Source organism: Mytilus trossulus, chromosome 4, assembly GCF_036588685.1.
Source record: "Mytilus trossulus isolate FHL-02 chromosome 4, PNRI_Mtr1.1.1.hap1, whole genome shotgun sequence".
NCBI lineage: Eukaryota > Metazoa > Mollusca > Bivalvia > Mytilida > Mytilidae > Mytilus > Mytilus trossulus.
This window is the reverse complement of record NC_086376.1, coordinates 92,177,530-92,249,618: the sequence shown is the minus strand read 5'-3', so window position 1 is coordinate 92,249,618 and position 72,089 is coordinate 92,177,530. Positions and strand designations below refer to the sequence as shown.

Genomic DNA, 72,089 nt, shown 5'->3' with positions numbered 1-72,089 from the left:
GGCATTCAAAATAAAAATAAAACAACCGTCAGTAAAAACACCATGTCATCAATATACAAATAAAAACCGGAGAAATTATAATAAAAAATAACACACCAAACAAACAACATACTAAAACAAAAAACCAGTTACAATCGGAATAAAAAAGGCGAGTTTCTACATTATACATCATTTGTATTTCTTTATATAAAGTGGGAGCAGTATGGAAATCAGTATGATATTTTTGTAGTCCGAGTTTGTTTTAGGCTGAGTTGTCTATCAGCGATAGTATCATTGGTATCGTTCCCCTGTACTTATAGTTCCCTGATTTTGAGAAAGTTGTGCGGATTTACTAATCGATGTTCTTTATAAATAACAGAAGTGCCACAATGACATTTAATATCATTCGAACTTTTAGACGCCCTTTACATCATTCCTCTGCAGACGTTCTTCTACCTGCCCAGAAAGAGTTATTTAAAGACAGAATTCATCATTATATTACATCACAATGATTATAAAGACAGATCACCTGGAGCAGTTTCAAATTTAATAAAATCATTGGAATGGGAAAATTTAGAATTAAGAAGGAAAAAGGCTAAATTAACTATGCTGTATAAAATAAATTGGGGGTTAGTTGAAGTTCCTAAGGACAACTTAACAATTTCTGATAGACGCACTAGGGGGAAACATAAATTTAGGCAAATATCCACAAATAAAGATTTCTATAAATTTTCATTTTATCCTTGCACTATTTCGGACTGGAACTCACTACCTGAAGCAATAGGTATGTCTGACACCCTGGAATCCTTCAAAAGTGGCATATCCACTCTAAGTTTAACACTTGAAGGATCCACAGCAACTTATTAAACTTTAAAGCCACTGTACATAATGTATATATGTTATTGATAACGATTTTTCTTTGTCATATTATTTTTAAATTAAGTCCATATGTACATATTCTACGGAAGCCGATAAGGGCCATTCAAAAAAAAATAATTATGTCGTAATTACGACATAGCATGTCGTTATTTCGACATAACATGTCGTTATTACGACATCGTTATGTCGTAATTTCGACATAACATGTCGTTATAACGACATCGCTATGTCGTAATTTCGACATATCATGTCGTAATAACGACATCACTATGTCGTTATAACGACATCGCTATGTCGTAATAACGACATTGCTATATATAAAAGAATATGCATTATGATTGCCAAGAGACTAAATGACACAGATATTAACAACTATACGTCATCATAATGCCCCCAATAATTAGAAAAAAACCGCATGGTCAGCTATAAAAGAGGGAGGAAAGATACCAGAGGGAGAGTCCCCGAAATGCTGTGTTGCAGACAGTGTTATTATTCAATTATTAGCTCCCTTGGTAAAACTCCAAATTTCATATTTAATGCAATTTATTGTTAAATAATTTACATGAAGCTTAATAAGTATATATTTGTTAATTGCATAAGCTTTTGCTATTTGAATTCGTTGGTTAAAGATATTTATTTATATTGTAAAGTTTAATATTTGCATCGTCGCAAAATCTTTGGATACCTTCTTTGAATACCTTCAGTGAGAAACTTATATATTTTATGAAAAACACAATTGAGGTTAATAATATAACAATTTTCAAATGGCTATAGAGACAGATTTGGTAGAAAATACTATGTTAATATGCGAGACTAACTTGCCAGCTAGTCATCCCATCTCCCTCAAAATAAGCGCATTCAACATGGCTTCTTCTATAAAGGGTCAATTAAAGTATCAACTGCTCTTATGCTTTAGATTCTGTTTTAAATCCTAGGGGTTGTAGGAACATCGCGCGTGCCCAACGTTTGAAAGTAGAAATAGAGCTATCAATACTTCAATACACCCTTATACCAAGAAGCCATGCAGTTTGCGCTTATTTTAAGGGAGATGGAAAGTTTGACTTGACTTGGTTGTACAATTTCAGTCCTCTAATAATTCCACATTTCATTCTTCCAATATGTGTGCCTGCACAGCTATTTTACGACCAGTAACTTGTTAATCTAAACGGCTTTGTGTGACTGCATAGCCCTAGCACTATAGGCCATACCAATCTAAGTTGGTATCTATAACATAGATAAGTTTCTCACTGAAGGTATCCAAAGAAGGTAACCAAGATTTTGCGACGATGCAAATATTAAACTTTTACAATATAAATAAATATCTTTAACCAATGAATTCAAATAGCAAAAGCTATGCAATTAACAAATATATACTTATTAAGCTTCATGTAAATTATTTAACAATAGAATACATTAAATATGAAATTTTGAGTTTTACCAAGGGAGCTAATAATTGAATAATAACACTGTCTGCCACACAGCATTTCGAGGACTCTCCCTCTGGTAGCTTTCCTCCCTCTTTTATAGCTGACCATGCGGGGGCTTTTATAATTATCGGGGACATTATGATGACATATAATTGTTAATTTCTTTGTCATTTAGTCTCTTGCCCATCATAATACATATTCTTTTAAATATAGCGATGTCGTTATTACGACATAGCTTTGTCGTTAAAACGACATAGTGATGTCGTTATTACGACATGATATGTCGAAATTACGACATAGCGATGTCGTTATAACGACATGTTATGTTGAAATTACGACATAGCGATGTCGTTATAACGACATGTTATGTCGAAATTACGACATAGCGATGTCGTAATAACGACATGTTATGTCGAAATTACGACACGCTAAGTCGTAATAACGACATAAAATATTTTTTTTGAATGGCCCTTATCGGCTTCCGTAATATTCCGATTCGAAACATGAACATGAACGAGACTTGATGGTTTATCACAGCACAAGTTTTATCCATTTTAATGCGTTATAGTTGACTTTTACCTGTCATAGGGTGAAACATTGCAATATTTATTCTTATCTCAGATCTTTATTTAATTGCCTACATTAATTGACTATGGTCAAGTGTATTAAGTATTTGTAGATTTATTGTTTTTATGAACTTTAGCAGACTGTCTGATTGAACGTTAAATTTAATGTATGATGCAGCTGTGTTTTAACTGTAATCATTTCTAATTAGAAGCGTATAATTTATGTCTCTGTTTGTTTATATTCTGTCCCTATAGTTGTGTGGTCTGGGAATGAATGACGACTGTATGTGTGAGAAAGTGATGAAGGCCTTCACGTGAAAAAAAACTTGGTGAATGTTGAGATGCGGGAGAATTGGAGAGAGTTAGTGAAAGAGAATGGACGTGTCTCTTCTGTAAATTAATTGAACTGTATATTTTGAACTGTTGATAATAAATTTGTATATATCTGAACAGCTCCGTGACATACCAACACCAGTGTAATATAGTGTACAGATATGCACCCGTTGTCCATTTAATCCTTTAATTCAGAACTTTTTTTAGACGTTTTAAGTTATAATTGACACTTTTATCACAATTTTTACACCGGCTTGCCGGCGCCATCTTTGAAATTTTTTACATAGTGTATATAGAACTTTTACCCGGTGATCTTTTTTTTTTTATAAAGAACTTTTACCGGTACATGTATATTTTTAATAACGTTTTAGTGGTTTTGTTTCTGCTTGGTTTCATATCACTCAATCATCATCATTATGTCATTAACTAGACGTAGTCACAGAACTAGAAATGCGCCGATTACCTATACCCCTACAAGACCGGGGACCGAAGTAGCCACTTTAAATACTAGGCGTAGATCTCAAGAGCAAAGAAACTCAAATATAGACAATAGTTATAATGATACAAATGCTCAAAATGAAACACCTGTTCCATACACACTAAACATTGATAAAGCAATGTCAGGCAAAATAGAGGCAGCAAATAGGGAAAGTCAAATCCGAGTTGAAATGAAACATGACAATTTAGTGCTTGAATTAACAGCAGCGTGCTATGAAGAATGTAAATCTGTTGTTAAAGGATGCATTGTCTCCAAACATATTAAATATGACATTACTAATAAAACTGATAAAAACAATCTTCTAGTTGAGGAACAAATATCAGTAAAGAATAGTCACAAAAAACAGCAATATAGAATAAACTGTTACAACACAAGTAGTAGAGTACTTATAAATGGCAACGCTTTTGAACTATTCTTGCGTAACATCTTACCAGAGGTAGTTATCTTACTTAGTCAAAATAAAAGCTTTGATAAACTGAACTCATTAATAAGGCAAACCTGCAGTAAATATCTACAACAATCAAACTCTAATTATGGTACGCCAACTGCGCCAATAAAGCACACAAAATCCAATCAGGAGGGTAACAAGGATGCAAATCCGGCAAAAGTCAAAACAACCATAGCTATTACTACTCCATACCCTGTCCTGGGACATTGTTCTACTACAGGTCAACAGACAAGTGTTAACAATATTACTACCGTAAATAAGGTTCAAAGTGAGAGTACTCATAACAACAATACTACCGTTAATATGGTTCAAAGTGAGAGTGTTCGTACCAAACATAAGCCAACAAATGAATCAACTATTAACAGTCCTTCTATATTAAGTGATGTAACAACAGATCCTGAACTAATACAGGATACAGACTCTTATGCAATATGCCCCATATGTAAGGTATTCTGCAAGGCCAACTCAGTTGAATGTAGTATTTGTACCTACTGGTTCCACTATGTATGCCTGAACATTCAACCTAAAGAATCAAGAGCGCTTGAGACCTCAACTAGTCCATATACCCGTCGTGGTTGTGAACACATGCAAGACTTTCTCGATTGTGAGCAAGCCGTCAACAGATCGTCTATCATCATTTCAACATCAGATGACACCAGCATGTCAACTCCAGATGCAATCAGTAATGCACCAATAACGACTGATAAAACCATTATCAATACCCAAGATGTAACACCCAACTCCACTCAACTGAAACGTGGAAGACCAAAGAAAGCCACTTCTAGTAAAACAGAAGAAGCCAATGACAGCTTATCTGTACAACAAACTCCAACCTCTTGTGCAGATCTAGTGACAAAAAACAGCATGTCTCAACAAAATATTGAAGTTGTTCCTCGTTCCGAACTACAAAATAAGGAAAAGCAACTCCGTGCTATTGAGAATAAATTAAGCAAAACTGAACTTGATCTTAATCAAACAAAGAAACAACTTGTTACGGCAAAAGCATTCATAGCTAAGCTTGAAGACAAATGCAAAGATATGGAAGAGTCGAATCGCATCCAAAAAACAAAAATACTTTTACTAGAGGGTATACACAACAATGATGAAAACCAGCCTAGAAACAACCAATCTTTACAACGTCAATGCAGCTGTACTGTAAGTGAAAATAACCCAATGATGCAGATATATGAACAGCGAATTCGTCAACTTGAACTTGAGAATGTCCGTAATGCCTGTCGGATGGACAGCATTGAAAACTTAGTAAAAATTGAAAACTTAACAACACAATTGAACATCAGTAAAAATAATGCTCAAACCCAGTCTTAATAGTGCAACTCTACCTACATTCCAGACACGGAATAACGGGATCCCGATTGTTGTAAACCATCCAAATGTTCGAAACGTAGGAAGTGATAACTCTCCTCAGAACTTTAATCAAGCATCGACAAATAGTGGCCATCCGTCTAACATCATAAACGAAAATGTACAACCAGCCAAACTAAATACTACGCATGCTACTAGTAATGACTCCTTACCCACAGACAACTCCAAGCAGCCTCTAACTGGGAATTCGGATAGTATGCAAAGCGAGCAACAGGCAACATTTTGCCCAACAAATCAGTCTTTTTTAGTGAATGCACCGACTCTAACCAAACCACCGTTGATGAATTACAGCCATTGTCAGATAAAACCCATGCAAACTCAACAACAAGATGTTGCACCAGTCATATATCGACATCCGCAAACTGCCCCTCAAAATCAGATGATGGTAGCAAACCCACACTTTCCTCAGAAAATCATGAGACAAATTCCAACAAACTTCGGAAACTTAAGCTGGTATCCTACAACGTCGAGGGTTTCCGCTCCAGTAAACCGTATCTAGCACTACTGGAAAAATGTCAGACATTCTCATTCTACAGGAAAACTGGCTTTACAACTTTGAAAAGGACGAAATGGAACATTTTTTGAATAAATACAAATGTCACGTTAGGTAGCACTCCACAGTTAGGTGTGTAGTTTTGCATTTTGGCCCCTGTGGATTTTTTAAATATGAGAGCTAGTGTGCAATAAAATTCATTTTTGGATAGCTGAGTATTAAAATAGCCTTTGTATTGGGTTTATATGAACATCAAGGTTATGTAATGTATGTAATATAGGCTGTTTTCTGTATGACAGTCCGTATTTGCATGTCCATACCATACATTGGTCCGGCAATTATTGTAATGTTTTTTTTCCAACTTTTTATCGCACGAACTTTGTGATTGGATTTTACGAAAAAATGAGGCGAAAGACACCCATTTTTTATTTGATCATTAGGAAGATTTAAGGAAACAGTTTCTAAAAAGGTATCACTCAAAGGCATTGAAATTCTAGTTTGATCCAAATTTTGGGGGGGATATATGACATGTTCACCCCCCTTTTTGCAATATTTTATGGTAAATAAATGCTGAATGTTGCCATGGATACACATAAAAGGAATTAATTTTTACCCTTTTAACTTTGGAAAATTGAATCTATGGAAGATACTGATTACATACATATGTACATGTACACCACAAACAGTTAGGTTAATGTATTAGAAATCCAGGAATAGGAGATGATAAAACATTTTGGGGCTCATTTTTAATTTTATTTTCTAACTGTGGAGTGCTACCTTATGGCACATCAGAAAGCACAGAAATGCACTTTTAAAGTTAAAATTGACCATGCAATTTATGTTAATTTTATTGTTTACTGTCCTTAGCAACCAAATATACAAATTTTGACACTTAAACATTTTTGCTGTCTTACATTTGTACCCCGTTAGCTTTGCCCTTGTAACCAAATATTGCGCTTTATATGATAATCTCAGAATGTATCGCTTTATATTTTTGAATGTGAATAAGTCAAATAAACATTTTTAGCAGGATTTTATATCATAATTTGGCATTAAATAAATTTAATGATGCCAGTACTGTAAGAAATTTATACCCTGCTTGAGAGCTTCTAAACCAAGGTTAGGTATGCTATTTACAGCAAAAATTACTTATAAGTACTTTCAAACACCTAAAACTTGTATAATTTGTCCTCTTTTAAGGTAATTTTATAATTTCAAATAAAAAAAAGGGAAACGTTTTAGAAATTTACCCCAAAAATGAGACAGCCTTGAAGTTTTTCACTATGATCCAGCATTTATTTTAAAATCACTTTTTGTCGCGTTTCAACACCAACTGCTAACCTTCATAAAATCTTTATTACTGAACCAATTTTAAAAACTAAGGTACCATTTTCATCGTAACAACTAGTAGAACACAGAAAACATAAAAAAAAGTTGAGACAGGAGGGAAAAAATTTCACCTTAAGGTAGCACTCCACAGTTAGGTGTGTAGTTTCGCATTCTGGCCCCTGTGGATTTTTTAAATATGAGAGCTAGTGTGCAATAAAATTCATTTTTGGATAGCTGAATATTAAAATAGCCTTTGTATTGGGTTTATATGAACATCAAGGTTATGTAATGTATGTAATATAGGCTGTTTTCTGTATGACAGTCTGTATTTGCATGTCCATACCATACATTCGTCCGGCAATTTTTGTAATGTTTTTTTCCAACTTTTTTATCGCACGAACTTTGTGATTGGATTTTACGAAAAAATGAGGCGAAAGACACCCATTTTTTATTTGATCATTAGGAAGATTTAAGGAAACAGTTTCTAAAAAGGTATCACTCAAAGGCATTGAAATTCTAGTTTGATCCAAATTTTGGGGGGATATATGACATGTTCACCCCCCTTTTTGCAATATTTTATGGTAAATAAATGCTGAATGTTGCCATGGATACACATAAAAGGAATTAATTTTCACCCTTTTAACTTTGGAAAATTGAATCTATGGAAGATACTGATTACATACATATGCACATGTACAACACAAACAGTTAGGTTAATGTATTAGAAATCCAGGAATAGGAGATGATAAAACATTTTGGGGCTCATTTTTAATTTTATTTTCTAACTGTGGAGTGCTACCTTAAATGTGTAGATGATACAAATTCCATATCACCACTCCAGAGACCTAGAGGGATGAGTGGGAATGCAATATGGTATAAAAGGGAAATTTCAAGCTCTGTCACTGAAAAATCTGATGGATCAATGCGCATAAATGTCATTTAGGTGGATGTAAAACCTAAACCACTATTAATAATAGGTGTATACATGCCGTGTAGAGGAGGGATCGACGCTGATAGAGACTACCGCGAAATAACTGATGAACTCTCAGAAATTATTTTGAAATATAAATCGTCATGTGACATAGTTATTGCTGGTGATACGAATGCTAGTACTGCAAGAGATAAACCAAACAGTAGAGACAAATTATTTTTAGATTTTATCAAAGAACATAATTTTTATACCCCTAATGGATTAGGACAGGAAAACACTTACTTTCACCCTAGTGGTATGAGCTCAACACAGATTGATTACATCCTGGAAAGTACACCAGGACTAGTTACCAACTTTAAAGTCCTACAACGTCACCCACTTAACACGTCTCAACACGACCCAGTTGCTGGCTGCATCAATGTTGACCTGGATACTTATAATTCAGAACCTATTATCTCAAACTTACCGCCAAGAGTAAAATGGGAAAAGATAAACAAGGAAAAGTACCAAAATATGGTCTCAAATAAACTTTTAGAAATAAATTTAGAACCGGAAAAGTCTACCTATAGTGAACTCTCAAATGTAACAAGCGAATTATGTGCCATACTTGACACTGCAGCAAGAGCATGTGCTCCGACTCAAAAAAGTAAGAGCAAACCAAAATCATCCCGTTCGTGGTCACCAGCTATAAACAAAGCTTGCAAAGTTAGTAAACAAAATTCTGGGAGTGGAAATGTGACGAGTGTCCATTAAATTTAAACTGTATGTCACTTATTAACATGAAGGAGGCAAAAAAGAGACTTCGCTCTACCCAAAGACAGCATGAGGCAATGTTACGCAAGTCAAAATATGAAAAAATCATGAAAGCCCATGAGGGTGATTAGAAAACCTTTTATCGTCTTATTGCCAATCAAAGAAAAGATGGATCTGTACAAACTACATGCCTGAAGGTAGAAGAGAACCTTCTAACAACGCCCAATGATATTCGGAATGGCTGGGCTGACTATTTTGAAGAACTCGCAACTCCACATTACAACAAGAACAGCTATCAAAACCAAATTGAACTTGATTGTTTATTTTTGGAAGACATCTTTAGATCTGAACAAAAATCACAAATCATTGTAAGTAAAGAATTAGTCAGTGAAGTAATATGTCAACTGAAAAATGGAAAAGTTGCTGACAGCGCTGGCATCTGTAGCGAACATCTTAAATATGGTGGAAAAACTCTGGTCATCATGTTAACTAAACTCATAAACTTGATATTTCAATCTTGTACTCTACCGGAACTCTTCGAAATGGGCTTAGTTAGTCCCGTGTTCAAAAACAAAGGTAAACCAGCCACTGATCCAAACTCCTATAGGAAAATCACCGTCACAAGTGTTATCAACAAGGTCATGGAAAAACTCCACCTGAATGACAATAGTACCATCATTAACAAAATACAAAACTATCTGCAACGTGGATTTACAGCAGGAATCTCACCAATATTTGCTGCCATCATAATAACCGAACTTTTTGCGGAGGCAAAAGACAATAAACTTTTGCTTATCCTTGCATTATTAGATGCTCAGTGAGCGTTCGACAAGTTATGGCACAGCTCACTTCTTAGAAAATCATATCAGATTGGAATTGAGGGAGATAAGTGGCTTATGCTTAAAGCCTGGTACAACGAACTAGTTTCCCAAGTCAAGTGGAGTGGTGGTCTCTCTCGTCCATTTCCAGAGAAGCAGGGTGTTAGACAGGGCGGTGTGTGGTCACCCACAGCCTACAAAATCTTCATTAACCCCCTCTTGGACCTTTTACAAAAAAATGGACTAGGATGTTACATTGGGTCAATTTACTGTGGGACTCCTACTGTCGCAGATGACATATGCCTAGCATCAAACTGCCCATATGAGCTACAAGCCATGTTAGACCTCCAGGAAAACTATGCACTGCAAGAAAACTACACTCTAAGTGAAACAAAATCTACAGTATTAGTAACTGGAAATCAGGACACGCATGAATTCTTACTCAACGGCTCACTGATTCAGCAGTCTGAAACTGCCACACATCTTGGAATAACCAGAGATAGCAAATCACGATTTGACTCAAGTACAGTGGTCCAGGAACGTATAAGCACTGCTCGTAGAGCAACCTATGCAATGATGGGAGCAGGATTGCACGGTATTAATGGTCTAAACCCATGTGTCTCACTTTACTTAATTCGTATTTACATAATACCACGTTTGACATATGGACTGGAAGCCATACGACTAGCAGCAAAGGATCTTACTAACATCAATCAATATTATAAGCGGCTACTTAAACAGATACAGCACTTACCAGACAAGGCTGCTGATTCCGCTTGCTATTTGCTACTAGGTGAACCACCAATTAAAGCAGAGATACATAGGAGGATATTAACATCTTTTGGCAACATCATAAGAAATTTTGACTCTATAGAACATCAATTAGCATGGCGTCAACTAGCAACAAAATCAAAATCGTCAAATAGTTGGTTTATCATGGTGAAATCCATACTGGAACAATATGATCTACCCTCATGCTACGACCTTCTTCAAAACCCACCAGGAAAATTAACCTGGAAAGAACTTGTAAAACGAACAGTAAATAGTTATTTGGATAACAAACTGAAGTTAGAAGCTGCATCTAAATCCTCTCTGAAATATGTAGATATTGACCGTCTTTCAATTGGTAAGACACACCTGATATGGAGTAGTGCTGGACAAAACACTCATGCTATAACAAAAGCCTCTATAAAATGTAGGATGCTACTTGGAGTGTATACTTTACAAGCAAATAGACATAAGTTCAACCAATATGAAGTAGAACCGACATGTCCGCTCTGTAAGCAAGGTCCTGAAGACAGAACTCACTTTTTAGTTCAATGCCAGCATCTTACTTCGATTAGAAGCTATCGAGGAAATGTCACCGGGATTATACCAACAAATAACATCAGAACCAACTCAGCTTACACAGATCATACTGAATTGTTCGTCTAGTCACCTAGTGCTACCTCAATTTTACAATAGACTGGAGTGTATTAGTAGAGGATTATGTTATGCACTCCATATTGCACGTAGTACCGCTCTGGACATTCACTACAAGTAATGTGCTTGAATAACTTACCTGCATATCATTGACATTTATCATAACTTTAAAATTATTGAGTGATTGAAACACATTAGAAACCATTCCGCTCTTAGTGTATATAGACTTCTTTTTAGTTTTGTAGGAATTGTGGGACAGTGCATATATATATGTAGTGCTGAGTATTCAACACTACAGTTCTCCAAACAGTGGAGGGAAGATACACAACAACAACAACAACAACAACAACAACAACAACAACAACAACAACAACAACATAGCACACAAGTTCCGGGAAGTTTTACACTCCTACATAGGAGTCTACTCCCGTATTCGGAAGAAGAAGAAGGATATTTATGCAAACAAAGGTTACGAGCTGCAAGCAGTCAATGCTGGAGTGCCATGCCCCTCACAAATGACGAATCCTATGTTGCCTGGCCAGTCATTTAGTGATCAATGTAAAGTATGTTTTGGATGGAGGAGTCCTCAGCTTTCTTTTTTCTCCTCATCAGTATTTTTGAAAGGTTACATGGCTCTCAAGTTATATCTTCATGACATGGTACGTCCAAATCATATGCCAGCTTTTAGAGCACTTGAGAGATTCTTCAGTGAAAAAGGTAAATTTGTAATCTTGGTTTTGTTATTGTCCTCCAACAAATAGCACAATAATCATGAGCACTGCAAATAGCTGTAATGTGCTGAAAGGGGCATTACACACACCAATCGTAATGAATCAGATTTCACCAGACTTTAATTTTTTTCATTTTACACCACCTGAGGCAAGCTGGAAAGAAAATAATTAGCGAAATCCACAAAAGTTCTTCTTGTTTTTTGAGTACACAAAAGGCAACGAAAGAATTAAAACAGATATAATGTAAAGTTGAGAATGGGAATGGGGAATGTGTCAAAGAGACAACAACCCGACCATAGAGTAGACAACAGCCAAAGGCCACCATTGTGTACTCAATGCAGCAAGAAACTCCAGCCTCTGGAGTCGTCCTTCAGCTGGCCATTTAGCAAATATGTATACTAGTTCAGTGATAACATGGATAATGGACATCATACTACATGAACTAAACTCACAATTATACACTGAAATTAAAAATCATACTAGACTAACAAATGCCAGACACTCCTGACTTGGGACAGGTGCAGAAATGTGACTGTTGAGAGTGGAGAAATATTGTGAGTTATACTAAGTGAAGGCAATTGTTTCTCTAATGATTTTTATCCTTCCTTTTTTTTTTCTTTCAGCAAGACATGAGGATTGTTTATCTAATTATTTACAAAAGGAGAGATCAATTACTGATCCAAAAGTTCTTCTTCTTCTTCTTCTTCCCGTTACGAGTCGATCTCTGTAGTAAAGTGTAATTGACTCGGGCGCATCTCAAACATACAGGAGGCCACACAAGTTGCATGTGTTTTGACTCAGCATTTGTTATCACAGTTGCTACCACACCCAACAAATTTTATTTTGGATACACATGCAAAAGGAAAAAGTGCAGAGTGTCCTTGTGGATGTGGAGCATTCATGTTGTATGGTACAACTTTAGTTGGTAAGAGTAAATACATTTCAACACTGATATCTGCTCTTATGAAAATATATTTCCATGTTGAAGGCCTCGTTGAGAATTTTATTATCAGAATAGCAACATAAGCACTGTTATTCTGTTTTGGTCTATGTTCCTCTGATATTTTAATAGGACAAACAAAATAGTGCAGTAAAGTGAACATTCTTTAGATCCTATCTAGACAATGTCCTACAATTTATTGTTAATACATGTACATAGCTAAAGGGATAAATGGTATAAAGGGCAATGAGACAACTCTCCATCAAGGTCACAATGTATAAAAGTAAACCATAATAGGTCAAGGTACAGCCTTCAACATGGAGCCTTGGCTCACACCAAACGGCAAGCTATTAAGAGCCTAAAACATTTCTAGTGTAAACTATTCAAGCAGGAAAATAAACGGTCTAATTTATATTAAAACGAGAAATGAGAAACACTTATGAACCACATAAACAGACGACAACTACTGAACATGTATGTTAAATACTAGTATACAGTAAAATCAGAAATTATTGCTTGCATTAATTATTGAGATTTTGTCATTTTAGATTGAAATGCGATTTTAATTTTTACGATTTTGACAAAAATCCTGTTGGATTTATATAAAATAATTGAAAATAAGAGTTTAAATTATTGTGTTTACAACTCTTTTGCAATACATTTGTAATAATAATTAAACCTCGCAATAATTTATGAATTTACAGCACTGTACACTACTTTTGCAAATATACACATGATATGAATATAACATGGATATGAATTGGTGTTGATAAGTAAAACTTGTTTTTTAGAATTGCAAAATTATATACCATGTAGCTGTGAAATGGGTTGGTGTGCAGTAATTATACATATAATATTCAAGTAACAATATGATGTGTATTTGAATTAATTTACTTGTCAAGAAAACTTTTTTTATCAAAAAATTCATCAGTACACTTCAGTAATGCATGATATATGAATCTGATATAAAAATGATCAGAAATAGGTTCAACTACAAATGTACAATCAGGAACTAAGAGAGACAACTCAAATTAAAATGTATAATTTGTCTAGCAAAATACAATTCAATATTTCATTTTAAATTTGCAAAATAAAAGCAATCTTGACCATTCAGTGCTAACAACCACTTTATTTTTTTTGTAATGTACTACTATCATGACTAATAAGGTTTTGAATCCAACAGTTCTTTAAATTTGGATCATTGTAGGAATTAAGCCATAATCTATTTTACGGGAATGCTGATATAATTCTTTTTCCATCTGACAAAAGTTTATCCCAAGATGTCATGAATGTGATGGAAACTTCTTCAATTATAACAACACCTAAATATTCCTTTGAGAAAGAGTTTGAAGAAGATGATATTGATGGAGATGAGTTTGCTGAAAAAGACCTTTCAGATGTTACGTTAGATGAAGCCACAAAGTATGATCAGGTCTTAATGCAGGCTATTTCAGTCTCGCTCTGTAAACACAAACAACTAAAAAACAAAAAACTTATCAAAAACAACATTTCTGCAGTTCCAACTTGCCAAATTACTAAAGACACTTACTGTGTGGCATTGTATGATGCTCAATATGACTATTTGATGAGAACAAATAAACCTTTAAATCTTTTTGATGGAAATTCTCTTCAATTTGATGCAGTGTTAGATTTGTGGCTTTTGATTCACCATAACTTATTTTGTTCAACACCCCACCAGAAAGTTTTGAGGGAACTTAAAGGGACATGTGATCTTATTTAAAAAATAGTTCAAAATTCAAGATTTCTATATATGCTAGAGAATGTGCATCCAGACAACACTAATGATGTTTCAGTCCCTACAGCTAAAGATGTGTAAGTATTTCATTACGTTAAAGTAAGTAATTATATACTTGCAAGAGTAAAATAAATATATATAGAGCAAGATCATAAGGACAGCAAAAATTTCATCAAGTAACAAACAAATTTAACATGTTTAACATCCAAATGCCAAGAAGTAGCATAACAGTGCTGAAAGTGGCATTAAACACTGATCCATTAATTAAAAAAGGTAGGCATACAAGTTTTGAACAGTGTTTCTTCCTATCTATACATTTATTCTGAGTGACTGTCAGACATCCCCTTACCCAATTACTACTGTTGAAAAGACAGATCACAGACTAATGCATAGTCTTTGAATGAATAGAATACAAAACTATTGCCCCCTTTAGCTTTGTAGAATCAAGTGTGCACCATGTGCACTCAAAGGTTTTTCTTTATGCTAAAAAAAAGTACAGTAAAAGTGGCATATAATTGAATATCTCCTGAGTTATATTGAAAGTTTTCTATTACATTGTTTCTGAATAATTTTTTCATCTACAAACACTATATATACATGTATACTAGTATAGGTTATATATTTCATGTTAAAAGTTAAGTTATTCTGATAATTTAGTTGCCTCTACATGCTCAGTCTTTTATTTTGGTCAGTGGAGAGTTGAACTGGTTAGACATATTAACAAACAACATTGATCCAATGGAACCATCAATTGAAAACTATGACTCCTGGTTTGATAATTGGAATGAGGAAGCTGTGGGAAACTCAGAGGAAAGCTCAACTGTTCAGAAGACAGAGTCATGTGACAGGTATGGGTAGTATACTTTAACCTATAATTGTTAACCTTGTTATACATTGTGACTTGGATGGTAGGTTTTCTCATTGGCACATATCTACCAATTGTCACTATGTGAGAGAATGGATTGCTCTCAAATGGAAATTTTGTTCACAGTTTAACCACAGGAATAGTATTCTAAAAGATTTAACAAGCAAATATACACCTTTAAACAAAATTTGAAGGCCCCTTTAAATATTTTGTAGGACAATGAGAGCCATCTTGCACATAAAAACCCCTATAAGCATTTTGGAATGTTGGCAAGTATTACTCATACAACATCTTCTTATAATTTATAAGTAATGATACAGATATGCCATATACATGTAAATATTTAAAAACTTTTATACAAATGTTTGTTAATTCGCCAGATACTTATGTTAGTCATGGGCAAGTTGACCTTCCTAAATGTAAGATTTAAAATAAAAGTTTAATATTTGAATTATCTCCCCTTCATCTTCTCCAAAAATAAAATTACACAAGTAAATTTTTACAATTGGCCGTTTCAGAATCTAAAGCATCATGGGTATTTATTGTTCGTACCCCAAAGTGAAAATAACGTTACGTCATTGGTTGAATTTCCATTGTTTATAACGTTTTAAACCAATCAAAACGCTTTGGTGTACGCTTTTGAAAATATTACCCAGAATGCATTAGATTCTGAAACGGCGAATTGTTACAGTACCCTTGTGAGGTCAAAACATGCCTAGAAAAGTTGTCTGTTGTTAATATTTTTGAAAAGAGCATTCAATCTTTTATCCCAAGAACTTAAGAAAGAAATATACTTTCCAAAGATGTTAAATCACTACAAATGCCTTTTATATATTGCTCCCGTGGGGCTTGTTATTGAGGTTTGACAAATTACAATTTCCATTGTCTGTGATATTTTACTTTACTGAGTGAATAAGACAGCTATAAAGAATAGACAATTATATTCTTGGTAAGTGCAATAAAGTCAAGGAAATTTCCCCAAAAGATGAAATTTGACTGTTATACTAAAACAATCTCGGGATGGCCAGTAGGGTGTTGTCCAATTTGGAAATGAACTGACATTTTATGATATACTTTCATCATTTCTACAATATTACCACTAGAAACCTCTATGAGAACAACTACACAGATGTGTAAGAATAGCTGCTAACCACATCGTTAATAACTTTATTGACTAACTTTCACTTTTAACTATACTATATTTTTATTTTACTTCACTTTCTATTTATATCTATAATGTCGTCATAACAACCTCTATTGTTCGGCGAACCACACAACCGCAAAATTTGTACTTTACTGTTTGATTTCATGTTTAATATTATCCTGAAGACGCCACCCTTGTTGGCAAACATGTCGACCATAATAAACTCTAACCATGCGGTAATTGATGGGTGTTGTTGTCTTTATTGTCTTATTATAAAACAATCTCATTTAAAACCATCAATTTCTACAGGATATAACTCTGCATCCAAAATATTTACCTGCACCATTATATAAATAAAAACCCACTTATATACAGTTTTACTCCTGATTGTTTATAAAGCAATAATTCGTATATGATTTGCATATTAGGGAATACTTGTTGTTATTGGTCAAGAGGACTTCCTGTACATGCTGCTGTTGATCTTGACTTCGGTTATTTTTCTATAAACGACGTTGACCAAACTTTTTTTCGTAACCAATGTAAACAAAATGGCGTCGATAAAAGCACCAACATCAACAAAATTTAATTTTACTGCACTTTAATCGTTTAATAAAATAATACACACAAATATTCAATGATAACAAGAGTTTTTGCAGTTAAATTTTTATCAGATAGCAAATTTCACTGAATACATATTTTTGCGCTTACCAACAAATATATTCATGCACCAGGGGTTGAAGTCATAAAACTTTGCTCAGTGCTCGGACAACAAAAATCATGCTCCAAACATGAAATCCAGTATTTTAATTGGTTGAATCTCAAGTCTAAGTACAAAAATTGTGCTCGAAAGTTTTATGACCGCAAGGCCTGGCCTATTCGATAACATAAATACACAATTTAGGTGTGATAGAGGTAATGATTTTGAAAAACATATTCTCTATCTTCCATTTTAAAGAATTATAAGGATAAAACGCCTTTTTAAAGAAATTTATTGGTGTATAAACTGTACCAAGACACTAACTTACATATCAACTATGTTGTTTGTGAGTGAATTTATACACCAATAAATTCCTTTAAAAAGGTGTTTAATCCTATAATGAGGATCTTTTTGACAATGAAGAAAAATATACCTATACCAGTGCAGAGACTTTTCTTCTTTTATAGACAGACAAAGAGTGAAGAAAATGGGCCAGGTTGCTGAGAGGTCAATATCTAGGACAGTTGCAATTATTTGTAGCATGTGAGTATTTTTTAGATATGATGGATACTTATTTAATCATAAAATAAAATTTTCATCACATCTTTTGAATAAACTTACTTCATATATTATGTCAGAAGCATTTTAGTGATGAATTTTAATAATCCTATTTTGTTTTTAAATTTTTATTTTGTGGTTATAGTCTATTATGGTTATCTACCTTTTTCCAAGCATAAGTTTATAAGGTGTATTGTGTAGTAGGTTTTATGTTTGATTCTCTGCAAGACAACTGCCATTGAAGATTAAGATCATAGATAGGTCTGTTGGAAATAATGTGATTTAGTCTTCGTGAAATATCTTGATATCTTGATAATCATGATAATGTTACCTTGAATGTAAAAAAAACAGCATCAAAAATACAATTACTGGTAATACAGGTAAGGGCCACTGTCATATTACAGGGCCTTGTGTACCCGATGTTACATTTATATTTTAATGTGGGCTTGTGATTTCTAACTGAGTTTTTGTCAAATAACCGTTACAGTCTTTTCTAAAGCTAAATGTAAGCATTGTGAGAATCACTAATAAAGATATGTTTGCTGATGTTTTTTTATGACTTATACCCATATATTCAAAGGACTATCACAATACAGATATGTTTGCTGATGTTTTTTATGACTTATACCAATATATTCAAAGGACTATCACAGATGAACATGCTTGTCATACAAACTATAAAAAAGAAGATGTGGTATGATTGCCAATGAGACAACTATCCACAAAAAGACCAAAATGACACAAACATTAACAATTATAGGTCACCGTACGGCCTTCAACAATGAGCAAAGCCCATACCGCATATAGTCAGCTATAAAAGGTGTAACACCACTAATTCGGCCCCGGCCAGAAAGCACATACCAGAAAGTAGTACATATTTAACACAAAATAGTTCCTACGCATGGACATAACTTTCAAAATATTTAGAATATTTTATTAATTTTGGTATCAAATGAAAGCTGCATGACTGGTGATCATTGTAGAACAATTTTTGACTGATAAATTTGAATAATAAAAAAATGGCATGAAATTTAAAAAGGAGGGTACATTTTGCCTTTTTGTCAGATCGGAAGTACCTGTTTTGGTACATCCGAAGTTCTGGGAACCAGCACTTTCTTATATGCAATGTAAGCTATGTTGATTTTTTCAGTACAGGACACCAGAAGGTGTTGCTTTGACATGCAATGATTGCCACTTTATTTGAACTTAAAATAAAAGAGGTGTGCCTGCTTGAAACGGAGGAATTTAACATAGAAAGCAATGGGACCATGAATTAGTGGTGTACTTCCAAAAGGCCCCAATAAGACAATGTAAAACAATTCAAGCGAGAAAACTAACGGCCTTATTTATGTAAAAAAAAAAACAAACGAAAAACAAATATGTAACACATAAACAAACGACAACCACTGAATTGCAGGCTCCTGACTTGGGACAGACACATACATAAAATAATGTGGCGGGGTAAAACATGTTAGCGGGATCAAACTGGTTCAAATTGAATGAAAACTATGTGATTGTTTTTTGTTGTTGTTTAAATACACTACATAACACAGTTCTTTCAATTGCAACCAGTACCTTATGAAGTGATGATTGCTATATCAAGTTTGATTATGTTTGAACATTGACATTTTTGTTACTAATGTCTAATTCTTGCTAGTACTCCAGTTTTATTTCTTTTGAGTCTGATTGTTGCATTATTCCATGTTTTATTATATATTCCAGATCTGATAGCACAGTGAAATTAGAAGTCAGAGATGGACATAATTCTTACAACAATGCTTCTTGGAGAGATTGACTTCACAAACAATCAATACTCGCATCAAAGACCAACATGCAAAACCTGTAAGGAAGGTGGATGTCAGGCATTGTCAACAGTTAACTCTTGATACATTGTAATTTAAAACAATACCTGTATGAAATGTTTACATTGTCATTAGGAAAATGAAACTAAGTCATCATTCTTCTAGGGGTCATTAAATAGCATAATCTGAGTCTGAAGCAAACCATTTATGTCATTACAAAATTTTGAAAATAGAAACAAAAGCAAAATAATGATGGAAAATGGACAGCAGGCTTATTATAAAATTGAAATAAAGAAATATTAGAAGAAAATAAATCTATATTATAGGAGTCAGTATTGCAACAATTTTTTCACAATTTTAGGGAAATTAACAAGCTGGTGGAAGCTATACATTGTACAACATATGATAATTATGATTTAAGATTATAAGATCCTAAAACTATAATGAACTCTTGATTAAAACTAAAGTATTATAAGAGAAGGGATTACTTTTGGAGAAAGATGTACATGTATATTGCACTTATGTAATCTCGTCTTAAAGAATATGTTGTAATGTTAGGAGATTTCTTAGCAGTTTAGAAATAAAGATTATTGATGTATGAAGGTGTTGCAATCCCTTAGACTGCCAGCTACATGTTAAAACCCACCTTGATGTGCAGTATAAGAGCAACTTTTAATATTGAAACTTAGAAACTTTGACGTTTGTTGAAGAAATCTTCAAAAGAGAAAAGTTTAGTGTATTTTTAAATAAACACACAAAAGCCAAAATATTAAGTTGTTATTCCAATAAAAGTGATATTACTTCTATCACCATACAATAAATGTTTTTTTAAATCTTTGGCAAAATGTTTGTAATACATTCAATTTGAAAAAATAAAAAAAAACATTTTGAGCATCCCCACTATATTGGCCTATTTTCAGATTGGAGCTAATATGATAAGAGACCTCCTTTGTTACTAACAAAGGAGGTCTCTAATCATATAAGACTACACCATGCCCATCATACAACCAAGGACTTGTATAGTAAGAGTGTAAAGTAATGGTAGAGTAATGGTATATATGTCTGAGACATATATGATATCCCTGGCATAGTGTGCAATCAAATAATAAAGCAAACATTTGTGTGAGATTTCCTATAAAAAATATGTCAGTTTTGACATTACTTAGTCATATAATTCACATTTTACTTTCCAAAACCTCTTGTGCAAGATATAAGTTGATGAAACAACTTGCAAACCTGATTATATACATATCAAATAAAAATTGTAATCATCAAAATTAGTTTTTGTCTGGTCAGACAGGTAAATATACATGTATGCTGTTGCCGGCAGCGGCGTTATAAGATATAGGAAGATGTGGTGTGAGTGGCAATGAGACAACTCTCCATCAAAATAAAATTTTTAAAAAGTAAACCATTATAGGTCAATGCAGGCCCTTCAACACAGAGCCTTGGCTCACACCGAACAATAAGCTATAAAGGGCCCCAAAATTACTAGTGTTAAACCATTCAAATGGGAAAACCAACGGTCTAATATAAATTAAAAAGAAGAGAAACAAGAAACAGGTATAAATTACATGAACAAACGACAACTACTGTACATCAGATTCCTGACTTAGGACAGGTGCAAACATTTGCAGAGGGATTTAACATTTTAATGGTACCAAACCTTCTCCCTTTTTCTGAAACAATAGCATTACATCACAACATTGAAAAACACACGATAAAATATCAATTGGCAGGCTAAATTTTAATGTCTGTGTCATTTTAGTCTTTTGTGGATAGTGTCTCATTGGCAATCATTCCACATCTTTTTCCGACGTAGTCGGTATAGTTTCGGTTTGTGCACTTTGAACTTAAGGACGCTTCACTATGGCAACAGACTACGCATGATCGAAAATCCTTTCTGTGATTGGACAAAATGCTGTACTGGTGGGTGATTTGGTTGTGTTTGAAGAAACGTCTCGAAAATTATATCGTGATTGAAAGCAAATGAAAAACTATAGATATTTGAACTAGATCTTACAAAGATTTATATTTTTATAAAAATAATTGTTTCTCCCATAGCTCTTTGCATCCATGACAGCTGTTTATTCGGGACAATTATATAATTTTTAATGTAAACTTTGTTGTACGAACGTACATGACTTTTAGAACGCACCTACGCATGTGAGATTTCCGAGGGGTTTTGGTGAATGTAAACATAAAGAAACTACTTATACTACCAATAGTTTCTAGCTTTGTTAACCATGAATTAAGTTTAATGTAAACAGTAGTAAATGTATATTTGTTTCTTTTTATTTGCACTAGATTTTTTTAAAACTTAGGTGTCATCACAATATTCTTATATATCATTGCCTTAATATTTATAACTAGACTAGGTAAAGAATGTCTTGTAGTTACATTCAGATGGAGATTTTAAAGAGGTCCTGCATCATTAAGTCATTGTGCTTCTGAAGGTTATCGAAATGATAGTTTTAAAATAAACTCAAATTTAAATACGTCGGATATCTTTTTTAAAGATAGTTCTTGTTTATATTAACTCAACCAAATAACGTACATTAATACACTATGAACTAATAAATTTGATCTGCGATATCTGAATGCAAATGCACAGTTAATAAAATATTAAAAATGTATAAGTATGTGATTAGGTCTAGTTTATGGTGAACCACAAGTGGCAGATCAATCATATTTGGTAATCAGTGGTATATAAAGCATTGGCACATCTCATTTCCATGGAGATTATTTGGCCCTGCCTTCTCGGTCATTGTCTATTCACTTTGAAACTTTTGCTTATTTAACTGTGACCTCGTCCTGGATTAGCTTGTGATTTGGTCAGTTTAATTATGATATTTGGTATGCAGTTGCATAAGTATTGGCACATCGCATTTCCATGGGGAATGTTTGGCTCCGCCGGCCCATTCGTCGTTGTCTATTTTGCTTAGTTTACTAGTTTTTGATTATATCAGTTTTAGATGAACTACTAATGTTAAGTCAATGATATTAAGTATGTAAATGAAACCGGCTTTTCATGGTTCATTGGCTTTGCAACCTTAATTTACATAGTTCACAAGATAATGTTTGTGTTTAGGTTAGTTTAAAGGGAACGACTTGTAATAGGTCACGGTCTTTGGTATGCAGTTGAATTATCATTGACGCATCTCATTACGAAACGCGCGTCTGGCGTATTAAATTATAATCCTGGTACCTTTGATAACTATTTACACCACTAGGTCGAGTGCCACTGCTGGTAGACGTTTCGTCACCGAGGGTATCACAGTCCAGTAGTCAGCACCTCGGTGTTGACATGAATGTCAATTATTTGGTTATTTTTGTAAATTTTCTGTGACAAAAGTTTGAATTTTTCGAAAAACTAAGCCGATTTTCCTACTCCAGGAATATATTTGCTTAGCAGTATTTTGCACTACTTTTTGGAATTTCGGGTCTACAATGCTCTTCAACTTTGTGCTTGTTTGGCTTTATAAATATTTTGATCTGAGCGTCACTGATGAGTCGTATATATGTAGACGAAACGCGCGTCAGCCGTATTAAATTATAATCCTGGTACCTTTGATAACTATTAATACATGGAGATTTGTTAGGTATGTACCCCAGTGAAGGTTCATATTGTCATAACTTAAGTTAGAAGTTAAAACTTCGACATTAAAACATAATCAAAATTACAAAAAGGCGAGACACATCTCTGCGATAACATTTTTTTATTGCATGAGACAAATTATCCAAAGTTATTAAATATTGGAACGAAGTTACCCAGCAATTTTGGACGAAATGGTAGGTACGAATATGAGTTAATAATCCAGATACCAATTAAATTTATACAGAATAATAAATTAGGACAAGAAAATGTTCGGATTACGTAAAAAATGAGACTACTATGAGTTGTGCATAAGAAGGCTCCGGCCAAAAGAAAAACAACACAACGATGCAAAATATCAAAGGCAATCAAATGGGAAACTTCTGATAGTAATTAAAACCTTAAAATTCTGGTGCCGACGTATATTGTTTTAAATACAATAGACAAGAAATAGAATTTTTGTTTACAATTCTTTTCGGGGCCTTTTAAAGTTGACTATGCGGTGCAGGTTTTACTCATTGTTGCAGGCCGTACATGTACCTAAAGGTTAAGAATTAGTTTCTGTTTCATTTGGTATCTTCTTATATTATAAATTAAGAAACTAGATGAATTTTGATATGTTTTATAAAACGATTTTTTTTAATTTAAAATTGATCTATTGATATGTATCTTTATTTTATAGATTATTTGATATGAAATAACTGGTATAGAAAAAAGGAAACCGAAAGTCAATTTATATTTATTTTAGTATTATGAAATAAGGAAGAAAAAAAATAAGTTACATGTAATAAGAATACAACCTTCCTTATACAATTATTTCCGCATTGTGTGTAAATACAAAATATGATTCACTCATTTGTGTGATTAAAGTCCATATGTACATTGGTATGAATTATAAATATTCGCTTGAATATATATTCACATGAAAAAAGGAAACTTAAACTTGTATCTCGTATTTAAAGAAAAATTGGATATTTTGACCTTGAACCACAAATTCGCATGAAAATAGGAGATTTTTAACTAGTATCACATATATTCTCATGAAAATAGGAAAACCTAAGCTTGTACCACTTATGAAATAATCTCGTTTACGAATCTTGTCAAGCCATAGATAAAGATGAACCGGATAAATTGTATCAGAATTGGAGGTACACCCACAAGAGATTTATTCTCAGATATGCACGGACGTCGATCAGTTTTCAATAATGGTATATTAGGACAAAACATGGATCCCATGGATATTCGAATAGCAAGATTACTGGCGCAGCAGAATTCTCCGATGGGGTTTGAAGATGACTCTAGCGATTCTGACGACTCGGAAGGTAAACTTCTTCATAATTGTACATATTTATAACTCGGCTTTTATTTATACATAGTTTGATTTGGGTTAAAATGAAGAGGGTTAACACGGGAACATAAAAAGTTTGTTCCTGGACTGCATCTAAAAAAAGGTTTGTATTGTCCTATTGTTAGTAAGAATCTTTGCCAGTGGTTGTCTCTTGTCATATAGTTTTTATTTGTTATTTTGAGAATTTGGCAGTGTTGGTAATAGTTTGAATCACGCAAACCATGTAAAGACTAGATAAATATAAACATAAAAATATAAATTGCCTATGAGACAAATCTTCACTAGACACTAAATGACTTAGAAGTTTAGCTAATATTAAAGCTAATGTACGGAATTCAATAATGAATAAACACTTTACCGCATAGGAAGGTACGTTTAAGAGCATGCACTTTGGTTTCTTGACCCTAGTATAGTATACCGCATAGTCAATCATTAAAGCCCAGTAAGTTCAAATTTGAAACAATTTAAACGAGAAAACTATAACGGCCTGATTCATGCATTTTTTGATTGAGTTAAGTCTGCCAATTGATATTTTATCGTATGTTTTTTTATATGTTGTGATGTTATGCTATTGTTTCAGAAAAAGGGAGAAGGTTTGGGCCCATTAAAACGTTTAATCCCGCTGCAAATGTTTGCACCTGTCCTAAGTCAGGAATCTGATGTACAGTAGTTGTCGTTTGTTTATGTAATATATACGTGTTTCTCGTTTCTCGTTTTGTTTATATAGATTAGACCGTTGGTTTTCCCGTTTGAATGGTTTTACACTAGTTATTTTGGGGCCCTTTATAGCTTGTTGTTCGGTGTGAGCCAAGGCTCCGTGTTGAAGGCCGTACTTTAACCTATAATGGTTTAATTTTTGAATTGTTGTTTGGATGGAGAGTTGTCTCATTGGCACTCACACCACATCTTCCTATATCTATAAAACAATGAACGAAAATCAAATATGATGCACAGCATCAAACGAAATCCACTGAGCTACAGACTCTTGCCTTGGAACAATCACATGCATAATGCGGAGGAGTTTTAACATGCTTAATGGGTGAACTTTAATTAGTAGACCCAAAGAAAATTGACTTGAATTAAAACTGTTATTCATTTCAAACGACTACTTTCAAGTTAACAGTGTACATACCGTGTATATAGACAAGTTACATTTATTCCAGATTCATATGCAGGTAGTTTTCAAACAAATTCAGTACCTGCACATATTCGAGGTGCAAAAGGAGGGATGAGGCCTCAACGCAATCCTCAAACAACAAGATCAAGTTTAAATGGCGCTCCTACGAAACGAAGGAACTTTGATGTTTCTATTGACATTGGTAATATTTCTCTGAATGTCAAAAGTGGTAACCTGGCAGAGCAAGAGGTAACTAGATATGAAATTTAAGATTGAATTCTTTTATTTTGTTTTATTACATGTTTTCTGTCTCATCTACTATATTTTTTTCATTTACTCCGTAGTGTTCTAAATGATAGCGGATCTAAACCAACAGCTATGTAAATATATCTATAAACCTGTATATATATCAGGTCAATGTTGCATGTTTTTGTTTGAGGCTATGAAAAAAAGAAGATGCGTGGTTGCCGATGTCTTGTAACTAAAAGTTCAAATGGAGTAAATTCAAGCAATTATTGGCAACAGTACGACTTTCAACAAAGAAAAAATGCATACCGTATAGTCGACTTTAAAAGGCATCGACATGAGTAACTTTATGAAACAATTGATTTGAGAAAAGAAACAACAACGCAATGAATGAATACAACATAAAAGACAGACATGATCCAATGACAATCTCTTTATACAGGCTCCTGGTTTGGGCAAGGGTCATTAAGAATTAGACGGGGCAAAACATGTATGTGAGGGCTCAAACCCCCCCTTCATAACCTGGGGAATATGTGTTATAGCGCAACGTTAAACAATCTATTGAAATCAGTAACTCATCAAATCGACATATCTTGTAAAATATCCGTTTCTAAAACCAACCCTTTGAATCTAAAATTAGTAACTTCTCTTGTCAACAAAGATAATAACCTATATCTTTTACTGAAAATTAAGTGTTTTCCATCGGTATTATAAACATCTTCCTTATGTATTTGAGCCATACAATCTTAATGTATGAAGGTTTTTAACTAGTGTTGCTACTTTGGTGTCAAAATTAAATATGATTGATGCACCACTGAAACACATATTCCAGAAGCGTTCCCTGGAAGATACTTGCAAAATACTGTTATTTACTTTGGTCTTAATACAAAGTCCAATATAGCCTCCAATGACCAAAGACAGACCCAATTGGTCTGAATTCCAAAGATCTTCTTTAGAATTTCAAGAACTAATATATCGATTATAACCGAAGTTGCTAGATAACTATATATATCGAGAACTCGTATTAGATTTTAAATTTTGGATCACGGCAGTCTACATTTAATTTTTGTTTAAATTCCAAATATAATTTACTGTGCGATTTATACGCGGACAACTTTGATTTAAGTCTTAAATAAACCAGTTTCACATTAGAGAATTTCACAAAAACGTTAAACCTCACTTGAAATCGTCATTCATGTTTTTTGTTTCCCTGTATATTGCGTTCGAACAATGATTAAGAAACGCATATGAAGTGAACATTATATACAGGTAAAACGTCGAACAATAATTAAGAAACCCATATAAAGTGCACATTGTATAGGTAAATAAAGTAAAGATTGCTTGAAGAATACCTATAACGAAAGGATTTCCTCAACATAGCTCTCCAGTAAAGGAGTCGAACTCAAAGTTAACGATCGTGTTTGCAACGGTGTGTGAAGAAAGTAAAAAAAAATTCTTAAAATTTCCAAGAATGATGTATATTTATACTGACTCATAACCTGGAAAATTGGTTTTTATTTCCTGTTTTGAAGTTTGATATTATCGTTTACACATGATGATTTTATTTTTATAATTTTTATTTAATTGTTTCTAAGAAAAATGAAAATTCAACAAGTAAATACATTGTACATTGAAGTAGACTGACAAAAAAAAGAAACCCTCGAACTTTGAATTATCCAAATATCCATTGAAATATTCACATATAATTTGCATACGATGCCTGAATACCTAAATTGGTATTATTCTCTTTGGATACTTAAAATACTTTTACAGCTTTTGATATTAACTTTGGATAGGCACATTCCCATTGCTAAAAAGAGTTTTGTTAGCGATTCACTTGATGCTTAAAGTTCCAAAATAAGCATATGCTGTTTGCTTATAAAGAGTGAATGGTATTAAGTGCAACCAAAAACCAGTAGGGACAGTACTGCACTATCTGTAGGTTTATATTGCGCCTTGAAACAGCTTATTAAGCCGAGTACTTATTATAAGAAACATTTATGCTTGTATCTACCATACACCATTATCTTTTGGCTGTCTTAATTTTCCGTCCGTCATTCCGTTTTTCAAACTATTTAAAACCTTTACGGTTAAACACATTCAACAAAGTATTGATCTACACAATCAAGAACTCGGTATGACATGTAGATAGTCGCATTGTCAAAGCCTTCGGCTACAAATGCATCCAATTTTTTATTGCAATTCTTCCAATTGTACTTTATCGTATCAATTTTGTTTTTTTTATTGTAAGAATAAGAATAAAAATGAATGCATACACATGAAGCGTGAACTGTTTATGCTTTCTCAGGCTAGTCACTATGCACTGATTGATACTGTAGTTTTAGAGATTATCAACATGTATTATGTATAAGTTTTTATTGGCTTCACACTATCTTCCAGTAACTGCGAATTCTATTAGATCTGTGTATTGTGTTATATTTTAGTTGTTGTTTATGCTGCGTTCCGATCTTGTGAGTTTAACAATGTCTACCTTAATTTTACGGTTTTTTTATATTGCACTACTTCACAATTTTACCAGGCGGTGAGAGGGTTAAGCACCCACAAGCATGTTTGACAATGCAACATTCACTATGTCCCTGTCCCTAGCTGCGGAACCGTAGCTCATAGGTCCTTATGTTATTTTTTGACTATAAATAGAAGATAGAGGGACGAAAGATACCAAAGGGACAGTCAAACTCATAAATCTAAAACAAACTGACAACGCCATGGCTAAAAATGAAAAAGACAAACAGACAAACAATAGTACACATGACACAACATAGAAAACCAAAGAATAAACAACCATCAAAAACTAGGGGTGATCTCAGGTGCTCTGGAAGGGTAAGCAGATCCTGCTCCACATGTGGCACCCGTCGGGTTGCTTATGTGATTACAAATCCAGTAAATAGTATAATTCGGTAGGTCACATTCATGAAAGGGAAAGGGATTGTAGTTACGACGTAAGGAACATATCCGATAATATTTGTGAAACGGTTATTCCATAACGGTCAACCAACTTGTGATGGCGTCCGTAAAATTTACGAAGGGATGATTTCAACTTCACCATTTGGAACTCTTGGTTCCAAAAATAGATGTTAATAATTTAGAAAGAGGTTTCGTGGAGCACTTGGAAGATCCAGCAATATACCGTTGTTTGTAAAGACACTTATGTAGTTTAGGTATCCAATACAGTGATGGAAGATCCAGTTCTTCATCTTTGGTTGAAATTCCAAAGGAACAAAGAACAGACCAATGATTATCCAGGATTTCCTCTTTGGTAAGTGTCGTGAGGGTATATGTTGAGTTTCCAAGTGAATTGTCAATACCTAATTCGTTTATCAAGCAGTTAGTGGAATGAATTTTACACACAAAAACGATGTTATTTGGGGCTTTGTCTGCGGGGACAACAACATATTCATCATGGAGGTCGGATAGGTGTTTAGCAACATTCGACTATAGTCAAAACAAAAAATAACATAAGGACCTATGAGCTATGAGCTACGGTTCCGCAGCTACTATATCCCAAGCTAGGGACTTGCAATTCTCGAAAGCTTTTTAAAGCCGACGATACGGCAGATGTCTCAAAGGCGATTACACCACATCCCTTTTTTATATGGTTTTTCATTCAGATCATTCACAATTATTTATCTTTTTCAGGCTGATGTTATAATAAATAGTGTTGCTACTGACCTCGACTTAACAAAAGGTGTTGGCTCAAGTGCCATTTTTGCAGCTGGTGGTCAAGTTATTCAACAGGAATGTGATGATAGTTATTCAGACGGCATATCGTACGGTGATGTAGCTATAACTTCTGGAGGCAATCTTAAATGCTCTAAAGTATACCATGTAGCTCTACCTAGCTGGAATAACAATGAACATGTACGTATCAATGTAAACTAAGGCTTCCTATTAAACTAAGGTGAAGTGTATGCAATGGAGGTATACTTACAATATCCCAAAAAGAAACCATAAGCATGTTGATGTTTTGATTTGTTTACTAACTTACAAGTTTGACTCATTTTTGGAGTATATCACTCGGTGGTATTGGGGATGTTGATTGTAAAGTATCATATGCTTAAAAATCATTTTTGTAACTATCTGTAAAAGCAAGCTGGCATTGCTCAAAATTTCCAGTGACATAACTGCTTTGGAAAGCTTTTTTAAGAAGTAAATGTGCATTAATTAATTATCTAATTCTATTTATATATTAATAAAAAAATACTTATTTAAATACTTATTTTTTTATTAGGAAATACAAGATATCTTGAAAAAATGTTTTGGCCTCATGGGACAATCTGGCGCACCGTTGAAAAGTATGGTAATACCACCACTAGGGTATGGGTTTTTGGGATTTCCAGACGATATTATAGCAAGAAATATGATCTCGACAATTGTAGAGTTTGGGAAGAATTCACAGATCCATCATGCATCAGTTTCTATTGTATGCCACAGAAGGCAACATGTAATATTTAAGGTGAGATAAAAAAAAGGAACAAAACTAAAGAAAAAATAAAACGAGGGTTTATTCATATGAATAGAAAGTAGCTGTCTATCTTTTTTTCTGAGAGTAATGATTTAACAACCCTAATTTGTCATTAACCGTATGTATATTGTTAATAAAATATTGTCATATTATTCTACATTTTTACCACTCCCATAAAAACAACGTCAAGTGCGGAAGATATGAAATATTTATGTATTTAAGTTCTCCACAAACGAGGCAAATGATAAATTTGTTTCATATCAAGATTAGAAGTGGCTTTTTTTTCAAGTATGATATGGCAAAAACTAAATAAGATTCATTGTTTATTATATATACATGGATAACATTTATGAATTGAATGGAGAGTTGTCTCATTGGCACTCATACCACATCTTCTTATATATACATGGTTATGCAATTTAAATAACCTTAAATGAGTTTAACAAAAAATAAATCATATATTATACATATATACATGACATATAATCTTCATTATAAACAACAAGTCAACAGGCAACTTAACATGAATGTTTCAGTAAAATCTGAATTGAATATGTGAATGATATTTTTTTTTATTTATTGAACGTTTTTAGCTATCATTTTCCATCTGTTAATGATAGTTAGGTCATCTATCATAAAAATTAGTAAACGTATGCGTGGTTTATTATATGCTTCGAAGATATTTTCCCTTAGAGATACTAACTATGTATCAAATGTATAAATTATTCAAGTACTGTCACATACATTTTGTACCAACACTTTTCTACAAAATTCTCAATTTTCCGGATCAAGTTTTAAAATAAGGCAGTGTCATCTCAATGTATTATGTTTGTAACATGATTTTTTTTTGTTTCAGGCACTAAAGACAGAGGTTAAAAGATTAACAGGTACAATGTGTACACAGAATATATTAATTTTTTTTATGGAATGTGTAGTTTTCATTGTGTAAAATGAAATTAATTAGGGATTTAAAAACAAAATCGAATACAAATTTGAAACTAAGGAATAAGGGAAATTACATTAGCAGTCAATAAGTAAATCATCGATGTTCATAACCCCCAAATACTTTTTTGGGTATATCAACTCACTATAGCACACATTTAAAACAGAATCAAATAAACTCGACATCAATCGAGAAATGGTTCGTGGAAAGTAATTTCCTGTATGCATCTTCCAAAAGGCTAAATCCTACCAAGTATATTCATTTGAATAGCCTGCCCAGTCCATTATAAGTAATCATAAACTATGATTTAAATCCCAGACCTTATGAAAAAGTAAAAGCTTCCGGAGCACCTGAGATCACCCCCGGTTTTTGGTGGGGTTTGTGTTGCTTAGTCTTTAGTTTATGTGTTATGTCATGTGTTCAATTATTTGTCTGTTTATTCTTTTTAACAATGAAGTGGTCAGTTTTTTCAATCTATGAGTTTGACTGTCCCTTTGGTAGCCTTCACCCCTCTTCTTCAACCACAATGTGATCTTTGAGTTCAAATGGTTTAACAAGTTGGATTTGATCTTACACGTTAAAATCAATTTCTATTATAATATCTCAGATAGATTACCCTATTTATCAATTCTGAGAGTCTGAAAGTCAAATCGTCTCTCTTAATACTAGAGGCAGTTCAACAGCAATGCTAGCTATTAAGTCAAAGTTATTAAAAACAGTATACGTTTAACTTTTTTCTTTATAAGATAAGATAATTTGGATGTTAAAGGAAAAATCACAAAAATACTGAACTCCGAGGAAAATTCAAAACGGAAAGTCCCTTATCAATTGGGAAAATCAAATGATAAAATTCACCAACGGATGGACATCAACTGTCATATTCCTGATTTGTAATAAAGTCTGTTGGTGCATGTTGTGTACAGACGACTTTGCGCAAAACTTGTTTTTTTTTATAAACAAGTAATACAAATTTATAAATGTAAATGTATAGATTTTCAGGTTAACCTATAAAAAACAAACAATTGTAATGGATCAAACAATATTAGTTCATGTTAAGAATTCATTCGGATACATTAGTTCCAACTCGCCCAGGCAAAGTTGACCATAGGGATGCATGGATTTAAGCATTATTTTCATGCCCTTTAAGTCACATAGCTACTCATGTATTATTCTTTCATTTTTGTCTTTCAATTCTTTGAGTTTGATTTTGAGCATTATTTTCATGCCCCTTTTAAGTCACATAGCTACTCGTGTATTATTCTTTTATTTTTGTCTTTCAATTCTTTGAGTTTGATGAAGGTAAATCTAGAATAACGCTTCGTGACGCACCAAATTTATAATTTTGTCATATATAACTGTATACTAAGAACTGAAAGTTTTGCTTATAAAATTTTAATCATTTAGCAGGAGTATAAGAAAAATTTCCATCTTTCTAATATTAATTGTAGTGCAGCTACATATGGATATGTATAAAGGCGATCTCAAAACTCCTTCATACTGGACAAGGTACGACCAAACAAAGACGCTAAGAGAATGGAACTGTCACCAGATCTCTGACAAGTGTTGGGAACAGGTTCAAGTAAGCATAGAAGAACGCTCTGCAATTGAAAAACTTGTAATGGATACATGGATGAAGCAGCTTGTTGGACACGGTCGCGATTCACGGGGACTGAGTGCATTAAATTACTCGAACATACAAATTCTTGACGTAGAAAGAATAGAAAATCCATTATTAGCAGAAAGATATTTCCAATGCAGAGCAACAATGTTTCATAAGGTTGGACAGTTAGAAAGAACTTTTACAAGACTTAAAGACATTCCTTATGCAAAACAAGGAGGTATTTTGACCACGAAAAAATCAGGAAAAACCTTAACACGCGAAATGTGTCAAATGGTAAATGAGCATTATTTGTTCCATGGTACAACAGTAGGGCGGATAGATGTTATAGCAGCCCAAGGGTTTGATAATAGATTGACTGAAAACGCTATGTTTGGACCAGGTGTTTATGCTGCTGAAAGTTCTACAAAAAGTGATCAATATGCAGGTTAGTACAATTTGTAATTGCAACTACTGTACATGAAACCGAGGCATATGTCTCATACCCAATTGTGCGTCTTACCGCTTTAATTACTGTTTGTGCATCATTCAAAAAATGGAAAAGAAGGGATAAGTTGCAGAATTTATGCATGCTATAAAAAATAAAATAATTTAAAAAAAAACCCAACGCTTTTACCACTATAACCGAATTAATTGGAAACATTTGCTTGATATGAACCAAGCTACCTATTTTGTATGTTATTTTTAAAACTAGAAATTCTAGAAATTAAGGTGGTACCTATAACATCTTGACTCAAATCAATTTGGCTCCTTCAACATTTATAAAACTTTTGACGAAATATTAAGGTGGTCATTTTGATAAAAAATTTAAATTCTCCAAAAACACATATTGTCTGAACATTTTCATTGAATACATAGTAATTTGGAAAACACTAGTTTTGTTCATTGAGAAGCTTAATATGTCCTCAACCATATATAGTGTTAACACATTCAACTGATTTACATATTATCTCCCTGTAGTGTTATGCACCACCTTAAACAAACGAACATGTGTTATATATTATTTTCAAGTTGGTAAAATGAGGATTGAAAAATAAATGAAAAAAAAAGGAAGTGTGAAATTTGTAAAGGCTGTTAAGTCTTCCTAATAATGACGAGTGTATGTAAATACTCTAAGTGCACTCTTCAAAGTAGGATTATAGGTCATCTATCATCTTTCACAAAGATTTGTTCTTATTCTCTTCAAGTAGTTTCTAAGTTTTATAAATAAATGGTTATATAATTCATTTTTTCCGTATGAAAACCAAAATGAATTAATAGGTCTGGTCATAAAAGGAAAAGATTAAAGCCATTGATTTCTTTTACTGCATCAAATGAACTAATTCAGGCAATAATATAACCAAGTACAGATAATAATGTAGATTAATCCGGGAAGTGCCTCAGACACAGGAAATTTATTTGAATGAAATGTGATGTTAAGTATGCTAGGGTTCTACGAAAGCAACCAAACCACACAGAAAAAACCTGTAGAGGTTTACATACGGGTTTAAACATTAAATAGTGTAAATACAATCAATATGTAATGCAGTAAATGTTCTTGTCTGAAAATCGTGAATACATTTAAACTGACTTAGATATAAAATCATCCACAAAGGTTTAAATTTACAAATATTTAGAGGATAAAACAAAAGATAGCAACCGACGAGGTTCTGGAGTGTGTCAGGGGAATACTCTAATAGTTGTTTTACTTTTCCGTATATCGGATGCTGCATGATTAACCTAGTCCAGATACAGGGTGATTATTGATATTGAATTAATTTTTGTCCCTTGAATTCGAAAACCAAACACTATTTTAAATGATGAGATGTTTTAGAGAAGATGTCAATATCTATCAATTTCAAATTGTAATTTCTTTTTGTCTCTTTGAATTAGTTATTTTATCTGATTAACCTTATATTTTAATTTAAGTTGAAGTAAGACATAATTATTTATTTATTTATATAAATACCAAACTCCAAGGAAAATTCCAATTAGATGGTCCCTTATCTAAAATTGTAGAGATTTTACGCGTTTTTTATGTTATCTCCTAAATTGTGGTGCCTTTACCATGTTTATGTGCTTTTTTATGTTATCTCCTAAATCAGTTTCAGTAGGCAAGTTAATTAACTTTTTGGAGTGATTTGTGTTTGTCGTATGCTTCCTGGTATGTAAAGTTCTTTGTTCCTTTAACCGAGATTACATAAGGGGGTGTTGATTTTTTTAAAAAGAAACTGGTTTAATTTGTCTGTAGAAAGTGAGGAAATAGCCAGTGGTTATCTCTACTAGTTTCTATAAATAAACTCATCAAAGATACCAGAATTAAAATTGAATATGCCCGACGCGCCCTTCGTCTACAAAGGACTCGTTTAACAGTTTTGTCTGCCTTGTAGAGAATTTGGAATATCTTTTATATTCTTGTAAATTATTCACTATTTTCCAATAGATACTGGCAGATTTATAGCCTACCATATTGCATCGACACTCGTTTATTGTTGATGATTGTATGTTAGATTGTAGATATGAATAAAATTACCCCAGAGATACGAATGATACTCCCAGCCAACAGTACTTATTACCAAATCACATCTGGAGGTCATATAAAGTCCACAATTATTCACACATGTCGAACTCTGTAAACCAACTTATTTTCGCGACTACTTTATTTCGCCCTTTTAGCATATTTCGTTCGATTGAATTTCGAAATTCTAAAATTTACTTGATGTAGCCAAGTTAGAAAATATCAAAGTTTCACATATTCGCCACGATAAATATTCGAAACATTTTTCTACTTGCGAAAGTCGTGAAAATAAATCGCTCTCGAAAAGGTTCCGTACTTGTATTCAACATTGGGACAGATGTCTTTTTGTCGATCAATATTTTTTTTTATTCTTAATGATTGTGTGAAGACGTCTTAAATATAATCAAAATAATTTCATGGACATTCATAAATGATAATTATAGCTACCCATCCACTCTAACAATCATATCAGGACAAGAAGTCAACATACAGCCTTCAAATTATTTATTTAGGTTCCTTTTAACTTTAAAAAAGGGGTCATAGGTGAGGGTCGGGGTATATTTATTTACTTAAAATGTATTTTGACCCCAATTTGAATAAAAAATTCAGATTTTCCCAATACCTTTACTTATTGCTACTTATCTCTTTTCGGAAGAACCTTTTATTGTCCATTTGTAAAGAATTTACGGTAGATGACTACTACTGCCTGTAAACACTTTCGCCATCGCTACTAGAAACAGGAAACATGACACATAAAATGATATGAAAAATCATGTTAAGAAGAATATGTGTTAAATGATGAAAGTTACTACCTGTAAATATGATCTATGTTATAAAATTTCAGAATTACGGTACCATTTACTTTTTTTGTTTTGTAACATACTTCCCCCTTGAACTTTAAACACTAATTGAAGCCTCAATTATTTTTTTTCTCTTTAATAAGAGATGTTAACTTATAATTCTTTTTTTCTAACTATTACATATCATAAATATTATTTTTTCTATTAAACAGATGAAAAATTTATATCTGTCAGACATATATCATGTTAAACAACCAATAAATTACAATCTTTCGTAATTAAGTTTTATAAATACCAGGAAATGACATTAATTTTGCTTTGTATTATAATTCTAGTGCCTTAAATAGTGATCATTGAAGATTAATTTTACTTATAGATCCTATTTCCTTTAATAATTCCGATGTTCTATTGGCCCACATGTTTATAAAAAGAAGTTCCTTCATAGTAAAATTAAGTTAAACAAAATCTGAATAAGCCTCTTTTGTTTAGAATTTTTAGTGCTAAAATACTGATTTTATAAGACAAATGCACTTGTATAATAATCTGATTTTCATTATTCTGAAATATTATTTTCAAATTAGAAATGAATTATTTCCCTTTAACTAGTCGACTTCCGACAAAAGGTCATGTTAACATTGAGCTAAATATTGGAAGTTTTGAAGCTATCAACGCTTTAACTAAACTATATTTATTTTCCAACTACTGCTCCGCTTTTGATGATTGAGACTGTGGTAATAAGAACAATTGAATTACTCCAAATCTCCATATAACGGTTCATAAGAAACAGATTAGGTATGTGCAAAACGTGCTTTTTACTCTACTCCAATACTAAGTAACTTTTTTTCAAATTTTAATTATCGAAGCTTAAACAATTTGTGGTCCATTTCCAACATTTATTTTTTGTCCTGTACCAAGTCAGGAAAATGGCCATTGTTATATTAAAGTTCGTTTATGTGTTTGTTACATTTCAGTGTTGTTTTTCTGTTGTGTAGTAGTTCTCCTCTAATATTTGTTATGTTTCACTCAGTTTAAGTTTGTAACCCGGATTTGTTTTATTTTCTCAATCGATTTATGAATTTTGAACAGTTGTATACTACTGTTGTCTTTATTTAGCTCACTGTATATATTGGAAAAGTAAATATCAAGCTTATAATAACTAATGTTTTTATCTTCGAACTCAAACTTGGCAACTCCATGACTAAAAATGAAAAAGTCAAACAGACTAACAAGAGTACACCAAACACAAAATAGACAAATTAAAGACCGAGCAAAAGGCACCACACCAAATTTGATCAATAGCCAATATTGACATTATTGGATTTTAATCCTGTCAGAACTCTGTATTATATGTCATATATATATTCCCATCTAGTCCCTTTAAATATAGATTCTATTACTACATCGAGTGTGATACGATAGTTATCCACTCGAGACAAATTTAAAACGCGAGACTAGCCGATCGTTTTAAACATTTAAAATTTAACTGTAGAGAGTGGGTAAATATCATATAGCTCGAGCTTTGGTGGTAGAATCTTTTTCTCTAATGATTTTCAAACAATACACAGGCAAACTTATTCCTTCTTTGCGACTGATCTGCAAAAATATATGTTCTTTTATGTGATGTCATCGAGAATGGGCGCCTTTTTCCATGACGTCACCATAGGAAATTCAGAAAAAAACCCAAGAAAATTCGACGTCATAATCGGATTTTAAACAATGAAGGACTGAGATCAAACGAACCACACGTTGATTAAAATGTATACAATGGGTTCAGAAATGGAGAAATTGACGAAGAATTAGAGAAAGCTAGTTATACAGTCATAACAGTTCTTTTCTGTCTCTAAGTTTATAGACATATTTATTTTGATTTTTTGTTATAGATTTAACTCTAAAATACGGATTTTTGAAATAAGTTATGAATACATAAAGGAAAAACAAATGTTATTTTTTAGCTGTCTATTCGCTTCGCATGTTGTTCAGTGTGTACGATATTTTTTTATGCTATTTTTCCATACAAAGAAAAAAAAATATTACAATCATTTCTCAAATACCTTATTGCCGGAACTTGTTTTCATCAGACGTTTGCTTGCAAAATTGTTTTTATAAGAGTTCAAATTATACATTATACTCATATGTACGACCTATACTGACAAAGTGTTTACTTGGATCATTTATCTTCCGTTTTCAATTTCCGAACAGGTTTTGCCTCTTTGTATTTTAATATGTGTGACACATAATTTGATGTAAAAACTATTACAATTCCTTTTGGAATTTTGTAAGGTTTTGTTTTCTACTTCCACCCATTACTATTCACTCATAACTCTGGTATGATAAGCCACAAACGTTTTTTTTTCTGAAATCACACAATGAAATAGCCGTTCCTACACAAAATAATAAAAGAAACTTTGAAAGATCATGACAATCTGCATTACAAATAAATTGAGTTACAAACAGACTTTGGAGTAGGATAATGAAATGTTAAATTGATACGTTTATATAATGTTATGTAGATTAATATTTAGGAATTCAACTCTTAAACCAGAACAAAATTAAACCAAATCAAATGAAAGTCTTTTAAAACTTCCTAAACACTATATATGTTAAAATATGTTTTTGAGCTGAAGCTTGGATTTAGCATTTATAAATCAGACCTTTGGTGTGTGTCTCTTAAATTTTTCACACTTCCTGGGCCTTTTATTGCTTTTTTATACGACATGGTCTTGCTTTTATAGAGATTGCAGCAGGGTTTAATTAAAATAAAACATTTCAAACTGACAAAAATTACCGATCAAATAGCAAAAACGGAAAAATACCCTACTTATTGCATAGCAGAACGTATTTGATGTCTGCCATCTTTCCCCAGCTCACTATGAGGAGCAGTGCATGTGTGATTTATAGCAGGATAAATTCATTTCATACGATTCTATAATCATTTACAACACGCATAACAAGAGTTATTTCTCGGTAAAAAAAATACACTTTGACGTCATCTCAGCAGAACAGTTGACTTTTGACTAACATGAGTGAAGAATTAATAACTATTAAATGTACAAAATAAAATGAACATTTAAACATTTAAACCTAAAACCCTTCAAATACATGTACGTTCGTATATATTTCTTCGAGGTATATGTTACTGGATGTTTAGCAACCAATAATCAATCATTCAATCAATCTTTGTTGTGTTGAAAACCTTGCCATAAAGCAATTAAAAAATATCGTTGTTTAAATTGAAATTAAAAAATCCTGTAATTCACACATGTTTTATTCATTTTGATCATCTCTGTTCGTGGCCTGTCCTCTAAAATCCTATTTCCAATTTTTCTTTAACCGTAGTTGTTTTTGGTATATTGCACCTTTTATTTACAAAACAGCTATTTCATTAGGAGAGAAACCATTCGTTTTGTCCGTTATTGAACGACGATAATGTGCAATTTAAGAATGCGGAAATTATTGTTTTACATTTCATCTCGTGTTTCATTAAAAATTTCATTTTGGAATTAGTGTAGAAAGTCGCTTAGAAAAAACATAAACAACACGCTATATAGTTCATTAGTTCGAAGCGCTCTTTTTAACTGGCTTTCAGCAGGAATACCCAAAGTCGAATGTTTGAAAGCAAAAGATGTATAGTTACCTAAACAGTAGAAGAGCTATTTATTACATAAGGGCATACAAAATAGCCAAATCCATCTTAGTTTAATCTCCCCTTGCGTGTTACAGATGATAGTAAAGAAGTTGGTAGCTTTATTTGCTTGAACTACGATTGTATGGTTTATCAATAAATGCTTCTTATAAAGATACAAATCTGATTTTCTCATTGAATTTTTCAGATCCCAAAGATCATCGAGATAAGAAACCAAAGAAAATGATACTAACAAGAATGCTTCTTGGAGAGATTTATGTTACAGACCAGCCCCAATCGTTTCAAAGACCACCATGCAAAACCTGCAAGAAAGATAAGTGTTGTGATTCGTCACATAATGCCAGGGGGCAAGGATTCTTCGATTCCGTAGTTGTAGATGGACAGTGGAACTTTAGAGAATTTATTGTTTATAACAGTAGTCAGTGCTACCCTGAATACATTGTCACATATAAAAGAAAATAAAAGCGGGAAAACCGGAATGTTGCATTTTAACCTGACAACGAATTGTTTTGCTTTTTTAACAATGTTATTATCTGTTATATTTTCCACACTTAAAGAAAATATGCGTAATGCTGTTCTGTTGTGGTGTATTAATTTTTAGTTGATAAAAAGCAAAAGGCAGAAAGTCAATTTTATTTTAGTCATTGACCATGCAACGTGGATATGAGTGTCATTTATTTTTCTTATCTGGTCGACAGTTAAACGTTCTTAAATAGTTGTTGTTATAATCTGAAAAGTCAACAACTCATTATTTAATTCTCTAACAAACTCAATTGTGTACCAATATTTTCAAAAAAAAAGCATCAATTCGCTGCAAAGGTTACACCTGACGAATTTGAAGTTGATAACAATTATCGCCAGCTCAGTATGTTCATTTTTGTTGTACTTATTCATTGGCGGATCCAAAAAAAGGGGAGATCCCCCTTTTTTTGGACGATCAATGCATTTGAATGGGAGCATATAGTCGGAACCCCCCTTTTACTCTGGGTTGGGACCCCCCTTTTTAAAATGGCTGGATACGCCCCTGTTATTCATAAACTAGGCAGTTCTCTGTTATCAGTTATCTTTGTAAAAATCAGCGATGAATACATATATACTAAATATAGATAAGATTTGCTTTATTATACACGAGGCATTATCCTAATGGCCTGCAGTCAGAAAAATACATATAGACTAAATATAGAAATGATATTTTTATTTATAAAAAAACAATTATTCTTATGTCTTGCAGACAGTAGACAGCAGCGATATATAAGACTAAATACATAAAAGATTTTTTTTTTATATATATAGTAAGAATCATCTTCATGACATATGGGTGTTTTTGTGCAATCTAGTTTATCTGTTTAATGATTTATGTGACCGGATATAAAAACCTTATTTTGTCGAGGAACAACTTTATTTCCCCTCTTTTTATATCGTTTTGAATACAAGTATTACAAACCTATTTTATTGGTAAGGTACAAAACAAGAAGATTTTGTTTTGATTCACGATTAAATGCTCACTTTGTCAATAAATCAGTTGTGTACGTATAATGTGTGCCTGTCGTCTTCTGTATCTTGGCTGTATTTGGCAAACGTTTAGGAATTTTGGTCATCAATGCTCTCCAATTGAAATTACAATCCTGGTACCTATGATAACAACTTCAATGGAATAACAACTACTAGTATGGAGAATTCGAAGATTTTTTTTATGTGTGTTCGAAGCGCTTTTAATGAATTTTCGTTCACTAATATCAATAATGCTGATGAGCTGTCGAAAGCCAAACAATTGTATGTACTTAAAACACAAGAGGTGTAAAACCAAAGGGACATCCATATAATAGCAATAAGTAAAGCACTTCATAAGTTTCGTGCAAAGTGTTACCTACTTACATGTACTTGTTATTTTATGAGAATTTGTCATAACATGTATAATTGTAAATCGGTCTGTACTGTGTACGTGACAATCAGTTTATCATTTTAAATATTAATATTTATATATACATTTGATATTTTCATAGTTTATTCGAATTTATATTTTTAGCTTTTACAATACGTACAAGTCGACGCTTTCAATAATAACTTTCATAACACATCATATATTTTGTCATGCTAACTCGTTCATATGGCCTTGTTATTTAAAACAAACTAATGCCGGCAGCGGAAAGAGATCATGATTTGTAAAGAAGATTGTTATAAATATTGGAAAACCAAGAAATGCATGCGCATAACACTGATGAGAATAGTTACAAATAATATTTTGTTCATATTAAATTTTGAAATATTATTTATAAGCAGTATTACAAGGTAACAAACATAATTGGGGATTAATGGCTTAGAAGGCCTTATCAAATGGGTTTTCATAATCCAGGGTAATACTAGCACTTTCTTCAGAAAGAATAGTTAATATGGATTAAGTACCTTCGAGTTTTAACAAATATTCATGTTTGAAATGAAGCTTTTATTGCTGAAAACGCGTAGATCTTAAGTTAAACTTACAATGACATGGTTAATCCCCCGTTATAAAACGAAAAACGACAAAATACAAACAAGTCCACATGTTCTATCTAGAAACTGAACAACTTTAACCATATCAAAAACTGGATGGCGAATCTCACGTGCTTCGAGAACTCATTTTGATTTTTTTTTTTTTTATCAAGTTGGAGGTTTCAATAACCTTTTTAGTGTGTGTTGTATTTTTAAATAATTCACGAATTATAGCGTCTTATTATCGAAGACGGGTTTGCTATTTTTCCATTTTAGAGGGCTTATATATATCAAAGGAGTTTATATTATTAAATGTAATTATAATATAACGTTATCTGTAAAGGAGTAGGTCCGGTAAGCACCGATTTTGGCCTCAAACTTCAGGTTCATCTAACGAAAGATTTTGACCACTTTTTAAACATAAAGTGTCTATTTCATTTGAATCAATTAGATTATGTGAAAGATTTTAACTGATTTTGTCATTAAAAACGATCTGATTCAAGCTCAAATATGAAAAGTCTACCAAATATGCCTTAAAATGTCACTTTTCAGAGTGTGTTTGTCAAAAATGAAAGTGGCCACATCCGTGTTCATCCTCAACCTTTATATATGTTATGTATTATCATAAAATACAACTTACATTTCAATATTAAAGATGAACACGGATGCGGCCACTTTCGTTTTACACGAAAACCGTCTAAAATTTAACTAAAATGCTAGAATTGTGAAGATTACAGTAATTTAGCATGACTAAATTGTGCTGGTACCCGATATATGTGCATTGTTCTGTCAAAAACAGCCTATATTTATGTAGCAGAAGCATTCTACTGTCCAATAAATATCTAAAAAAATACATTTTAACAATTTTGTAAAACCGCTATATTTTGGGGGCCAAAAAGGGGTCTTACTGGACCTTATCCTTTTGATCTCTGTAATGTTGATAAGTTATTTGTTGTCTTACAACCCTGTAGTGTCGTTATATGCCGTTTCTCCCTTTTGCATCCCCAGGTGTTGATATCTCTGATGTTGAGCGCAATTGTTGTTGATGATTAAAGAAATAATTTAAACATAGTTAAAGCGTAGACTGAAGACGTGTCACAACAATATTTCGTTGTAAGATAAGTGTATGTTATCATGGTTTAATATTAAATTATTACTTTAATTATTGACGTACAATTCTTGTATGTTTGTGTGTTACTGTTGCTGGTTGAATATAAAAAAGATTCGGCATGATTGCCAATGAGACAACTCTCCACAAGACACCAAAATGACACAGAAATTAACAACTAAAGGTCACCGTACGGCATTCATACCGCATAGTCAGCTATTAATGGCCCCGAATTGACAACGTAAAACAATTCAAACGAGAAAACTAACGGCCTTATATATGTAGCTGGTTAGTGATTAATGTTAAGGTTGCAAGTACAAAATAATTCATGTGATTTAAATCCATACTTATTTTACCATGGGTTAACCCTTTGTGCGAAATAGTTAAACTCATGCGACGTTTGCATGTTTTTTGTGCATGTTTACGTCACAGATAGAGATCATCGTTCAAGGACGCCGTGTTAACCAACTGACATTGGTCAATTCATTCATAATAGCATACGACGTAAGAGTGTGATGTGAACAGCATGATCAGTATATATACAATATATTTATACTTTCAACGGGTGTGTACTCAAAGTGTTTGAAGTACATCATATTAGAATAGTTGTTAAACAACCCTCAAGGTTAAGACATTAAAAGATAGTATTTGCAGAGGGTAAGTAGTAGCAGAGTCCGCTTGGGCCATATACTAAGAGTCAGACCAGATTAAAGAGAAACGAACTCAAACATTTGAAATATTATTATTGATCATTAGATTTAAGTTTTCTGATGTTACATTATCACTGCACGTAATTGCATTTTCTAAAATTTATTAGGTCAAATCCTGCTTTAATTTTAACCTGACCATACCGTCTGGCAAAGAATCAATGATGTTTACTGCGATTCAATCCACCAATCTAAGACTAAGGTTGATAAGCTTAATAAAATATTTGGTGCATTAAAGGACAACACGACGGGTACCACATGTGGGGCAGGATCTGCTTTCCCTTTCGGAGCAACTGAGATCAATCCCAGTTTTTAATTGGTTTCGTGTTGCTTAGTCTGAACTATTATTTGTCTGTTTGTTATTTTATTTTTTAGCCATGGCTTTTTTCGTTTATTTTCGATTGATGAGTTTGACTGTCCTTCTGGTATATGTAAAACCTTTTTTTTAATGATATCTTAGTTATAAACCAGTCAGTTCAGTGCCTAAACACTGAATATTGATAACACCGGGAACTTGTAGTCCACAAACAGCGGTATACAACTTTTAATTGTGCCTCCAAAGTCTTTTTACTGGCTTATCTCCATCAGGAACGCTCTCACCTCCTCCGCCCCTCAAATTAATGATCAAGCTGTTTTGAAATAATTAAGGAGCTAAGACAAACCCTTGAGAACAATCAATACCATATAATCAATTTTGACTGACGGAGTTGTAACTTTAGTTTCACTACCTTCTAAATTAATCTACAAAACTTCCAGTAGTATATATAAGAAATCCTATTAGTGCGGAAACACTAACAACTCGGCATATAGAATGACAATAATTCTGTGATTTATACAGGAAATTTATCAGTAATAATCTAAATTATTTTGTCAGACTTATCAAGGACGCCTTGTTCAGATTCTTCTGTCCTAGCCAGTTATTTCTTAAGTATTCTTATGAACTCAAATTAAGTGCTATAATCTAAAACTCCGTAAATCTGAGAAGCCAGGATTAAAATGTAAGTGTGTCAAATATTACCTTGAATATCTCTCGTGTCTAGAACTAACTTTACTGTCCTCTAGATATGATGCGTTCTCATTAGATATACGACTCGTCTGCGTATTCAGATAAGAACAATACAGTCTTTGTCGTAGTGCAGCATTTATAACTATTGGGTTCATCCATAGTTTATGCTCGTGTTCGTCATTGTCCATGCTCAATTTTTTTTGTTTGTAATGTCGTGTATTTGAGTTTAAAAAAATGCACTTATGCACTTCCAATTTGATGCGTTAAAAGACGATTTCCCTAATTCATAAACGCCTTAATATAGTACAAAGAACATGAAAAGCAAGAATTAATAGATAATTCGTGAAGCGCTAAATCAGGGGGGCGAAAGTCATAAGACAAAACCTTTCAATGACAAGGCAAAGTATGAAAAAAAACCAATTAGATTGAACCACTCATTTTGACATTTCTACCTATTGGTTCTTTTTTGTAATGGTCACACATCGTTGTCAAATAATGGAATTGTATGCGACTGTCATACAAGTAAGAGGTTTAGCTAGATATAACACAATATTTCAACCCCTTTTTTTCTATATGAAAAAATTGCCTCTACTAAGTCAGGATTATGACAGTTGTTTAAGCTTTTGACTTTGCTATTTGCTTAGATACTTTCCGCTTTGAACTTTACTCGGAGATCGGTATTTATGTTCTATTTCTTTGCAATACAACACAAACCACACCAAAATAGGAGTTGATATCAGGTGCTCCAGAAATATGAGCACATTCTGCTTCACATAAAAGGTGCATAAAAATCTATAGACTATTAATATCCACATTCTTCAACGTGTTCCCATTGACACTTTTCCTCTACCGTTTTTTTTCACAAAAGACATAAAATATGTTTTGAACTCACCAATCCTGTTGCCTAAAATTTGATCTATAAAATCAATTGAATTGATACAAAATAAAGGACAGTAAATGGTCACACTGGTCGGATTGAGTAAACAAAGACATGTTTACACATCAAACCAATTAAGTAACATATAGAAAAGGTCATTTACAAATTATTAAGTATTTTGCACGACAACAATATTCAGCCTTTGGAAATCCAATTTGGAAATTAGTATGGCGTTCATTATCACTGAACTCATCTATATTTGTTATGGGGCCAGCTGAAGGACGCCTCCGGGTGCGCGAATTTCTTGCTACATTGAGGACCTGTCGGTGACCTTTTGCTGTTGTTTGTTGTCTCTTTGACACATTCCCCTTTTCCCTTCTTAATTTTATTCAATAGGGAAAAATTGAAGACAAAACAAGAGAAAGAAGTAATATTTCTTATTTCTATCCTATTTTGATTTAATTACTCTATGTGATATCCGTAGGATTTTAAATTATTCAGAGATTCTGGAAGAATGTTTGTATAGCGTAAATAAAAGACGACCATTTGAAATTCCTTATCATTTCGTTTCACAATTGAAACGCATGCTTCCTTGAATGCAGTATTCAGCAATGTTGTCTGGAAAGTCTCATAATATAAAACAAAGATCATTTTGAATAAAACTAAATGGCAAAAAAACCCATCAAAGCCATTAACAATAAATCAAAGAAAATGAATGCACAAATATACGCAATTTCGTTTTCATTACACATATGGGAAAAGAAGTTAAGATGTGCAATTATTTTGCTTTATTCTCTATGCATTTAAATTGGTTCAAACCAGTTAGATAATTTTGTATAAACGAAAGTTAATAAAACATGTCTCGTGTATTTTCGACACCAAATCCTCTTGAAACATGACACTCAAGTTTCCATGCATATAAATCATTAGAATTTTCCATTCACATTCAGACCTTCATATATACCTTATTATTTATTATCATAACTTACCCATGAACTGCACAAATATTTGATACGTTTTAGAAAACAAAAATATTCAAAGGGTCTTCTTTTATCTTATAAGCTTTCATCCAAGGTTTATAGAAAATGAGAACTTAGGTAAATTCAAAACGGTCTGTGGATAAAAACATGAAATTAAGCCAAATAAACTCATCATAGAAACCAGGACTAAATTTAGTATATACGCCAGACTCGCGTTTCTTCTACAAAAGACTCATCAGTGACGCGCAAATCCAAAATAGATAAAAAGGCCAAATAAAGTACGAAGTTGAACAGCCTTGAGGATAAAAAGTCAACATGTTCCAACACAAAGAAATACATTTTATACCAAACAGTATATATTTCAAAGTACTGAATTATTATGATTAAAAGTAATAATAAATGTGTTGATCGTCTGTAAATTTAAACCTGAGGACAATTATTAATATATCGAAAAGTGTATGATAAATGTTGATGTATGCATAGCTGGAAAAATTAACCTATAATCATTAAATATGGGGGGAACTACACCATATTTTCCGTTTTTATCAATATTATATACAAAACACTCAGATATGAAATAGGTGAAAACAGCTACAAGTAAAATTGTAGATCACGAATAATTCCCGATATCGAATATGCAAGTCAGAGACAATTATAAATTTAATCGTGTTTATAGTATAAACTAATAGTTTAATGAGTAATGTTTGCACAATCTTGGGTTTCAAATTTGAAAATTATGCAATATCTAATTATTGTTTGTTATTGATAATATCTAAAACATAATATAATGCGAATAGTTTTCAGGCTTTTTGATACATAATATTTCTCTCTTTTAAATTTAGTAAACAGTTGGACTCATGTGGTTCAATTTTGGTTGTTTAATAATGAAGGCAACATTAGTAAACCGCTGTTCCAAAATTCATATATCAATGTTTTCATTAGTCACAAAATGAGAAACTATGCGTTAAGTCCTTGTACTTTTCTCCGATTAACTGCTTTATATAGTTTTAATAAAACCATCAAGGATATGTGAGAGTACATTTAAAACTAAACAGTAACCATAGCAACGAAACGAATATACATCATTCATCAATAGACATGTGTCTATACAATGTGATGTAGAATAGAGAACGAGAACGGGAAATGTGTAATAAAAGCATCAACCCGAACAAAGAGCAGATAAAACCACAGACCAATTATCGACTCTTTAGCGCAGAGAGACAATCCCGCATTTCAGGCATAAAAGTAAAAAGCGTTAATAAAATAACACCACGAAAAAAATCTTATGAGTTGATACACAACTTCATCATAGTGGTCTATTTATTCGGGATCGATGATCACGTAAAATGTACGTAGCGTTTAAATTACTTACTTATAAATGCGTCCACATAGCGTGAACATGCAATAGGAGCCTAAGTGTATTTTTTTTCCACTCAAAACAAATAAACCAACTCAAGATTTAGTCCAATATTATTATATTTAGTTTCAGAATGACATTATGGGAACTGTATTGTAAGAGTTGCTAACAAAATTGCAGGATCTCCTAGCCAATCTGGAGCACATAAGATCACCCCCAGTTTTTTTGGGGTTCGTGTTGTTAAGTCTTTTTCATTTTTAGTCATCATGACTTTGTTTTATTTTCGACTTGTTTTTTTATTTTCGACTTGTTTGAATGTCCCTCTGGTATCATTTGCCCTCTTTTGTTAGATAAGTTTAAAAACACTGCAATACGTGGAGAGAATTACTTACGGACAAGTCACAATAATTTACAAAACACAGTTCATTTTAAGAAACACATTTGAAAAAAGAGAATAGAATTCCGATTCACCAGATTCCTCTCTAAATTTAAAACCTATTAGGATATAACAGGATGCTTATATGTCTGTATGAGTGCATTTAACAATCTCCACGTGTCTGTTACAGATATGAGTAGAGTGGGCATGAGTTATGTCGGTCAATAAATTGTATCACCAAAATATGGCAAATATATTGAAACTAACACTCCCTTATTTTTGTTCAATGAGCGATTGAACGAGGATTCATGTGATAACTTATTTTTAGACACAGGATTGTTTATTCAGTATAGACAGTGCACTGTATTTTTGTTGAAGTTTGAAATAAACAAATCAAAACTGAATGAATTATCAATTAAGTGGGATGCTAACGTTACATTGTAACAGTTGTACTACGTACTGTCTATCTTTTGGAGTACATTTCAGGGAATTATCATCTGTTTATAGTTCGCTTTATTATTGAAAAAAGAAATTATCTTTTGTTTACCACCGGACATAGTAATAACATAAAATGCACCAATAATAATCCACAGTAAAGATTGCTTTAGCCGTATTTACCGCTATATGTTGAAACTTAAGGTTTTACATCTTCCATAAAAGAGGGACGAAAGATACCAAAGGGAAAGTCAAACTCGAACATTGAACATAAACTGACAACGTCATGGCTAAAAATGAAAAACACATACAGACAAACAATAGTACACATGACCCAACATAGAACACCTAGGAATAAGCAACACGAAACCCACCAAAAACTATGGGTAATATTAGGTGCTCCGAAAGGGTAGCAGATACTGCTCCACATGTGGCACCCGTCGAATTGCTTATGTGATAACAAATCCGGTAAATAGTCTAATTCGTACTGAACTAGTATATATTTGTTTAGGGGCAGATGAAGGACGCTTCCGGGTGCGGGAATTTCTCGCTATATTGAAGACCTGTTGGTGACCTTCTGCTGTTGTGTTTTCTATGGTCGGGTTGTTGTCTCTTTGACACATTCCCCATTTCCATTCTCAATTTTAATTCGGTACGTCACATTCATGAAAGGGAAGGGGATTGTAGTTTCCACGTAAGGAACAGATTCGATATTATGTGTGAAACGGCTATTCCATAACGGTCAACCAACTCGTGATGGCGTCCGTAAAATTTACGAAGGGATGATTTCAACTTCACCATTTGAAACTCTAGATTATAAGTTATATTTATATCAACACGTATACACTGTCAATTGAAGCAAAAGTTGCATATAACGTAAAGCAAAATCCCAAAAATATTATGTGAACAATAGTACAAATGACATTTCAATCAAAGGTTGCTGCATATTTTAACAACCGATCATCAAAATGGACGTCCTCTGAGCATCAGTTTAAATGCGGTACGAGATAATTTTAAATGACTTTATGTTGTAATCCAGTAGATCTGTAAATTGAACCTCTTAAAGGAGTAGGTTCAGTAAGACCCCTTTTGGCCCCAAAATATCTCAGTTTTACAGAATTGTTATATTGTAAACTTTTAGCTAAGTATTGGAAAGTAGAATATTTTTCTGCTGCACAAATATGGTTTTGTTTTTGACAATACAATGCACATATATCGGGTATAAGCATCATTAAGTCATGTTAAATTACTGAAATTTTCACAATTTTAGCATTTTAATAAAATTTTAGACGGTTTTCGTCTTAAATGAAAATGGCCGCATTCGTGTTCATTCTTAATATCAAATGTAAGTTGTATTTGATGATAATACAATACATATATAAAGGTTGAGGGTAAACATGGATGCGTCCACTTTCATTTTTGACCAAAACTATCTAAAAAGTTACATATTATGGTATATTTGATAGATTTTCTTTTTTTAAGCTTGAATATGAGCGTATGAAATGTCTAAATCAGTTCAAATATTTCACACAAACTATTGAATCGAACTAAAGTAGGCACTTAAGTGTTAAAAAAGGGTACAAAATCTATCATCAGATAAATCTGAAATTTGAGGCCAAAATGGGCCCTTACCGGACCTACTCATTTGATGAAAATATTGCTGCTGTAAATCATATAAGTTTGCCCATTTATACAAATTAATTAATTTTCTTGCTAAATCAGACTTTCTATTATATAACATCATCAACATTGAAATTTTTGTTTGTCTTAAGGATGTATTCTTCTGACTTTTTAGTCTTGTCCAGTCTCGTTGTAATCTCGTTCTTGGATTATTTCCAAAACATGTAATAGAAGTGGAAAATATCAATGAATTTTAAAGAGATTATAATCAATCATAAATCTGTGAAAAAATTGTGTATTTACAATGAATGATTTTTGAGTAATCTTGTTTTAAATTTTACGACCAATCAAGTCAGTATTTTTAGCAAAAATTTTGAGAAAATGGGTGAGGGATACAAACAATGGTTTTACAAGAATCATGTACATCCCATATCAGTTTGGTCTTTTCAAGTTTCTTTGATATGTTTTTTTTCAATTATTTATAACAAAAAAAATGAAATAATATGCATTGTGCGCTTAAAACTGAGAAAAATCACAAAAATACAAAATTAACAGCATGGTAAATTTTACTAAAAAAACGGTCAAAATATGATAAAACTTTCTTATATTAACACCTACCTATAGTTTTTGTAAGTAAATTTTTTTCAGATTGGTCCACTTCATCCCTATAGAAAGTATGACAGAAGTTTAATTGTGAAACTGTGATTTTTTTTACGATAATAGCCCAAAATCAGGTAAAAATCGATGAAAAATGGTAATTTTGAGAAAATGGGTGAGGGATACAAACAATGGTTTTACAAGAATCATGTACATCCCATATCAGTTTGGTCTTTTCAAGTTTCTTTGATATGTTTTTTTTCAATTATTTATAACAAAAAAGTTGAAATAATATGCATTGTGCGCTTAAAACTGAGAAAAATCACAAAAATACAAAATTAACAGCATGGTAAATTTTACTAAAAAAACCGTCAAAATATGATAAAACTTTCTTATATTAACACCTACCTATAGATTTTGGAAGTAAATTATTTTCAGATTGGTCCACTTCATCCTTATAGAAAGTATGACAAAAAGTTTAATTGTGGAACTGTGATTTTTTTTACGATAATAGCCCAAAATCAGGTAAAAATCGATGAAAAATGGGAAAATCAAGAAAAATTCAGAAAAAAGTTTAATTCTAGAAATTTTTGGCTCCTCAGTGTACATCCTTAAGAATAGTTTTGATCGGTACAAGAGAATATCCATAAAAATTATGGAGGCCCAAAAATTGATCTGAGTACATAAATTTAAAGGAAAATAGCAAAAATTCAAAACTCCTAGTAAAATTCAAAACGGAAAGTCCCTTATCAATTGGAAAAATCACACGGCAAAATCAAAAGCGCATACACACCAAACAACTGGATAGCAACTGGAAAACTATGTGCATCAAAGCAAAGATAAAGATCATTTTATCATTAGTTATCAAATAGCAAATCAATTGAGGATGTTTCTACTTGTTTTTCATAACAATGCAATATTGGAATTTGATCCTGCAATTCAACTCTCAGGAAACGTGACATTCTTCAAATAGTTTTCCTTCAATCACATATTGTCCTTTGCGCACTGCCCCCTGTTTGACATTGTGAGCACGTTCCTCATTTTCATGAAACCTTAGAGAATAATATAAAATAAATAGGTGATAAATAGGTTGTGTCCTGTAACTGAACTCGGTCGTAATTGGAATGGTACTTTTGAACTGATGTAAATGCTTAAAATATTGAAGAACTTGATACAAAATGTAAACATAATGTCGGTTTTCACAGCTGATAGATCCGAACGACATTATCAGACGAACATACGGAATCATTAGAGCTAATTGTTTAAAAGTCATATTATCAGATATAGGATCATTATAGCTAATCATTTCTATGTCGTGTCATTTAAAGATAATTTCAGACTTGCCAACATTGTTTTTCCTTTTAGAACTAATTGCAGAAAAGGAATAGAAACCACCATAACAGTAGTTAGTAACTTTTCTTGCTTATTACATCAATATTCATTGACAGAGTAATCACATTGAAGCATCATTGAAAAAAGTCATCACAGATACAAGGGTTAAGATGCTGTAAACTAGACGGGTGTTGGTTTATAACTTAGAATGTATGTTTGATCACCCATTGTTTTTAATACTAGAACACACCCGTGATATTATGGGTCTGTGGCTGAATTAAAGTATACAACTATGCGCAAGCCTTATTTTAGTATTAGTATTGTCATCTGATAAAGTCATGCCGATTATAAGATACACAGTTTTTCTCTGCTTTCAAATCTTTCTGTTTGAACCCGTCGAACTGGAACTTATCAATTATTGGTAATATTAATTATTTGGAAAACAAAAGGTCCTGGAATGGAGTATTTTTTAATCAACAGCATTGTCCTATATTAGTTATAAAAAAAGTTGAATTCTTTGATTCGCTGTTTTACGTCATGCCCTCTAACAAATTGAAGTGTATATAGCATATTAATCCTGAATACACCATTTGGTGGTGCACTTGTCAGATGCGGAACATACAGATAAGGTAATAGGTAACAGGTGAATATACTATTCGTATCGGTATCGGACTCGACCCGGAACTTCTTAATTATTGGCAATATTAATTATGTGGAAAACAAAAGGGCCTGGAGTGGTGTAATTTTTAATTTACACCTTTGTACTATATTAGTTATATATAAAGTTGAATTCTGTGATTCGTCGTTTTACGTGATGACGGCTGACAAATTGGACCTCGTAATTTTAGTATTATAGATAATGAAATTATATACGACTGTCATACAAATGAAAGGTTCAGCTATCTAAATGTCTGGATCAAATCAGGAATACGACAGTTGTTATAAATTCGTTTGTTGTGTTGAGCGTTTGATTTTTGTATTTGTTTATAAAGAACTTGAGAGTTCGTTTTTTGTTATTTTATTTTGTCCGTCTTCAAAAGACCAAGGATGCCCGAATTAAAACGATAAAAAGACAAAACTAAAAAAAAATTAGGTTGAAGAGCATTTAGGACCAAAAATTCCAAAAGGTTTTGCAAAACAAAGCTACGATACTTTATTCCGTGGATAGAAAATCATAAGAATTTCGCAAAATTCAAAGTTTTGAAAACAGTAAATTTATAATTATAACTATATCAATGCTACATCAGTCATCAATTAATATAAACTCTACGTATACAATTAGCATACATTGTATGTGCTAATAGTTTGTCTTTTCTTTATGACTATTGTGTAAATGGTTATTGTAATTGTCGAACAAACTTAATCTTTAGAGTACAAGTTTAATAACGATATAATGCTGTCCGATTGTTTGTGTCTTGTGGAGTTAAGATGGTTTTGTGGGATTTAACATTTTTTACGTTCAAACTTCTGTTGAAGATTTTGTATAAAGTCAGAAAGCAGTTAATATGCAATGCTACGCTTTGATAAAAAGTTAAATAATAAAAATGCCGAAGGAAAATTTAAAATGATAAGACCTTTTTGCGTAAATGACTTAATAGAAGGATTTACCATACATACATATACCTAGTATCGGAATATTATATAGCGGAATATGTTAAGTATCGCAGTAAGTTGGTGATACTTCTTTTTTCAATAAACTCGACTTTCACCACTTAAGATTTAAATTTGACTTTGTCAACGATTTATACACTAAAGCATCAAAATCAAAATATTAATAGTAGAATTTTATCGTACAAATAACCTGGAAATAGATATGTCCCAGGAATAAAGTTGTCATCTTGAATGAAAATAAAACCATATTAACTGGTCGATTTGTCGGTTGTTGCCAAAATTTTAAATCTACGCTCTAAAGGAAAAGCAAATAAAATAAAATTTGACTTTTTCAACACAAGCATAGCTCATGATTACTACAATGGCAGTAGTTGATGCATTTTGTATGATTAAAAATTTGAACGCCAAATTTCAACCATTTTTGTTTTGTGTTTTCTATTGTATTAACAATGACAATGGATCATTAAAATTCAGGACAATCTCATTGTTGTTATCAATTTACAATGTTACAATCTTTCGGTATTATTTTAATGTTTTAACGATGTCCTGAGTGAAGACAAATTTTCCTTCCTTTACATCCGTTGTAATTATTGTACAAGACATTTCGTAGCTATTACATCTCGTCGATAATTGAAATGACGCGATATAAATTTTTATTTAGAAAAAATAAATGAAAATATGGCAATTTAATGATGACTTTTGGTATTTGAAAACATGTCCTTGCAACGACATTTGATGAACATTTCTTTGGTTAAGATAAACCTATGAAGAAGATGGACTTACGTACACATAGTTTTATAGCATGACTTTGAACGTTTAAAAATGTCTAGACTCATGGGATGAGTCTTTGTTTGTGTTAAAGGTATAAACTCTTATTTTCATGGTGAAAGATTTCTAGACAATTGTTCCATTACATTTTGAGTTAATTTTTTGTATGTGTCTGTTTTTGTTATCGTTTTTTGCACTTGTAATATAAATCTAAAACTTGAACGAAACCTCAGATTTCTGCTGAATGTAAAAATGTCTTTTAAGCAAAACTATTTTAAATTCAGCATTGATAAATTAAAAGCAAAGACATGTCAACTCCCTCAGACAAAACTGACCTTTGGTGAATTGGGAGTGATATTTTTATGTCCCTTTTCGGTTCTTAAGCTCCAAATTGTACTTTTTTTAACATTGAACTTGCATTGGACAAGACATTTACCTTACCTTATTAAATGCACAAAAATATAAAAAAAAGAAGATATGGTGTGATTGCCAATGAGATAACTATCCACAAAAGACCAAAATGACACAGACATTAACAACTATAGGTCACCGTACGGCCTTCAACAATGAGCAAAGCCCATACCGCATAGTCAGCTATAAAAGGCCCCGATAAGACAATGTAAAACAATTCAAACGAGAAAACTAACGTCCTTATTTGTGTAAAAAATGAACGAAAAACAAATATGTAACACACAAACAAATGACAACCACTGAATTACATGCTCCTGACTTGGGACAGGCACATACATAAATAACGCTTAAGCCTTAAGGCCAAGTCAGAAAAATCCAATCATAAAATTAAAGGCTAACATTATGATCAAAACTGGACATACTATAAGTAGTTTCTTTCATCAAACGTGGTAAAAGATACTAAATGGACATTCAAACTGACAACGCCATAGCAAACCCAAACGTATTTCAACTAAAAAAAAAAACAAACAGCAGTGCTGAAAAAAGTACATAGAAAATTAAAACCTATATCTTTGTATTGTGCAACGTCAGGTCCTAAGCGGCTGCTATGTTCACCCTGCTTGTGTTTAAAACCGACGTTAACGGTGTCAAATGATACAACGACCAGATATTTTACGTTTATGTAGGTCAGACAATACGGATACTTTTTCTAAAGTTAGACGGTAACAATGGTGAGTAGCATGCTAAAGTCGAATCATTTTTATTTCAAATCCCGCATCCATTTGTTTTCTGTTAACAAGAACTTAATTTTGATTCCAGTTTATCCGTTTTTTTAATGTTTTGTACGTGATTTACAACATATGCAATAAGAAATAGTATCAGACGCTGTCTTTCTAAAATAAATCAAATAAAAGCTATAAGAGTCATCGACGATCCCTTGGAAAAAATGTAGATATCTCATGTTAGGTCAGTATCAGCTCACTGACGAAGAGTCCTTAAGGAATGTTAATTTAACAAGGGAACCACGTAGACAGACAATGAGCTTAATAAAATGATATTAACGGTGCAAAATGTTGACAAATGTCACATACGCAACATTAAAACAACTCAAACATTAAATAGATGCAGCATATCTATAGTTTGTTCTAGGAAATGATATTTTGAAAACATAGCTTATCACATACCATGTCTTTATAGGTAACACCACCAAATCATGGTCGTTACATTAAGCTTTAAAACAGGTTAAAAAAGCGCCAAACGTGATAGTTCACTTCCAGTGATGGTTTTTTTCTTATATGCAATAAAATGTTATGTGAAATGTTGTCTATAGTATTGAACAGTATACAACTTTGCTCGTGATTTATGAACCATTCATCTGTATTTCAGAATAAAAAGTATATTCATCATTATAAATAATATAAGTGTTTGTTAGCATAAAAAGTAAAATCACAAAAATACTGATCTTAGAGGAAAATCAATTCGGAAAGTCCATAATCACATGGCGAAATCATATAACAATACGCATCAAAAACGAATGGACAAGAACTGTCATATTCCTGACTTGGTACAGGCATTTTCAAATGTAGAAAATGGTGGATTAAAAGATATGCAGATTCTCTCTTATTGTCACTGAAACGTTTTGTGTCTACATAAAAGTTGGCAATTGAAGAAAAGTATCATACCACGTACTGCATGATAACTGACTTTTTATTGGCTTAATTGCACGTGATAAAACGTGGTAACTTAAGGTTGTGTGGTACCAGCTGTCTAAATAACATCAACCAAATAAACTTTCTGTTAAACAGTTTCTTTAGTTCTTATCAAATAATTTGTTATATTTTCACTTGTACTTTTCGTAATAAAAGAGTTCGTATGCTTATATCAATTTTTTTGCCTAAAAATAAGATATTACACATTGAGATGGTTGGTTCGTAAAGGTTATCGAAAACTATAGCCAGTTATATTATCAATGATCCAAAATATTTTTCTCGTACTGCGGGTTACAGTCTCTCATTTCTCCTTTAATTTAAGTTTTGCTTGAAACGTGAAAATAAAGAAAACAAAACAACAACTCTTCAAGGAGTCAGCTATTGATTTGTTCGGATATGTATTAGTTTCAATTAATCTTATGGACGTGTTGACAAATACGTGTTTGGTAAATATGTATGTTTTGGTGTAGACTATAGTAGTGAGCTATAAAACAAAAAATTCTATTATAGCACCTTATTCTAGCTAATTAGAATACTTAAATGTCTATTTCACCAGCTGATTCCGGTCGTACAAAAGTCTGGTGATGCAATTTAAAACATAAACAACTATGATAATACGTGAACTGTCCGTTAAAAGGCCATGGTCAAGGTCATATTATGAGATAAGTATTAAATATAACAAGGCATTGACTTATGTTGAACATTCAACCGTATGTATGTTAGATATTGCAACAATAGCGTTTAATTTGTTCATTATGGTGTTTTGTTAAAAAATAGCAAGTAAAAATCAAGAAAGTATGATGACCTGTCTTGGTTTAATAATATAAGTTGAGAAAATATCGCACTAATTGTAACACTAACTCGACTATTCACCGCGATGTTTTTAATTTGTTTTTTTATCACCATTATCGAATTTCAAGGGTTTATTTATAGTAATCTTTACACTCTTCTTTTTAGAAACAAATATGGCTAAATTCAAAATAACACGGGGCGGGGGAAAATATATAAATAAATATAAAATCTGCATTATATTTGCTATATGTTATTTATCTGTTACCTGTAATTAAATGAAGAAATAATAATAATAAAAAAACTAATATACAGCAATTGCTGATATAGACAAACGTCTTTTCGCATCACAATTTTAATAATGGTCGAGATGCTATGGAATGCATACGTTGAATGATACAGTTTATGCAATTCATTTAATTTCATATCAGACCACATTTGATTTCATATCGGACCACATTTGAAGTTCGAATCAATCCGTAAGACGATCCATGTCAAATATTAAATCAATTCTCAATACAAAATCAAAAAATCATGAAACGAAAATACCCTTTATCAGTGGAAAGCATGAATATATCATGAATCGTCAACTGGGCTGTGACTGCTAGGATCATTGTAGATCTCAATATAGTAGATACATTATATCATATCTTCATATACAGCTAAGTAACATGTTATGAGAATATCTTACGGATGAACGTGAGGACAAAGGCATTTTGATAAATCATTTACTCTTAAGAAGATTCGCTTCTATGTTTGAAAATAACAAACTTGTATATAAATAAAGAAACTAAAAACGTAGAAAAAAATGGAGGGTCCGTGTGCTTGTTTTCGAGATATAAGCCAATGAAAATTTGGCATGAAATAATTCTATCTTGATTTTTCTTACATTTAACATTGGCATCTTTTTTGATTAAAAAACTATAAAAAATAACAAGGATGTTCTTAGATTTTGAAATATGACCTTTTTAACCATATGTGATAAAAAGATGAAAAGAAAATTAGGGGTTGGTGGGCAAATTTGTTTAATGTTAATACATTGATAAAACCAGAGGATTCCGAAAATCTTGCAGAAATTAAAAAAAAATCGAGGAGCAAACATCCTTAAGTGACTTATATAAAAGAAAAACGTAAAACACTTCAAATTCTGTCAAATGTTTGTAGTACTTACTTCGCTGTTGATAATGGAGAGTAAACCAGTTAAGAATTAAATACTATGATTTATCAAACCTTTCCGAAATTTTCCGTTAATACATTTACAAACTTAACAGGAACTAAGGTTTCAACCGTCTCAGACAAAGTGGGTTTTTATATGGATTCGGCTTTTTTAGGTCCTTTTTTGTCATTATGCCCTTCAATGTTTCTTTTCTTATACAGCCTTGACATTCACATATTATAGGTTTTAAGTGTTTATGATTAACGTAAATCTAGATAATCGCCTCGGACTTTAAATTAAATTTATAAAGTGTTTTTTTTTTCTTCTTTTGTCTGAAATTAACGTAAAACTTTTTTAGATAAATCAAAAATTAGAAAAAAAGAAAGATTTAAAAACAAAATCACTATACCCAATTACAGTATTTTGTTTCAAAGATCATTCCATATCTAGAGGGACAGTTAAACTCATAGATTGAAAACAAACTGTGATGCCCATGGCTAAAAGAAAAAGGCCAAACAAAAAAATAATAGCATTTCCTGCTTGTAGTTTTAATATAGGTTGATTTCATGAGGAATCAATAGTTAGGTACTATAAACAATAATGATTGCAATAAATTAAGTAATTAAAACCGCTTAAGTGGTTGCAATCGTGAATTTAATTTTCTAGAAGGGATCTGCCTACAGGTTTACTTCCTTATACTCTATTTTACTGCCAATTCGAGAAAATAAGTCATTACATGAAAAAAATGACGAGAACCACAATAGACTCACAATTGACAATTCAAGTAAGAAAAGACAAAACAACTCACTCCATAATACCGGGATATATGAAATTAAACATACCAAATGCCACCAGTGGGATTGTGAACTTACACATCATGTTTTAACGCCTGTCCGAAGTCAGTATCCCTCAGCCTATATTAGTCTTTGTTTTAAATCATTTGTATTTTTTTGTAGTTAAGTAGTGTATATTTGGCAGAAAAAGTACTAATATGCATCATTTTGCGGGTTTTTCTCGCTGCATCGGTGACCCATTTATTACCATGGGCCGTTTCCTGCTCTTTGATACAGGTAAGGCTGATGTCTCTTTGACATTCTCATTCTATGTATTGAACTAAACATACTTGTCCATATAAGAATGAATCATGTGGCACTCCCCTCTTTAAAAAAAAACCCACAATATTTGCAGGATAAAAAAACTTCAAAGTCGAACTTTTATTATGTTGCACAAATATATGTTTTAATAGTTATTAATCACGTTTTGTTGACAATATACATATTATTGGTGTAGACTATTATAAGAGAACAAAGGAGGGAGTAATCTAAAGAAAACCAAAAATATTATTGGTACCTGAATATGGCTAATTTGATACTTAAACATGTGTTTACGCCTGTCCGAAGTTAGTATCCCTTTGCCTGTGTTTGTCTTTGTTTTAACTTATGGTTCATTTGTATGTATTGTAGTTGAGTGGTGTATATTTCGCTGAATATTTACTAGCATTCATCATTTTGCGGTATTTTCTCGCTGAACTGGCGACCCATTCATTTTCTGCTCTTTGATCAGGCTGATGTCTCTTTGGCACATTCCTCGTTTCATTTCATAATTATATGTATTAAACTAAACATACTGGCCTATATGAGTATGGATTATGTGACCCTTTACTGTTTTGAAAAAAAACACAATATTTACGGGATCAAAACTTCATAGTCGAGCTTTTATCATGTTGCGCAAAGATATTCTTTAGATATTATTCACGTTTTGCGGACAATATAAATATTTTTAGTGTAGACTTTTATAAAAGAACGAAGGAGGGAGTAATCTATAGAACATATTTTTTATAAATGGTACCTGGATATAGCTAATTGAATACTTAAATTCCTGTTCCGCCAGCTGATTCCGGTCGGACAATAATCTTATGCAATTTACAATACAAATACGATGACATTGATACAGACATTGTCATGGCCACAGCTTATGTGATAAGTATAAAAATCAAAAGGTCCGTTATTTACAGATATTGAACATTATAATGACAGTTTGATTGTCAACAAAATCGAAAATAAACCAATCAACAGTTTTCCGTTACCGTTCAACATATTTCCTTGAAAATAATTTTAAAACAAATAAAGATATAAGAACAGCTGTCCTTAATTACACAATTATGACTCCATTTATAAGATGTTTCCATGTAAACATTATAAAATGCGCGGATGCTTCTGGTTAGCTGTAATGTCGTTGTATAATATCATGTAAAATCGGTTAAATTGATTGTGGTTTATGGTTGTTTTTATTTTCTTGTTTTAAACTGATGCAGTTTTTTTAACAAATGTCATTTAAAAACTTTTTTTCTGAATTTTATTTTATTCTCAGAACATTTTCACGTAAAAAAGAGGGGCGAAAGAAACCAGAGAAACAGAAAAACTCATAAATAGAAAATAAACTGACAACAGCATGGCTGAAAATGAAAAAAACAACCAGACAAATGATAGTACACAAGAAACAGCATAAAAAAGACTGAGCAACACGAACCCCACCAAATCTTGGGGTGATCTTGGGTGCTCCGGATGGGAAAAGCAAATTCATTCCTGCTCCAAAATAGTTATGAATTTATCAACTTTGCTTGTACATGTTGTATTAATATTTGTTTGTCCTCACGAGTTTTTAATACTTAATTATTTTAAATAAGTAAAATTCAAATTAATATAGATATTTAAAATGCATTAGATATTGCAATGTTGAATTAATTATATATAATTTGAATTCGATACGTGACTGAGCCCTAATTTATATAAAAACAATCTACAAAAAATAAATATGATAACTGTGAAATAACAGCTACTAAAAAAACTGCAGGCTCTCCTGACTTGTGACAGACAGGATATAGTCCGGGTACATTATTTTGGTAAGAGATTTATTTTAACAGAACGAGATTGTGTAACAATAAAATTTAAAATCAATATCGCTTTATAAACATATGAAGATGTGGTACGATTGCCAATGAGTTAACTTTCAACAAAAGACCTAATGGGCCTTGAATATATCAAAAATAAAATCTCTCCTAAAGGCGGGCTTCATCTGGCCCCTACACTAATACTTATATATTAACTAGCTTCTAAAGAATATTTTTGAAACTTGAGGTGACATGGGTTTTTAAGCGTGTACACAGGCAAACAGAGATGAACATTTAATTGGTTGACTTCAAGCGATGGTTTATGTTCTTATATGCAATGCAATGTTGTGTAAGAGTGTATATTGTACTGAACAGGATAAATGCCAAGTGTTTTTTAACCTGAAATAAATATATCAAGTATTCATCCATTTTTTTTAAAGTGCAAATTTAACAAAGATTAAAAGTTAAAAATCAATGGTAGTAGTACATCTTTATAAACCATTCATCTGTATTTCAGAATATATTTACCCATTCAAATAATATAAGTTCTTGTAACATAAAAAGCAGACCAATCCGACGCAAATGGTTAAAAAGCTAACAAATTTATATCGATTGAAATCTAAGAAAAAGAATTGATAAGAAACCCATCATGGATACCAGGATTAAAATTTTATAACTAAGCCAGACGAGCGTTTCGTCTCACAAAGACTCATCATTGACGCTCGAATCAAAAAACGATAAAAGGGCTAAATGCAGTAACAAGTTGAAGAGCATTGAGGATAAAAAATTCCTAAAAATTTTGCCAAATACAGCTTATGGTATCTATTCATGAGGTAGAAAAGCCTTACTTTTTCAAATATTCAAAGGTTTGTGAACACTTAATTTATATTTATGAACATTTATCAATGATAGCTCAAGTGAACACAGAAGTGCTGACTACTGGGCTTGTGATACCCTCGGGAAAATAAATCTCCACAGCAGTGGAATCGACCCAGTGGTTGCAAATAAACTCATCATAGAGACCAGGATTAAAACTTTATAATTACGCCATTTGAAATTCATCTTTGTAAATGGTATTGTATTTTCACAGCTCTGATATCTGAATGTTAAACAAATGCTGTCAATTATAAGAGTGTGTCACCATCGAATAATTGACATGTAAATGTCTTTGTTAGTGTGTAAGTTTGTTTGTTATTTTAAGTCAGTTTTGTTGTATATATTCGTAATGTATGTTTACACATTTTTGGTTGATTAATCCGCATTATTGTCAAAATCACGTATAATATCGATTATCGGCCTACATATACTGTTCGTCATCATGTTAAATGTAGGTACTTTTTACGGTCACTGTAACGTTGAGTGCCTCTGTAACAGTCGTAAATGGAAAAAAGCAACAGTTCACGACATGCCTGATAACTGTCGTTTACTGGCACAATTGCGTGTGATAAGACTTGTTTACTTGACTTCTTTTGGTACAAGGATAATGTCCTTTTTTGTGAACAGTTCTTTTCCATCATTGAATAGTTTGTTACATATTTTAGTCGTACTATTAAGAAATAAAAAAATAAAGGTTTACTTATATTTGTGTACTGCTTTAAAATTGAGGTACTACAAAATGTGATGAGTGGTTCGTATTTGATTTGAAAGTCAAACCTTTAAAAAAATATAAGAGCATCTTCAACAATGGTTACCCTTCAACATTATAGCCTAGCAAATTATCAATGACCCAAAATATTTTTGTTCTCGTATCGCGGGTGATTCTTTTGTTACAGTTTTTCATTTTTTTTTTTCATTTAAGTTTTGTTTAAAACGTGAAAATAGAAAAAAAAAGACAAGATCTCTTCACGGAGGAGTCAGCCATTGATAAGGTCATATATATATAAATTTCATTTGATCTTATGGACGTGTTGAGGTTTGCTAAAATGTATGTTATTAGTGTAGACTATAAAAGTGGGCTATAAAAAACAAAGGGTGTTATTGGTGCACATTATTCCCAGCTAATTGTATACTTAAATTCCGATTTCACCAGTTGGTTCCGGTCGAACAAAAGTCTTGTCATGCAATTTAAACATAAACAACGAGGATTATATATGACCTGTCCATCATCAGGCCATGGACAAGGTCATTTAATGAGATAAGTATTAAATATTACAAGACATTGACTTATGTTGGACATTCAACCTTATGTATACTAAAAATTGCTACAATACCATTTGTTTTTTTGTTTATGATTTTTGTTGAATAATAGAAATAATAATCAAGAAATTATGATGACATCTAGTCTTAGTTTAATAATATAAGTTAAGAAAATATCACCATAAGTATACCACTAACTCGAATATTATCCGAGCTGTTTCTTACTTTTTCATTACCATTATTTAATTTCAGGGGGTTAATTAGTCACCATCTGATTCATTAACGTGAGTCTAACAAAATTAGATATCAGTTGGTTTATGTAAACATTCGTTATTTGACACTGAATAATAAAGTGACTTTAAATATTATTATTCATATGGGAAAAAAAGTTTAATTTAAAATTGTCTTTACACTATACTTTTCGGGAATAAATATGAATAATTTAATTTTTGATGTAACGCGTCTTCTGATTGGCTGACGTTATTTTCTTATCAGCCCATATAAATAATTTAGTCATAAGACCGTGACGTCATCAGCGTTTTATTCATGTTTTTTTACGGTTTAAAATGGAATTTTAGAATTGAATTATAAAGAATGAGTGTAATATTTGTTCTGTATATTCGAACAAGCATAAAAAATTTGGTGCACACTGATATATAACTCGCTACGCGCGTTATTCAGAGTGCACCAATTTTTTTATGTTATTTCTTCATACACAGAAAAAGTATTGCAGTCATTCCTTAAAAAAAATCAACATAAAAGAGGGAAAATGTACAAGGGATTGATAAATCCGCAAAATAGTTGCTTAAAGGATTATTATTAGTTACCCATAATTACCGAAAGAAATAATCATACAAGAAAAATCAAATAATCATAAATTGCTGATATAGAAAAAAACCAAAATTTTGATAAAGGTCGAGATACTATGGAATGCATACTCTAAATGCTATAATGTACGCAATTAATTTGATTTCATATCAAACCACATTTCAAGTTCGAAACATCCCGTCATACGTTCCTCGTCAAATATTAAATCAATCATCAATACAAAAGCAAAACCATCATGAAATGAAAGTTTCCTTTATCAGTGGAACGTATGGATATATCATGAATTGATTATTTTGTTGTTCCAGCTTGAATCTCAGGGCAGAAGGGTGCTACTTGTCTGAAAGGGCACTTTAGCGCTATAACTCAAATTGTAAGGGCACTGTTTGGCAGTGTATTAATAACCTTAAATACATGTATATATTGCTAGGCTCAGCTGCAGAACATTACTTGTATTTGAACCTTATTCAGAAATCAATGTGTTCCAAGTTTTGGTTCCAGTAAGATTTTTTTATTATCAAATTATCATACCATGTCTCAAAGCATATCATTTTAATTGATGTTAATTTATGCAAACTGTGCATTTTGATCATGAAAAAAGTCCTAAGAAAAATCTTTTTTTTTTATTTTATAATTTATATAACTTAATTATACAAGTCTATAAAAATAAACAAGTAGTTCTGAAAGATGGAGCTAAACAAAATTGAATTTGTTATGTAATTAAATTATCCACATTAAAATTACTTTTTTAGAAATATAGTATTTGTGTTATTGAAAGTTACCTAACTTGTAATCATTTAAATTGTTACAAAAAAGTATAAAGAAGTGCACACCAAAGTGCTCCTAAGTAGGGAGTTTTAAAAATACAACAGGTGATACAAGAGATGATTATATTATAATGATGCACTAATCCATTGCATATATTACAGTAGATATAAACTCCATTATGGTTAAAAAATAAAAGCATTTGTTAAGTGTTCCTATGTAAGGAGGATTATAATACAAGAAATAAAACAGGAAGTGGTGCAATCTTGTTATGTTCAAATACAAATTTCTTTGGTTCTTCTTTTAATTTCATACTCGTGGTTATAAAACAAAACGTTTTTACCAATCTACCAATTTAGTCAAAACTTAGTATGCCTTTTAAATTGTTTTAAACTTTTATATATAAAAATATTTTTTTTTATGTGTACATATGCTATGATACGTAAACATTAGAAATGGCTTACCATGTGGGCATTTTCATTCTGTATTAAATATCTAGTATTTGTTCAATTATTTTAAATCCACTAATTAGCAGTGAACAATCATTAGCAGAGGTGATAAAACTGCCAAAGGCATTAGGTATTTAACTTAATCCTATTGTCAGTTAATTAGTGTTACACAATCAGGTAACAATTTTACCGGAAATGCCAGAAGGCATGAAATTTGTAAAATATATCTTTTTAAAAGGCAGAGGGGGGTATTCTTTGGCTTTGGAGGGCAGAAGGGCGGGGGTAAGGGCACCAAGGGCGGGGCGCCCTTCTATTTAGGGCAGGCGGGAACACAGTTTGGTACATCTTTTTTAGTGGACACATTTTATTATATCTTCATAGTCAGCCTCACGGATGGACATGAGGACACATACATATTGTAATATCATCTACTCTTAAAGTGGGGTATATTTTTACAATAACGTAAGACACTCTTCAAATTGTGTCATATGTTTGTAGCAATAAATTCGCTGTTGTTATAGGATAGTAAACCATCTGTTTATGTAATACTTCTCTACTGACATGGTTTATACCAAACCTCTCCGACATTTTGGCGTTAATCCTTTTTTTTTCTTTTATTTTTTTTCTTATATATATATATATAGATTATATTAGATTAGACCGTTGGTTTTCACGTTTGTATGGTTTTACACTAGTAATTTTGGAGCCATTTACAGCTTGTTGTTCGGTGTAAACCAAGGCTCCGTGTTGAAGGCCATACATTGACCTATAATGGTTTACTTTTTTTAAATTGTTATTTGGATGGAGAGTTGTCTCATTGGCAGTCACACCACATCTTCCTATATCTATATAAAAATAAGGTGTCAACTTTCTCAGACAAAGAGGATTGTATATGGATTTGGCTTCTTATTACTTTTTGTATCATTAATCTTCAATGTATCGTTTCTTATACAGTCTTTACATTCAAATATTCGGCATTAAGAGCTCATGATTAATGTAGATCCAGATAATTGCGTCGGACTTAAAATTAAATTAATAAAGTGTTGTTTTATCATTTTTTTCATCAGTAATTAGACAATCTGCAATTTTGTTGCCTGTTTTCCTGATTGTCGGATTAGGTACCGACTCTTCTATGTTAACCAAGATTGCAAGTTGTGTGTGCCATCAATGCTGATGCAAAGATATTTTCCCTGGCATTGATGGCACACACAACTTGAAATCTTGGTTTGATACAAGTGTACTACCCATACTTCAAACGACTCCGGTTCTCTATTGTTAATTCCAGCTCGACAGCATTGTGCTATTAAATTCCGTTTTATTCATGAAAGTTTCAGCCACGTTGCACTGATAGAACCTTTGAACTCATCCGCATTTCTATGTTTTGATTTTCTTTATCATTTACAAGAATCAGTCGTTGTTCATAAAGAGAAATTACGTACTTTGTTGTTTATTCTTTAACAAGATAACGCAACGTCTATTGATTAAGAAGGATGAATGAATTTATGAGTTTTCCAAAGATATTTGGAACTAGAAAACCTGTCTTTGATATTTAAAATACTTTTGTAATTACTGAATTTTAATAGATTGTTGATTCTTTTAAAATTCTAAAATCTATATAATTACGTGCCATATATAGAAACTTTAACAAAAACAAATTCAAAGTTGTAAATTTAAGAATGAACAGATGCCTTGAAAAGATGGGTGCCATATGAGCAAGTGAGATGTCCCAAAGTGTTTGATAGGATTTGTGTTGCTTAGTCTTTATTTTGTTACGTTGTGTTTTGTGTAGCATAGTTAATCTGTTAGTTGTTTTCCTGTTAAGCCATACATGGTAGCATTGTAAGTTTATTTTCGATTTATGAGTCTGCTATCTTTTGCCCCTCTTTTAAAGCTCATTTTTAAACAAAAAAGGAATAAAAAAAAACGATTGTCCCTGCTCTTGCACAATGTTAACGTGTTGAGTAAAATGTTTCTTAGTAAACGTTTTTTTGTTTCTAAGGTATATAAAAATGATTTCTAAGTAAAACATTATGCGGATGTTTCTGGTTAGCTGTTTCATAAGGTAATATTGCAAATAAAAGTTGATCGAATTACTTGACCTTTGTGATCATTATTTTTGAACAAGTTTTGTTTCAAACTGAATGTAAATTTCTTTCAAATAAATTGCAAATTAAAATTTTTACTTTATCCTATTACAGTATCTCTTTTCAAAGATCCTTGCAGTCAATCTTATTAACCTTTCCTGTTTGTAGTTATATATAGGTTTCTTTCATGAGTAATTTATTCTGTTAAGTACTATAAATAAGAATGATTCCAATATAGATATTAAAAATGCCTATAAAAAAAGGCGGCAATCAAATGTTGTCCGTGCATTAACTCAAGAACCGTTCAACCAAAGCTTTTAAAAAATTAATATGTTGTTACTGACAACTAAATGAAGGTCAAGTTCAATAATGGTCATTTTGACTTTTACCGTTCAGGAGTTATGGTTCTTGAAAGATTGAAAAATGGCGTTTCCAGTCGTGTCCGTGCATTTACGCATGAACAGTTCTACCAAAGCTTCCCAAATTTTAATATGTTGTTACTGGTGACAAAATGGAGGTCAAGTTCTATAATGACGATTTTGACTTTTACCGTTCAGGAGTTATGGTTCTTGAAAGATTGAAAAATGGCGTTTCCAGTCGTGTCCGTGCATTTACGCATGAACTGTTCTACCAAAGCTTCCCAAATTTTAATTTGTTGTTACTGGTGACAAAATGGAGGTCAAGTTTAATAATGACGATTTTGACTTTTACCGTTCAGGAGTTATGGTTCTTGAAAGATTGAAAAATGGTGTTTCCAGTCGTGTCCGTACATTTTCTCATGAACCATTCAGCCAAAGCTTTTCAAATTTTAATATGTTGTTACTGATGACAAAATAGAGGTCAAATTTGATATTGACAATTTTAACTTTCACCAATCATCAGTAATGGTTCTTGTGATATTGCCAGGACACAAATAAATGCTAATAAATCCGGTTTGCTGTCGTTGTGACAGCCTCTTGTTCACGTTTTGCTGACAATATAAATATCATTGGTGTTAAAAGAGAACGAAGAAGGGAGTAATATATAGATAATGGTACCTGAATATAAATAATTGGCTACTTAAATTCCTCTATCGCCAGCTGATCCCGGTCGGACAATAGTCTAATGCAATTTGCAATACAAATACAATGATATTGATACATGTACAGCCATTGTCACAGGTTTTGTGATCAATAAAAGAAAAAAAAAACTGCTCCGTTTTTTTTTTACAGATATTTAACTTTGTTATGACCGTTTGATTGTCAAGAAAATCGAAAAAATCCCACCAAAAAGACTGTGCACTAACGCACCGTTTCTCTTACTGTTTCATGCTTTTAACTTATAACCCAGACTTCAAAGTCTGAGAAAAAAACCAGTTTGTTCAAATAAATAATTCTTATTTTGACTCCATGCATGAACCAATACTTTACCATACTGTTTAGAAACGTCAATACTATTTAAAGGTAATTTAGATGCTCAGCTGTATTCCTGAACTTTGATAACCTTAAATTAAATATGATATCGATCTTTTCTATGTATGTTTCCACATGAAGATTTTTGATCTTTATTAAATATCCTTATTGTACTCTTTTTCTTCTTGTTGTAGAGATAATTGTGTGCTTAACGTAAAATTGACAAAAAAGATAATATCAATGGGATATTCAGAACAACAAACAACACAATAGCAAGAATAAAATCCCCACAAAAAAAAAGTTTACACAAGTTACATTTGTAAAAACAGAAGAAAATTGTGGAATAAGTTTATAATATTACTACCATATATCGACAGAGAAATTGTTATTGCCCTCACAAAACTTGAATTAAACAGTGTCTTAAGAATTTGTTTAATATGTTTCATTGTAGAGAGGTTGATAACTTCGGACGACTTGTCCCTCATTCATCCGTCTGTTATTTCCATAACATATTTTCAAGATATATTTTAAGAAATAATGTACATTTTGTCAGAGTTAGCTAGCAGACACATCAGACTATTAATGAAATATTTATACTTCCCACAGATAGAAAAAAATTGTTCATAATTTTTAGCTTTTGTTTTGAGGAAGAATTTTGAGTAATTTATTATGTAGAGTTAAATTGTGTAAAGTGTTTTTATACCTTTCAGGCAGTTTTTTCATATTTAATCACACATTGGGGTCCGATTGAAAAAAAATCTTTGCATGCAATATCACATTGCACGTTAAGAAAGTTCTTTATACTTAAAGAAGAGGAAGTAAAAGAAGAAGAAGATATAATGGCATACAAAACCTTGAAAAGCTACATTTAACTATTCATTCTTTTCAAAACGTTTATTTGTTTGTAGATGTCTACAGATCACTAACAGATGTGTGTTATTTAATTTCCATTTTCATTGATGAAGGTTTCAGTCACATCGCACTGGTTTTAGCCATGGCGTTGTCAGTTTATTTTCGATTTATGAGTTTGACCCTTGGGTATCTTTCGTCCCTCTTTTGGAACCTTTGTTTTTTTTTATCTGTATATTTATGTTTGTTTTTCCTCATGACTTACAAGGATAAGCCGTTGTCTATGAAGGAAAATTATTAACACCGAATAATTGTGTTTCCTGTTCTAACAAGAGGTTGGTAACATGTCCATTGGTTTAAGAAGTATGAACGAAGCTATGTTTAACATGTAGCTCTTATAATATCTTTAATTTTATTTGCACTTTAATGCTTTGATTGAGGCATCATTATGTTTTTGTTATATTTGTAACAAAAAAAATAGTGCCGTTTGCTTTCAGAATTAGGAATGTATTAACTTTTTTTCTAAGGACACAGAAAACATTTTTTTTGTTTTTATGAAATCGTGTTTTTTAACTTTGAAGTGTATCAGATGGTTGATGGTTCGATTTAGTGTCTGAAGTTCATATTATTAACTGTTAAGGAAATTTTTATGAATTTTTCCAAAAAAAAAATACAGATTAAGAAAGGAAACTCAAAGTCACTTTGAAACACATAAAGATATAAGAACAGGTGTCCTTGTCCTTGCTCAAACACAATAATGACGCAATTTGTAAGATGTTTCTAAGTAAGCATATTTTGCGTTTCTTAAATAAAAATTGTACGGATGCTCCTGGTTAGCATTAACTGCGTTTTATAATTTAATGTTGCTAATGAAAAATTGTCGCTTTTGAATGTTATTTTTGAACAATTATTTTTTTAAACTGATGAATGTTTAGCGACGAAATGCCATTTAGGAACTACTTATCGGAAGATAATATTCTCAAATATAGTACTTCTAATTTCACGATTATAGTTTTTATCAAGCTTGCTTGTACCTGTTGTTTTGCAATTTTGTTGTCCACATGAGTAATTGGTACTTAGATATTATTAATAAGTATAATTCCAATAATTTTATACATGATCTATTGCAATGCTGAAATCATTTGTTTTAAACTTAATTCAAGTTGAAAATTTAAGAATTAGATGTCTTAAAACGACGGGTGCCAGATGTAGAGCAATATCTGCTGACTCCTCCGGTGCATTCGATATTCCCCCGGTTTATGTGCGAGTCATGTTGCTTAGTCTTTTCGATTTGGGTTTTGTGTACTATTGTTTATAGGTTCGTCTTTTTCCTTTTTAGTCGTGGCGTT

General features: G+C 32.2%; 2 protein-coding genes and 1 long non-coding RNA gene across 3 annotated transcripts; all 3 read left to right on the top strand.

Annotated features, from left to right (window-relative positions):
- Nucleotides 1–11,620: 11,620 nt before the first annotated feature.
- LOC134716913 (uncharacterized) lies at nucleotides 11,621–14,663 on the top strand (the record flags this gene model as incomplete). Its single annotated transcript, XM_063579931.1, has 4 exons — nucleotides 11,621–12,020; nucleotides 12,197–12,206; nucleotides 12,760–12,912; nucleotides 14,139–14,663. Coding segments are annotated over exons 1-4 (933 nt in total), but the record flags the coding sequence as incomplete, so codon positions are not given.
- Nucleotides 14,664–15,502: 839 nt separating this feature from the next.
- On the top strand, nucleotides 15,503–20,365 carry LOC134716309 (uncharacterized). Its single transcript, XR_010106867.1, has 3 exons — nucleotides 15,503–15,535; nucleotides 17,861–17,936; nucleotides 19,674–20,365. It is a non-coding gene; the product is annotated as an uncharacterized LOC134716309 (long non-coding RNA).
- A 3,872-nt stretch (nucleotides 20,366–24,237) lies between these two features.
- On the top strand, nucleotides 24,238–43,668 carry LOC134716307 (uncharacterized). Its single transcript, XM_063579205.1, has 7 exons — nucleotides 24,238–24,670; nucleotides 25,860–26,062; nucleotides 29,717–29,938; nucleotides 30,309–30,533; nucleotides 31,399–31,429; nucleotides 32,934–33,530; nucleotides 40,231–43,668. The coding sequence occupies exons 1-7, from the start codon at nucleotides 24,466–24,468 to the stop codon at nucleotides 40,503–40,505; spliced, it is 1,758 nt and encodes a 585-aa protein (XP_063435275.1). The 5' UTR covers nucleotides 24,238–24,465; the 3' UTR covers nucleotides 40,506–43,668.
- Nucleotides 43,669–72,089: the final 28,421 nt, after the last annotated feature.

Coding starts and splice junctions, on each gene's coding strand:
- LOC134716307 (XM_063579205.1), top strand. CDS start 24,466: ATGAACCGGATAAATTGTATCAGAATTGGAGGTACACCCACAAGAGAT. Junction 26,063..29,716: donor GTAACCTGGCAGAGCAAGAG/GTAACTAGATAT, acceptor TATCTTTTTCAG/GCTGATGTTATAATAAATAG. Junction 31,430..32,933: donor AGAGGTTAAAAGATTAACAG/GTACAATGTGTA, acceptor TATTAATTGTAG/TGCAGCTACATATGGATATG.